Here is a 72,089-nt window from a genome sequence, read left to right on the forward strand (position 1 = left end):
TTAATTTCTCATATTGACAAATATACTCCTTTTATGGGATTATTTTCTCATATTATAAAATTAACATTTAAGGAGTTGTTTTCTCAAACTCACAAATATACCATAATTACGGGGTTATTTTCTCAGATTCATAAATATTCCCGTATTATGGGGTTGTTATCTTATATTAAAAGATTTACCACTTCTACAAGGCTATTTTCTTAGACTGGCAATTACACTACTTTTACGGAGTTATTTTCTCAGATTCATAAAAACACACGTTTTACAGGGTTATTTTCTTATATTGATAAGCATACCACTTTTACAGGGTCGTTTTCTCATATTAAATTATTAGCACTACTACAGGATTGTTTTCTCAGTTTCATAAATATACATGTTTTACGGGCTTATTTTCACAAATTCATAAATATACACATTTTACGGAGTTATTTTCTCATATGGACCAATATACCCCTTTTTAGGATTGTTTTCTCATATTATAAAATTAACCCATTTAAGGGGTTGTTTTCTCATACTCATAAATATACCAAAATTACGGGATTATTTTTCTGAGATTCATAAATATCACCGTATTACAGGGTATTTCTCTAATATTTATAAATATACCCCTCTTACGGGGTTGTTTTCTCATATTAAAAAATTTACCCCTTCTACGAGATTTTTTTCTTACACATGCAATTATACTGCTTTTACGGGGCTGTTTTCTCATATTCATAAATATACACCTTTTACGGAGTTATTTTCTTAATATTGATAAATATACCACTTTCATGGTGTCGTTTACTCATATTAAATTATTAGCACTATTATGGGGTTGCTTTCTCAAATAGATAAATATACACGTTTTATGGAGTTTTTTTCTTATATTGACAACTATACCCCTTTTACGGGGTTGTTTTCTCATATTATAAAATTAGACCATTTCAGGGATTGTTTTCTCATACTCTCAAATATACCAAAATTACAGGATTATTTTCCCCGATTGATAAATATCCCCATATTACAGGATTGTTTTCTAATATTCATAAATATACCCTTCTTACGGGGTTGTTTTCTCATATTAAAAAATTTACCCCTTCTACGGGATTGTTTCTTTAGACTAGCAATTATAGTACTTTTACGGGGTTGTTTTCTCAGTTTTTGTAAATACACACGCTTTACAGGGTTATTTTCTTATATTGATAAATCAACTACTTTTACGGAGTCGTTCTCTCAAATTAAATTATTAGCACTACTATGGCGTTGTTTTCTCAGATTCATAAATATACATGTTTTACCAGGTTATTTTCTCAAATTCATAAATATACATGTTTTACGGGGTTATTCTCTTATACTGACAAATATACCCCTTTTACGGGATTATTTTCTCATATTATAAAATTAACCCACTTAAGGGGTTGTTTTCTCATACTCACAAATATACTAAAATTGAAGGGTTATTTTCTACGATTGATAAATATAACCGTATTACTATGTTGTTTTCTAATATTTATAAATATACCTCTCTTACAGGGTCGTTTTCTCATATTAGAATATTTACCCCTTCTACAGGGTTGTTTTCTTAGACTGGCAATTACACTACTTTTACGGGGTTGTTTTCTCAAATTCATAAATACATATGTTTTACGAAGTTAATTTCTTATATTGAAAAATCCACCACTTTTACGGGGTCCTTTTCTCATGTTAAATTATTAGCACTACTACGGGATTGTTTTCTCAGATTTATAAATATATGTGTTTTATGGGGTTATTTTCTCCAATTCATAAATATACATGATTTACGGGGTTATTTTCTTATATTGACAAATCTATCACTTTTACGGGGCTCTTTTCTCAGATTCATAAATATACATGTTTTTACGGGGTTATTTTCTCCAATTCATAAATATACATGTTTTACAGAAGTTATTTTCTTATACGAACAAATATACCCCTTTTACGGGGTTGATATCTCATATTGTAAAATTAACACATTTAAGGGGTTGTTTTCTCATACTCACAAATATACCAAAATTACGGGGTTATTTTCTCAAATTGATAAATATCACCGTATTACGGGATTGTTCTCTAATATTTATAAATATACCCCTCTTACGCGGTTGTTTTCTCATATTAAAAAAATTTACCTCTTCTACGAGGCTCTTTTTTTAGACTTGGAATTACATTGCTTTTACAGGGTTGTTTTCTCAAATTCATAAATATACACCTTCTACGGGGTTATTTTATTATATTGATAAATATACCACTTTTATGGGGTTGTTTTCTCATATTATAAAGTTAACCCATTTAAGGGGTTGTTTTCTCATACTCACAAATATACCAAAATAACGGGATTATTTTCTCAGATTCATAAATATTCTTTTATTACAGGGGTTGTTTTTTTCATATTAAATAATTTACCCCTTCTACGTGGTTGTTTTCTAATATTTATAAATATACCCCTCTTACGGGGTTGTTTTTTCATATTAAAAGACTTTCCCCTTCTACATTTAAGGGGTCATTTTCTCATACTCACAAATATACCAAAATTATGGGATTATTTTCTTAGATTCATAAATATCACCGTATTACGGGATTGTTCTCTAATATTTATAAATATGCCTCTCTTACGCGGTTCTTTTCTCATATTAAAAGATTCATCCCTTCTACGAGGCTCTTTTTTTAGACTAGCAATTACAATGCTCTTACGGGGTTGTTTTCTCAAATTCTAAAACTATACACCTTCTATGGGGTTATTTTATTATATTGATAAATATACCACTTTTACGGGGTTGTTTTCTCATATTATAAAGTTAACCCATTTAAGGGGTTGTTTTCTTATACTCACAAATATACTAAAATTACGGGATTATTATCTAAGATTCATAAATATTCTTGTATTACAGGATTGTTATCTCATATTAAAAAAATTTACCCCTTATACGAGGTTGTTTTCTAATATCTATAAATATACCCCTCTTACGGTGTGATTTTCTCATATTAAAAAATTTACCTCCTCTACGGGGCTGTTTTATTAGACTGGCAATTCCACTACTTTTACGAGGTTGTTTTCTCAGATTCATAAATATATACGTTTTACGGGGTTATTTTCTTATATTGAAAAAAAAACTCCTTTTACGAGGTTGTTTTCTTATATTGGAATATACCCCTTTTACGGGGTTGTTTTCTCATATTATAAATTTAACCTGTTTAACGAGTTATTTTCTCATACTGACAAATATACCACAATTACGTGGTTATTTTCTCATATTCATAAATATCACCGTATTACGGTGTAGTTTCTAATATTTATAAATATACCCCTCTTACGGTTTTGTTTTCTTATATTAAAAAAGTTTATCCCTTCTACGAGGCTTTTTTTTAGACTCGCAATTACACTACTTTTACGGGGTTGTTTTCTCAAATTCATTAATACACACGTTTTACGGTGTTATTTTCTTATATTGATAAATATACCACTTTCACGGAGTCGTTCTCTCATATTAAATTATTAGCACTAGTATGGGGTTGTTTTCTCAAATTGATAAATATACATGTTTTACGAAGTTGTTTTCTTATATTGACAAATAACCCCTTTTACGGGGTTATTTTCTCATATTCACAAATATACTAATATTACAGGGTTATTTTTTCGGATTCATTAATATCACCTTATTATAGGGTTGTTCTCTAATATTTATAAATATACACCTCTTATGGTATTGTTTTCTCATATTAAAAAATTTATCCCTTCTACGAGGATTTTTTTATACTCACGATTACACTATTTTTACAGAATTATTTTCTTAGATTCATAAATATACACGTTTTACGAGGTTCTTTTCTTATGTTGATAAATATACTTCTTTTACGGGGTTGTTTTCTCATATTATAAAATTAATTCATTTAAGGGGTTGTTTTCTCATATTAATAAATATTCCCGTATTACGGGGTTATTTTCTAATATTCATAAATATACCCCTCTTACGGTGTTATTTTCTAATATTCATAAATATACCCCTCTTACGGGGTTGATTTCTCATATAAAAAAATTTACCCCTTTTATGGGGCTATTTTCTTAGAATGGCATTTACACTACTTTTACAGAGTTTTTCTCTCAGATTCATAATTACACATGTTTTACGGGGTATTTTATTATATTGATAAAATATGCCACTTTTACGGGGTCATTTTCTCATATTAAATTATTAGCACCACTACGGGGATGTTTTCTCATATTCATAAATATACATATTTTACAGAGTTATTTTCTCAAATTCATAAATATACATGTTTTACGGAGTTATTTTCTTATATTGACAAATATACCCCTTTTATGAGGTTGTTATCTCATATTATAAAATTAACCCATTTAAGGGGTTGTTTTCTCATACTCACTAATATACCAAAATTATGGGGTTATTTTTCTGAGACTCATAAATATCCCCATATTACGGGGTTGTTCTCTAATATTTATAAATATACCCCTCTTACGGGGTTGTTTTCTTATATTAGAATATTTACACCTTCTACGAGGCTGTTTTCTTACACATACAATTACACTACTTTTACGGGGTTGTTTTCTCAAATTCATAAATATACACTTTTACGGGGTTATTTTCTTATATTGATAAATATACCACTTTTACGGTGTCATTTTCTCATATTAAATTATTAGCAATATTATGGGGTTGTTTTCTCAAATTCATAACTATACACGTTTTACGGGGTTATTTTCTTATATTAACAAATCTACCCTCATATTATAAAATTAACCAATTTAAGGGGTTATTTTCTCATACTCACAAATATATCACAATTACGGGGTTATTTTCTCAGATTCATAAATATTCCTATATTACGGGGTTATTCTCATACTTATAAATATACTACAATTACGGGATTATCTTCTCAAATTCATAAATATTCCCGTATTAGGGGGTTGTTATTTTATATTAGAAAATTTACCCCTTCTACGAAGCTGTTTTCTTAGAATAGCAATTACACTACTTTTACGGGGTTTTTTTCTCATATTCATAAATATACATCTTTTACGGAGTCATTTTCTTAATATTGATAAATATATTACTTTTCGAGGTCATTTTCTCTTATTATATTATTAGCACTATTATGGTGTTACTTTCTGAAATTCATTACGTTCTACGGGTTATTTTATTATATTGATAAATATACCCCTTTTATGGGGTTGTTTTCTAATATTATAAAATTAACCCATTTAAGGGGTTGTTTTCTCATACTCACAAATATACCAAAATTAAATGGTTATTTTCTTCGATTGATATATATCCCCATATTACAGGGTTATTATCTAATATTTTTAAATATACCCATCTTACGGGGTTGTTTCTCATATTAAAAAATTTACCTCTTCTACGAGGCTGTTCTTTTAGACTCACAATTGCACTATTTTTACGGGGTTGTTTTCCCATATTCATAAATATACATGTTTTATGGAGTTCTTTTCTTATATTGACAAATATACCATATTTACAGAGTCGTTTTGTCATATTAAATTATTAGCACTATTTTGGTGTTGTTTTTTCAAATTGATAAATATACACATTTTACAGAGTTATTTTCTTATATTGTCAAATAGACCCCTTTTACGGGGTTATTTTCTCATATTATAAAATTAACCCATATAAAGGATTGTTTTCCTATACTCACAAACATACCAGAATTACGGGGTTATTTACTGATATTCATAAATATCATCGTATTACGAGGTTGTTCTCTAATATTTATAAATATACCGCTCTTACGGGGCTGTTTTCTCATATTAAAAAATTTACCCTTTCTACGAGGTTATTTTCTTACAAACGCAATTACACTACTTTTACGGGGTTGTTTTCTGAGATTCATAAATATACATGTTTTACGGGGTTATTTTCTTATATTGATAAATATACCACTTTTACAGAGTCATTTTCTCATATTTAAATTATTAGCACTATTACGGGCTGTTTTCTCATATTTAAATATACCATAATTACGGGGTTATTTTCTTAGATTCACAAATATCACAGTATTACGGGATTTTTTTATGATATTTGTAAATATACCTTTCTTACGGGGTTGTTTTCTCATATTAAAACATTTACCCCTTCTACGTGGCTATTTTTTTAGACTCGCAGTTGCACTACTTTTACGGGGTTGTCATCCTATATTCATAAATATACATGTTTTACGGGGTTATTTCTTATATTGACAAATATACCACTTTTATGGAGTCGTTTTCTCATATTAAATTATTAGCACTATTATGGGGTTGTTTTCTCAAATTGATAAATATACACGTTTTACGGAGTTATTTTCTTATATTGACAAATAGACCCCTTTTACGGGGTTGTTTTCTCATACTCACAAATATACTAAAATTACAGGGTTATTTTTAGAGATTCACAAATATCATCGTATTACCGGGTTGCTCTATAATATTTATAAATATACCCCTCTTATAGGGTTGTTTTCTCATATTAAAGAATTTATCCCTTCTACGAGGTTGTTTTCTTACACACACAACTATACTACTTTTAAGGGTTGTTTTCTCAGATTCATAAATATACACTTTTTACGGGGTTATTTTCTTATATTGACAAATATACTCTTTTTACGGGGTTGTTTACCATATTATAAAATTAATCCATTTAAGGGGTTATTTTCTCATACTCATAAATATACCATAATTACGTGGTTATGTTCTCAGTTCATAAATATCACCGTATTACGGGGTTGTTCTCATACTCATCAATATACCACAATTACCTGGTTATTTTTTCAGATTCATAAATATCACCGTATTATGGGATTGTTCTCATACTCACAAATATACCACAATTACGGGATTATTTTTCTGAGATTCATAAATATCACCGTATTACGGGGTTGTTCTCTAATATTTATAAATATACCCCTCTTACGGGGTTGTTTTCTCATATTAAAAAATTTACCCCTTCTACGAGGCTGTTTTCTTACACACGCAATTACACTACTTTTACAGGGTTGTTTTCTCATATTTATAAATATACATCTTTTATAGGGTTATTTTCTTATATTATTATATTGATAAATATACCACATTTATGGTGTTGTTTTCTCATATTAAATCATTAGCAATATTATGGGGTTGTTTTCTCAAATTCATAAATATACACGTTTTACACGGTTATTTTCTTATATGCACAAATCTACCCCTTTTAGGTGGTTGTTTTCTCATATTATAAACTTAATGCATTTAAGGGGTTGTTTTCTCATACTCACAAATATACCAAAATTAAAGGGTTAATTTCTACGACTGATAAAATATCCCCGTATTATAGGGTTGTTTTCTAATATTTAGAAAACAACCCCTTAAATGGGTTAATTTTATAATTTGAGAAAACAACTCCGTAAAAATTTAGATTTGTCAATATAAGAAAATATCCCCGCAAAATATGTATATTTATGAATTTGAGAAAACAACCCCATAATATTGCTAATAATTTAATATGAGAAAACGACACCGTAAAAGTAGTATAGTTATTAATATAAGAAAATAACCCCGTAAAACGTGTACATTTATGAATCTGAGAAAACAACCCCATAAAAGTAGTGTAATTGCGAGTCTAAGAAAACAACCTCGTAGAAGGGGTAAATTTTTTAATATGAGAAAACAATCTCATAAAAGGGTTATATTTTTCAATATAAGAAAATAATCCCATAAAACGTGTATATTTATGAATTTGAGAAAACAACCCCATAATACTGCTAATAATTTAATATGAGAAAACGACCCCGTAAAATTGGTATATTTATCAATATAAGAAAATAACCCCGTAAAAAAATGTTAATATTTATGAATTTGAGAGAACAACCTCGTAAAAGTAGTGTAATTGCGAGTCTAAGAAAACAGCCGCGTAGAAGGGGTAAATTTTTTAATATGAGAAAACAACCCCATAAGAGGGATATATTTTTAAATATTAGAAAAAACCCCGTAATACGGGGATATTTATCAATCGGAGAAAATAACACCGTAATTGTGGTATATTTATGAGTATGAGAAAACAACCCCTTAAATGGGTTAATTTTATAATTTGAGAACTCAACCTTGTAAAAGGGGTATATTTGTCAATATAAGAAAATAACCTCGGAAAACGTATATATCTATGAATTTGAGAAAACAACCCCATAATAGTGCTAATAATTTAATATGAGAAAACGACCCCGTAAAAGTGGTATATTTATTAATATAAGAAAATAATCCGGTAAAATGTGTATATTTATGAATCTGAGAAAACAACTCCATAAAAGTAGTGTAATTGCCAGTCTAAGAAAACAGTCTCGTAAAAGGGGTAAATCTTTTAATATGAGAAAATAATCCCATAAGAGGGGTATATTTATAAATATTAGACAGCAACGTCGTAATATAGTGATATTTATGAGTCTAAGAAAATAACCCGTAAAAGTAGTGTAATTGCGAATCTAAAAAAAGCCTCGTACAATGGATAAACTTTTTAATATGAGAAAACAACCATGTAAGATGGGTATATTTATAAATATTAGAAAATAACCCTGTAATATGGGGATATTTATCAATCGGACAAAATAACCCTGTAATTTTAGTATTTCTATGAGTATGAGAAAACAGCCTTTTAAATGTGTTAATTTTATATTATGAGAAAACAACCCCGTAAAAGGGGTGTATTTGTCAATATAAGAAAATAATCCCGTGAAACGTGTATATTTATAAGTTTGAGAAAACAACCCCATAATAGTGCTAATAATTTAATATGAGAAAACGACCCGTAAAAGTGGTATATTTATCAATATTAAGAAAATAACTCCATAAAAGGTGTATATTTATGAATATGAAAAAACAACTCCGTAAAAGTAGTGTAATTGCAAGTGTAAGAAAACAGCATAGTAGAAGGGGTAAATTTTTTAATATGAGATAACAGCCCGTAATTATGGTATATTAGTTAGTATCAGAAAACAAGCCCTTAAATTGGTTAATTTTATAATATGAGAAAATAACCCCGTAAAAGGGATATATTTGTCAATATGAGAAAATAACCCCGTAAAACATGTATATTGAAAAGTTTGAGAATACAACCCCATAATATTGCTAATAATTTAATATGAGAAAATGATCGCGTAAAAGTAGTATATTTATCAATATTAAGAAAATAACTCTGTAATTATGGTATATTAGTTATTTTCTTATATTGACAAATAGACCCCTCTTGCAGGATTATTTTCTCATATTATAAAATTAACCCATTTAAGGGGTTGTTTTCTCATACTCACAAATATACCAAAATTACCGGATTATTTTCTCAGATTCATAAATATTACCGTATTACGGAATTGTTCTCTAATATTTATAAATATACCCCTCTTATGGGGTTGTTTTCTCATATCAAAAAATTTACCCCTTATACGAGACAGTGTTCTTACACACGCAGATACACTACTTTTACGGGATTATTTTCTCATATTCATAAATATACACGTCTTACGAGGCTATTTTCTTATGTTAATAAATATACCACTTTTACGGAGTCTTTTTCTCATATTAAATTATTAGCACTATTATGGGGTAGTTTTCTCAAATTCAAAAATATACACGTTTTACGGGGTTATTTTCTTATATTGACAAATATACTCCTTTTACGGGGGTGTTTTCTCATATTATAAAATTAATCCATTTAAGGGTTGTTTTCTCATACTAATAAATATACCACAATTACGGGGTTATTCTCTTAGATTCATAAATATCATCGTTTTATGGGGTTGTTTTCTAATATTTATACCCTCTTATGGGATTGTTTTCTCATATTAAAAAATTTACCCATTCTACGAGGCTTTTTTTTAGACTCGCAATTACACTACTTTTACGGGGTTGTCTTCCCATATTCATAAATATACACGTTTTACGGTATTTTTTTTCTTATGTTGACAAATATACCACTTTTACGGAGTCGTTTTCTTATATTAAATTATTACTATTATTATGGAGTTATTTTCTCAAATTGATAAATATACACGTTTTATGTAGTTATTTTCTTATATTGACAAATAGACTCTTTTTACTAGGTTGTTTTCTCATGTTATAAAATTAACCCATTTTAGTGGTTATTTTCTCATACTCACAAATATACCAAAATTACGGGGTTATTTTCTGAGATTCATAAATATCACCGTCTTACGGGGTTGTTTTCTAATATTTATAAATATACCCCTCTTACGGGGTTGTTTTCTCATACTCAATAATATACCAAAATATGGGATTATTTTTCTGAGATTCATAATTATCACCGTATTACGGGGTTGTTCTCTAATATTTATAAATATACCCCTCTTATGGGGTTGTTTTCTTATATTAGAAAATTTACCCCTTCTACGAGGCTGTTTTCTTGCACACGCAATTACACTACTTTTACGGAGTTGTTTTTTCAAATTCATAAATATACACGTTTTACGGGGTTTCTTTCTTATATTGATAAATATACCACTTTTACGGAGTCGTTTTCTCATATTAAATTATTAGCACTTTTATGGGGTTGTTTTCTCATATTCAAAAATATACACGTTTTACGGGGGTTTTTTTATATTGACAAATATACTCCTTTTACGTGGGTGTTTTCTCATATTATAAAATTAATCCATTTAAGGAGTTTCTTTCTCATACTCACAAATATATCATAATTACGGGGTTATTTTCTGAGATTCATAAATATCTCCATATTACGGGGTTGTTTTCTAATATTTATAAATATACCCCTCTTATGGGGTTGTTTTCTCATATTAAAAGTTTAACCCTTGTACGAGGCTGTTTTGTTAGACTCGCAATTACACTACTTTTACGGGGTTGTTTTCTCAGATTCATAATTATACATGTCACGACCCGATCTGTGGGCCCGTGACCGGCATAAGGGAATGGGTAGGCGTAAGGCCACCAAATCCCGTTGTATGCCTGACCATTCTCTAGCTCAAACAAAATGCAATCCGAACTCTATCCATTAGCACTTTTCCACAATTAAACTTTAGCGATCAGATACTATAAATTAAATTCGGTCTGCCAGCATAATTTGGTAAGACCTGAATTTACATAAAATTATAAAATTACAAATTTAAAATTTTTACTGCGGAGATTCTAGAATTTGAAAAGTCAAAATACTAATAAAATATCAGTTACATTAACCTGAAGATATAGGAATCGAGCTGCTAGATGAAAAGAACTGCATAAAAATTAACAACACCTGAAAAATAATTAAATTGAGACTGTTAGTCTCGAAAGTGAGTCAAAATCATATATCTAAAAATAAATACAAACACTTCAATAACACATTCATTTAATTTAAAATAAAATAAAATATTAAGTCATGCAAAAATACGTGTCATGCCATGCTTCTTATAAAATAAATTTTACATACTATGAACAGCTATGCCCGAGAATGAATGAATTGTGATATAGCACCGAATAAGCCACTGCTCCATTACTAATCAGTCTTAGCCTTTCGACTCTCTCGTTCTAACAAAACTGGCGCCCAGAGAGCGAAGCTCGACTAGGTCCCAACCACCGGTCACTTAAATTTCCAAATAAGCCGGCGGCTAGAGAGCAATGCTCGACTAGGGACCTTTACTCCAGCAAACTCACTCTACTCAGCTCAGAGAGTTAAACTCGACTAGGGCAAGTCCTAAATTTACCTTTTTAAATTTACTTTTTACTATCTGTCTCAGATTCATACCGGTGCGCACGCGGTCCTGATGCAACCCATCAGGTGGCATGTTCTACTGCCGTCTCATCCCGAGTCAACATGCATTCACAATAGCATTGATGCATAAAATGATACATATATGAATAGTAATTAAATAAATAATTAAAATATTAAATCATTTAATCAGAACTATTACGTAAAATCTTAGCATGACACATGTAAACAGATATATGACTTTAACTCACAGTTTTGACGATCTCCTACCTCTGCTTTGATGCCTCGGGTGGAGTGAGTCGAACTGACGGATTATCTAATCATGGAAACAATTCAATCAGAAAAGTAAAACATTTGATAAATAACTCTAGGCTTAGACTCCTAGAATTAACTGTCTAAGAATTTATTTAACGGGACCCTAGACCTCCCTAAACACGGACGTCTACCCCTCGTATAATGGGTCCAGGACCTGTCAGAAAATACTTCAAATTCCAACAATTTATTTAACGGGAGTCAGGTCACCAAGACTTCATTATTTTTCCCGACTCTGCCACATATCACAAATCACGATTATTGGCAGACAGTCTGATAATTTATTATTTTAACTAACAATCTTCACAATATTTTTCTAATGCTCAACACAATAATGAATCACATAATTTTCTCAACAAACTCTAAAATCTATGGGCTAGAGAATTACTGAGACGCTTGATCACTCGGTCGACTCACCTCCAGCCGCCGGAGTCCAATTGACGATCTGAACGCACCTACGGACTCGAAACAATGCACTAATGACGATTCTAGCTTCCGATCTTCCGATCCGACCCCCGATCATCCGGAGAAATTTACAGACGATCTCGGCCGTCGATTTGTAAACGGAGTCCGATCGCCGCGAAATCGATGCCATAGGAAAGCTTGAGCTTAGGGGAGTCCGGATATGTCCTATGATCGGCCATCCCTCACTGAAAAATATCCAAAATCCTGGCTGCCCTTACTTTCTCTCTCCACCGCAAACTACCAACTCCGGCCACCATTTGTGTCACTACTACTGCCGAAATGAAGCTCAGGTCGAGAGGAGTCATTTGCCACCAAAAATAGTGGCTACCGATGCTGAAAATGCCACGCACGGCGGCAAGGGAAGCTACACGGCCTTTTTCGCCCACGCCCACCGCCGCCCACTGCAGCCCACCGGCCATCGAGCTTGCCGACGCATGACCCCCACCACCACAAGACCACTTAATCCAGCCTTTATCGCCGACGCCCCTTCTTCCTTCTTCTCTTCCGCGATCCCCTTCTCTTTTCTTTTCTTTCTTCTTTCTTCTTTCTTTCTTTCTTTTCCTTTCTCTTATCAACATCTGGTCCCTAAAGTTTTCTTCTTCACCATTCAGTCCCTCATCTTTTTTAATTTCTAACAATTTCACCTTGTAAAATTTTTGTTGAACCCTCCAACTTTTTTTTAGCTTTTCAATTAAGCCCCTAACTATTTAATTTGGGCCAAATTACAATTATTAAAAATATAAAATTACTTATATACCCTTGCTTTTAAAAGTAAAATTACCAAAATGCCCTTACCGACATATTTAATTACAAAGATACCAACCATACAAATTTTCGTTTAAAATCCCAAATTAAAACAATTATATTTTTAATCCTTATTCTAAAATTAATTGTCAATTTAATCCTAACACTTCATTAACTTAATTAATCAATTTACTAACTATTTTCCAATTAAAATCAACACCATTAACTAACTAAAATTTGCTATCCACCAATAAATTCTTTTATAAAAATATTATTTTCCAATTCTTTTATAACTTCCACATATAGAATTTAATTCATATATTCATATGGGAGAAAATTAAGTGATAAAAAATATAATTTATTTTCCAAGGAGTTTCCTTAATTAACTTCTTGAAATCAATATAATTTGAATAGCAAGAACCTCCCCTAAATACGGACGTCTACCCCCCGTCTTACGGGTGCAGGACCACACCACACTATATTATTTTTTTCCTGACTCCGCCACACAACACAAAACATGATTATTGGCAAACAGTCCGACAAACTATTTATTTTAACTAATAAACCTCACATAACTTTTCTAATATTCAATATAACAATTAAACACATAATTTTTATCAATGAATTCTAAAATCAACGGGCCAGAGAATTACCCAAACGCTTGATCGCTCGGTCGACTCGCCTCCCGATGATGATCCAGCTTCTGATCTTCCGATTCGACCCCCAATCATCCGAAGAAATTTACGGACGATCTCGGCCGTCAATTTTCAAACGGAGTCCGATTGCCATGAAATTGGTGCCATTGGAAAGCTTGAGCTGAGGAGAGTCCAGATATGTCCTCTGATCGGCCATCCTTTGCTGGAACTCGGCGGAAAAGCCAAAAACTCCGGCTGCCCCTCATTTTCTCTCTCCACCGCGAACTTCCAACTCCGGCCACCATTTGCGACACTACCATCGTCAAAATGAAGCTCAGGTCGAGGGGAGTCGTTTGCGACCAAGAACAGCGACTACCAATGTCGGGAACGCCACGCATGGCGGCAAGGAAAGCTACGGCTGCCTTTCTCGCCCTTGCACCTGCCGTCATCGTTCCCAGCTGCCACCAACACCCACGAGCTCCCCGACGACAATCAAGATCATAGCTGCCGCCCTCGCCGCACCCGGCCGTCACGCCACCGGCCGACGCCCTTTCTTCTTCTCTTCTTCCTTCTTTCTTTCTTTTCTTTCCTTTTCCTCTCCACATCGACTTTTGGTCCCTAAACCTTTCGTTGTTACCATTTAGCCCTTCAATTTTTTAATTACTAACAATTTCACCCTGTAAAATTTCTGATTAACCCTTATACTTTTCTTTAGTTTTTCAATTAAGCCCCTAACTATTTAATTTGGGCCAAATTAGAATTATTGAAAATAGAGAATTTCTTAATTACCCTTACTTTTAAAAGTGAAATTACCAAAATACCATCACCGACATATTTAATTACAAAAATGACAAACATATAAATTTTCATTAAAACTCCATATTAATATAATTATATTTTAAATCCTTATTCTAAAATAAATTTTTAATTTAATCCTAACACACAATTAATTTAATTAATCAATTTACTAAATATTTTTGAATTACAATTAACACTATTATCTAATTAAAATGCCATTTATCCAATAATTCTTTTATAAAATATTCTACACTAATTATTTCATAACTTTCAAATAAAGAAATTAATTTATATATTCATATTGGGGAAAATTGAATGACCGAAAATATAATCTATTTTCCAATGAATTTACTTCATTAATTTCTTAAAAATCAAACAAATTAGATATACAAAATAACTCCCTTATCTTGTCTAGCATTAAAATTCTATTTAAATCATTCCAATTAAATCAAATAAAAATAAAGTAAAATTAATTTAAATAAAAACTCATTTATTAATTATTACTAATATTATTATTATTAAAAGAAAATTTCGGGCATTACAGTTGTTTTCTCATATTATAAAATTAACCCATTTCAGGGGTTGTTTTCTCATACTCACAAATATATCATAATTACAGGGTTATTATCTCAGATTCATAAATATCCCCATATTACGGGGTTGTTTCTCATAAAACATTTATCCTTTACGAGGCTGTTTTCTTAGACTAGTAATTGCACTACTTTTACGGTTATTTTTTCAGATTCATAAATTGATGAGCATAGTTTTACACATATTTGCTTGCATATTATTGCGTATGTTCTTAGCAATTATTGTGCTTTTATTCCCAGATCACCTGTGTTTTGTTTCTTTTGCATTTCAGGAACATTTATAGGACCATCATCGGTGTTTAAGCAATTATAGATCAATACGTGCGGAAACGGACGAGAATTCATCAAGATCAGACAAGAGCCCGCAATGCATACATTGAGCATGGCCTGGACTCTGGCCGTGCTCAACCATTGGCTTTGATTCTTGAAATTTGCACTTTGGGCACGGTTTTCGTAGCCACCACGGCCTTCAAAGACGCCTGTGGCCAACACGGGAGCAACACCGTGGTGAAACCCTACTGCGAGATCCACAAAGACGGCCCGACTTCGCTGAGTTAAATATATAAGAAAATGAATTTTCTTAGAAGAAAAAAAGGGAAAAAGAAGTGACATAGAGCCCTGGCGGCCTGGTTCGGTTTCGCATTGAGTGCGAGAGAGAGTCATGGGAGTAAGAATCCCGAATCGCAAGGTTCCGAGTGCAAAACCGTAGTGGAAGTAATTCAAGAGGCAGTTTGGGAGATTAATCAAAGTGTAGATCCAGATTTGGAGCTGTTCATCCAATTTGAGAGAAAAGGGTGTACATGTTTTATTTTCATTGTAATTGATTTCCTAGATTGTTTTAAACATGAACATGTTTAGCTAGACTGATTTAATCCATTGGGATTTCTTTACTATGTTGGCTTGATATTATATTGTTGGATTGTTTGAGTTGGTTTTGCATTCTTCTTGTTTTCGGTATTAATAAGATTATGCATTATTCATGAGACGTTGTGAATTGTGTTTAGATTGCTTTATGAGATTGAGAAATCCGTTTGGCAATTGGAATTTTGAATAACAAGAACTGGTTAATAATCGCTTAGAGATAAGGATAATTAACTAGCCGGATTAAGAATTAACAAAGCTTAATAGAGGCGGATTAAAGCTTAATGCTAATTTAAAAATCAATCGTTAGGAAGAGATTCCAACTTTAGGTTATTAGGTTTAGGAATTCGGTTATCGAGAGAAAACCGAATTGATATCGAGAGAGAAACCGAATTCGGTTAAGAATTCATCCACGGGTAGCATAATTAGACTCACCGATCCTTTATCTTTTGTTCGATTGCCAACTAGTTTAGATTCCCTTTGGGTTTGTCTTCTTGTCTTGATTATTTCATTTATCAATTACTCCTGCACCTCCCTCAGAACTTAGCTTGTAGTTAATAGTTAGTTTAGGAATTATTCATTATCCATTTTAGGTTAATATAACAAAGAACAAAGGAGTAACTCTAGGCTTTCACTTTCCCGAGGAATACGACCTTGATACTCGCCATTAGTGCTAGACTGCATCGATAGGTACACTGCCTTAGATTGTAGCTAACACGATTAGCACCCATCAAGTTTTTGGCGCCGTTGCCGGGGAATGTTTGAAAACTAGAATGAAATTTGCTATTTGTTAATTTAGCCATTTTTTTTTCTTTCTTTCTTATTATTTTATTTTATTTGTACAGATTTATTTAGTTTAAGTTTATGATTCAGATAGTGAATGATAAGGAGGTTCAATGCTAAATTCAAACTCTTTGTATGACACATTGGAAAATGGGATCAGGAACCAAGAGAGTGCTAAAAATTGGGATGCCCGTGCATCTTTAGATGCTCGAGTGGAATCATTTTGCAGGGTTACCGATCAAAACTCTTCTCCTATCCTTTCATCTCAAGTCTTTTGTGAATTTTGTTGTGGTTTACATGTGTGTAATGATTGTCCATTGTATAGTGATGTTGCTCATTGTTCTTATAACTATGAACAGGTGAATTATATGGGAAGTTGGCCAAATGACTCGTATGAAAGCACCTACAATCAAGAGTGGAGCACTCATTCACCCTTTGGATGGAGCTTAGATGGCCAAGAACCACTAGGAATTCAGCAACTACATTAGCAACCTAATCTTGCACCTTCAACTCAAAATGAAGAGTTAGTGTCAGAAGAGCTGATGATGAGGTTCATGACAAGTCTTGAGGAAAGATTCCAACAAACAGAGAGCGTACTTGAAGGTCAACAAGCCTCAATTAAGAACATAGAGCATCAAGTAGGCTTAATCTTCAAGTTACTAGCTGAAGAGCAATTGGAAACTCCATCAAACGCTACTGAATCCGAGGAGCATTTGAGCGCCATCACTTTCCGTTCAGGTGAGAATTTTTCTGGTTTATCTACTATGTTTGACGATGATGCTTTTGTGCAGGATGATTTTTTGAACATGGAGATGGAACCAGAAAAGGAAGAGGCGAGCATAATTCCTCTGAAAGACTATCAATAGGAATGTACAGTTGATGATGCTGAGTTGCAGTTAGAGGAATTGTTGGTAGATTTTCCATAAGTCCCTTTGATGATGGACGATAAGCACGAGTTATCCAATGATGAAGTCTTGGAGGAGCTCGAGTTTCTTCTAGCAAGTGAACCAAGCCAGGGACTGAAGAAAACCATCGACACTCCTGAAGAGATTGCCCAACCATCGATCCTTCCAATTGTTGAAACTCCAACTTTCAAATTGGAAGAGCCCCTAGAGCATCATGACTACATCCAATTATACGAGGAGCGAGTCTTGCCCATCATATTGGCAGCTTGCTTGATAGTCGGGAAGAGGAAATTGACGATTATCCCTCTAAGCGGATACTTGAAGACATTTGCTTGGAAGAAGGATGGATGGTCATCGATCACGCCCATTTGCCTTTCACCATGAGTCCAGCTAAGAACACTCATCACATAAAAAAGAAGCGCTACCCCAAACTTTATCTTTAATCTTTAATATTTTAACCTTTTATTTTGAAACATTTTATTAGTTTTAGTTTTCATATTTTCAGTTTCGATTTTATTTCTTTATTTTATTATTTTCAGATTCTACCGAGGAGGCACTGAATTTCCACAACATCAGCCTCGATGGATGATCAGGGCAGTCCCCTAGATCTTTTTATTTTTCTGTATTTATTTACTTTATTTTTCATACATGTCATGCACTTGGATTGTATTGCCTTTGTTCTCTTAGTTGAGCATTCCATGCGGGGTATCCATAACATTTTACACTAAGGATAGTGTGCTCTTCAAGTGTGGGGTGCTTATGGGTAAACCTTAATCTCTCATATGGATTTTTAATATATCTGAAATTGCCATGGCTAGGTGTTGTGTATTTTTAGGGGATGTTAGGACACTGTGTTTTTATGCACTTGAGTATGCTATTTTTGAGCTGATTGATGACTTGATTTATAGAATTGTAGTTACTTTTCTTTGTTGTTCATTGTCCTTAGAAAATAATTTATGGTGTTTTACACATCAACCCTGCCGGGTTAAACCGGTGTTATTTAATTATTTTTTCGAATTGTCGAATTTTAACTTAGAACGTTGATAATATCATATGCATGTGTTTCTTAAATAATGATTTAATTAATGATGTTGCGAACCAACTACACCTAATACCACACCTGAAAGTGAGATTTTGAGCCAGTTGAGCATTCATTATGCTTATGCTCTTTATATTTCTTGTTTGAGTGTGCATTGTACTTAACTTTGCTTCTAGAACTTGCTTTGTAATGCGTGTTGAAGTTACATGAATATTGTGAATACCATGAGATGATTTGGGCGATTTAGGATTCACCACATTTGACCAAAAGCCTATCACCTTATGTTTCCATTAGTTAGCCAGTTTTTGAGCCTTAACCTTTTCTTCATAATCTACACCTATACACTTCAATTATACCATTCTTTACATTTATCTTTCCTTTACCCTTATGCTGGAATTTCTTTCTGTGATTTATTCAACTTTATGTGGGATTAAAATGCTAGTTGCTATGTTGGTAAATTCACTAAATCTTTTTGATATTTTAAATGCTCCCTTTGATCCAATTTGTATTTGTTATTCTTTATGCTTATTCGAGTTGTATGCAGCGGTCGCTAATAAGCTGCTAGTTCATTATTATAAAAAAAAACAAAAAAAAACAAAAAAAAAGAATATATAATAAACAAATCTCTTTAATTATTTATCTTTTTATTGGATTTAGAGCATTTGCGAGCGTTATTCTATGAAGTAGGGATTTTAGTGAATGATTCTTTTTGTGATCTTAGGCATTTAATCCTTTGAGCATATACTATTGTTTATCGCACAAATTCCAGCACTTTCACACTTCTATCCAATCTCCGTACCTTTACCTTAGCCCCATTTCAACCTTGGTAAAGACCCTTTGATTTTGGTATTTACTTATTCACAGTAGCGAAGATATGATTTATGAGCAAGCTTATGGTGAGCGGGTCTTGTGCATTTGCTTTGAGGGATTTGTTATTCACCTAATATACACTTTGAGCGACTTGAGTGATCCCTGTGAGGCATTGGTTCATGATGTTTGTGTTGAGTTGTCATTTAAGTTACTCATGCATTAATATTATTTCCATTCTTTGTTAATGATTTGTAATTTGATTTATGATTGAGTATCCTTTGAGATGTGTTGAATACTCTCTGTTGTGGACTAGGGGCATAAACTGAAAGGAATTACTAACTGTAGTTTTATGGGGTGAGTTGTTAATTGCTTGAGGACAAGCAATAGCTTAAGTGTGGGGTAATTTGATGAGCATAGTTTTACACATATTTGCTTGCATATTATTGCGTATGTTCTTAGCAATTATTGTGCTTTTATTCCCAGATCACCTGTGTTTTGTGTTCTTTTGCATTTCAAGAACATTTATAGGACCATCATTGGTGGTTAAGCAATTATAGATCAATACGTGCGGAAACGGACGAGAATTCATCAAGATCGGACAAGAGCCCGCAATGCATACATTGAGCACGGCCTCGACTCTGGCCGTGCTCAACCATTGGCTTTGATTCTTGAAATTTGCACTTTGGCGACGGTTTCAGAGCCACCACGCCTTCAAAGACGGCCGTGGTGGCCAACACGGCCGTGGTGAAACCCTACTTGGTGAGATCCACAGTTTCAGCACGGCCTAGACTTCGGCCATGCTGACCAGCACGGCCTTGAACACGGCCGTGATGAGTTAAATATATAAGAAAAATGAATTTTTCTTAGAAGAAAAAAAGGGAAAAAGAAGTGACATAGAGCCTCGCTACTGGTTCGGCTTCGCATGATTGAGTGCGAGAGAGAGTTGCGGGGAGTAAGAATCCCGAAATCACAAGGTTCCGAGTGCAAAACCGTAGTGGAAGCAATTTAAGAGGCAGTTTGGGAGATTAATCAAAGTGTAGATCCAGATTTGGAGCTGTTCATCCAATTCGAGAGAAAAGGGTGTACATGTTTTATTTTCATTATTCTTTCATTGTAATTGATTTCCTAGATTGTTTTAAACATGAACATGTTTAGCTAGACTGATTTAATCCATTGGGATTTCTTTACTATGTTGGCTTGATATTATATTGTTGGATTGTTTGAGTTGGTTTTGCATTCTTCTTGTTTTTAGTATTAATAAGATTATGCATTATTCATGAGACGTTGTGAATTGTGATGTTTAGATTGCTTTATGAGATTGAGAAATCCGTTTGGCAATTGGAATTTTGAATAATAAGAACTGGTTAATAATCGCTTAGAGATAAGGATAATTAACTAGCCGGATTAAGAATTAACAAAGCTTAATAGAGGCGGATTAAAGCTTAATGCTAATTTAAAAATCAATCGTTAGGAAGAGATTCCAACTTTAGGTTATTAGGTTTAGAAATTCGGTTATCGAGAGAGAGAAACCGAATTCGGTTAAGAATTCGTCCACGGGTAGCATAATTAGACTCACCGATCCTTTATCTTTTGTTCGGTTGCCAACTAGTTTAGATTCCCTTTGGGTTTGTCTTCTTGTCTTGATTATTTCATTTATCAATTACTCCTGCACCTCCCTTAGAACTTAGCTTGTAGTTAATAGTTAGTTTAGGAATTATTCATTATCCATTTTAGGTTAATATAACAAAGAACAAAGGAGTAACTCTGGGCTTTCACTTTCCCGAGGAATACGACCTTGATACTCGCCATTAGTGCTAGACTGCATCGATAGGTGCACTGCCTTAGATTGTAGCTAACACGATTAGCACCCATCATAAATATACACCTTTTATAGGGTTATTTTCTTAAAATTGATAAAATATACCACTTTTAAGAGGTCTTTTCTCATATTAAATTGTTAGCATTATTATGGAATTATTTTCTCAAATTTATAAATATACACGTTTTACGGAGTTACTTTCTTATATTAAAAATACACCCATTTTACGGGTTTACATTTTATAAAATAAATCCATTTAAGAGGTTGTTTTCTAATGCTCACAAATATATCAAAATTACGGGGTTATTTTCTCAGATTCATAAATATCCCCGTATTATGGGGTTATTTCTCATATTAAAACATTTACCCCTTCTACGAGGCTGTTTTCTTAGACTGGCAATTGCAGTATTTTTACGGGGTTATTTTTTCAGATTCATAAATATACAACTTTTACGGAGTTATTTTCTTAATATTGATAAATATACCACTTTTACGGTGTCGTTTTCTCATATTAAAATATTTGTACTATTATGGAGTTATTTTCTCAAATTCATAAATATACATGTTTTAGGGGGTTATTTTCTTAAATTGACAAAGATACCCCTTTTACAGGGTTGTTTTCTCATATTATAAAATTAACCCATTTTAGAGGTTGTTTTCTCATACTCACAAATATACCATAATTACGGGGTTATTTTCTCATATTCATAAATATCTCCGTATTACGGGGTTGTTTCTTGTATTAAATTTTCACCCCTTTTACGAAACTGTTTACTTAGACAGCAATTGCACTACTTTTACAGGGTTGTTTTTTCAGATTCATAAATATACACCATTTACGGGGTTATTTTCTTATATTCATAAATATACCACTTTTAAGGGGTTGTTTTCTCATATTTAATTGTTAGCAATTATGGGATTATTTTTTCAAATTCATAAATATACACATTTTATGGGGTTATTTTCTTATATTGACAAATATATCCATTTTATGGGGTTGTTTTCTCATATTATAAAATTAACCCATTTCTGATGTTGTTCTCTCATACTCACAAATATACCACAATTACGTGGTTATTTTCTCATATTCATAAATATCCCCGTATTACGGGGTTGCTATGTCATATTAAAAAATTTATCCTTTCTATGAGGCTATTTTCTTAGACTGGTAATTGCACTACTTTTACGGGGTTATTTTTTTAGATTCATAAATATACACATTTTATGGAGTTATTTTCTTAATATTGATAAATATAGCACTTTGCGGGTTTTTTTTTTCATATTACATTATTAGCACTATTATGGGGTTATTTTCTCAAATTCATAAATATACACGTTTCACGGGTTTAGTTTCTTATATTGACAAATATACCCCTTTTACGGGGTTATTTTTTCATATTATAAAATTAACCCCTCATACTCATAAATATACCATAATTACGAGATTATTTTCTCAGATTCATAAATATCCCCATATTACGGGGTTGCTATATCATATTAAAAAATTTACCCTTTCTGCGAGGCTGTTTTCTTAGACTGGCAATTGCACTACTTTTACGGGGTTGTTTTTTCATATTCATAAATATATATATTTTACGGGGTTATTTTCTTAATATTGATAAATATATCAGTTCTACGGGGTCGTTTTCTCATATTCAATTTTTAGCACTATTATGGGATTATTTTCTCCAATTCATAAATATATACATTTTACAAGGTTATTTTCTTACATTGACAAATATACCTAGTTTACGGGGTTGTTTTATCATTATATAAAATTAATCCATTTAAGAGGTTGTTTTCTCATACTTACAAATATACCACAATTACGGGGTTATTTTCTCAGATTCACAAATATCCCCGTATGGGTTGTTTCTCATATTATAATATTTACCCCTTCTACAAGGCTGTTTTCTTAGACTGGCAATTGCACTATTTTTACGGAGTTATTTTTTCAGATTCATAAATATACACCTTTTACGGAGTTATTTTGTTAATATTGGTAAATATACCACTTTTACAGGGTTATTTTCTCATATTAAATTATTTACACTATTATGGAGTTATTTTCTCAAATTCATAAATATACACGTTTTAGGCGGTTATTTTCTTAAATTGACAACTATACCCCTTTACGGGGTTGTTTTCTCATATTATAAAATTAACCAATTTCACGGGTTGTTTCCCCATACTCACAAATATACTACAATTACAGGGTTATTTTCTCATATTGATAAATATCACCGTATTACGGGGTGGTTTCTAATATTAAATTTTTACCCCTTCTACGAGACTATTTTCTTAGACTTGCAGTTCCACTAGTTTTACAGGGTTATTTTTTCAGATTCATAAATATACATGTTTTACGGGGTTATTTTCTTATATTGATAAATATACCACTTATAAGGGGTCGTTTTCTCATATTAAATTGTTAGCACTAGTATGGGATTACTTTTTCAAATTCATAAATATACACGTTTTATGGGGTTATTTTCTTATATTGAAAAATACACCCATTTTACGGGGTTATTTTCTTATATTATAAAATTAGCCCATTTCAGGGGTCGTTCTTTCATACTCACAACTATACCACAATTACGGGGTTATTTTCTCAGATTCATAAATATCCCCGTATTACGGGGTTGCTATCTCATATTAAAAAATTTAACCTTTCTACGAGGCTGTTTTCTTAGACTGGCAATTGCACCATTTTTACGGGGTTGTTTTTTTAGATTCATAAATATACACCTTTCACGGAGTTATTTTCTTAATATTTATAAATATACCACTTTACGTGGTTGTTTTTTTCATATTACATTATTAGCACTATTATAGGGTTATTTTCTCAAATTCATAAATATACACGTTTTACGGGCTTAGTTTCTTATATTGACAAATATACCCCTTTTACGGGGTTGTTTTCTCATATTATAAAAATTAACCCCTTTCAGGGGTTGTTTCTCATATTAAAATATTTACCCCTTCTACGAGGTTCTTTTCTAAGACTGGCAATTGCACTACTTTTACTGGGTTGTTTTTTCAGATTTATAAATATATAACTTTTACGGAGTTATTTTCTTAATATTGATAAATATACCACTTTTACGGGGTCGTTTTCTCATATTAAATTATTTGCACTGTTATGGAGTTATTTTCTCAAATTCATAAATATACACGTTTTAGTGGGTTATTTTTTAAAATTGACAAATATACCCCTTTTACGGGGTTGTTTTCTCATATTATAAAATTAACCCATTTCAAGGGTTGTTTTCTCATACTTACAAATATACCACAATTACGAGGTTATTTTCTCATATTAATAAATATCCCCGTATTTCGAAGTTGTTTCTCATATTAAAATCTTTACCCCTTCTACGAGGCTATTTTCTTATACTGACAATTGCAGTACTTTTATAGGATTATTTTTTCAGATTCATAAATACACACGTTTTACGGGGTTATTTTCTTATATTGATAAATATACCACTTTTACGAGGTCGTTTTCACATATTAAATTATTTGCACTATTATGGAGTTATTTTCTCAAATTTATAAATATACATGTTTTAGGTCGTTATTTTCTTAAATTGACAAAAATACGCCTTTTACGGGGTTGTTTTCTCATATTGTAAAATTAACCCATTTTAAGGGTTGTTTTTTCATACTCACGAATATGCCACAGTTACGGGATTATTTTCTTATTTTCATAAATATCCCCGTATTATGGGTTTGTTTCTCATATTAAAATTTTTATCCTTCTACGAGGCTGTTCTCTTAAACTCGCAATTGCACTACTTTTACAGGGTTGTTTCAAATTCATAAATATACACTTTCTATGGAGTTATTTTCTTAATATTTGTAGATATACCAGTTTTACGGGGTTGTTTTCTCATATTAAATTGTTAGCACTATTATGGGATTATTTTTTCAAATTCATAAATATACACGTTTTACGGGGTTATTTTCTTATATTGACAAATATACCCCTTTTACGATGTTGTTTTCTTATATTATAAAATTAACCCATTTTAGGGGTTGTTTTCTCATACTCACAAATATACCATAATTATGGGGTTATTTTCTGAGATTCATAAATATCTCCACATTATGGGGTTGTTTCTCATACTAAAATACTTACCCCTTCTACGAGGCTGTTTTCTTAGACTGGCAATTGCACTACTTTTACGGGGTTGTTGTTTCAGATTCATAAATATACACCTTTTACGGAGTTATTTTCTTAATACTGATAAATATATAATTTTTACGGGGTCGTTTTCTCATATTAAATTATTTGCACTATTATGGTGTTACTTTCTCAAATTCATAAACATACACGTTTTAGGTGGTTATTTTCTTAAATTGACAAATATACCCCTTTTACCGGATTGTTTTCTCATATTATAAAATTAACCCATTTCCTGGGTTGTTTTCTCATATTCACAAATATACCACAATTACAGGGTTATTTTCTCATATTCATAAATATCCCCGTATTACGGGGTTGTTTCTCATATTAAAATTCTTACCTCTTCTATGAGGCTATTTTCTTAGACTGCAATTGCATTACTTTTACAGGGTTATTTTTTCTGATTTATAAATATACACGATTTACGGGGTTATTTTCTTATTTTGATAAATATACCATTTTTATGGGGTCATTTTCTCATATTAAATTATTTACACTATTATGGAGTTATTTTCTCAAATTTATAAATATAGACGTTTTAGGGGGTTATTTTCTTAAATTGACAAATATACCCCTTTTACGGGGTTGTTTTCTCATATTATAAAATTAACCCATTTCCTTGGTTATTTTCTCATACTCACAAATATACCACAATTACGGGGTTATTTTCTCATATTCATAAATATCTACGTATTACGGGGTTGTTTCTCATATTAAAATTTGTACCCCTTCTATGAGGCTGTTTTCTTAGATTAGCAATTGCACTACTTTTACAGTATTGTTTCTCAGATTCATAAATATACATGTTTTACGGCGTTATTTTCTCAAATATACTACTTTTACGCGGTCATTTTCGCATATTAAATTATTATCACTATTACGGGATTCTTTTTTCAAATTCATAAATAGACACATTTTACGGGGCTATTTTCTTATATTGACAAATATACCCTTTTTGCGGGGTTGTTTTCTCATATTATAAAATTAACCCATTTAAGAGGTTGTTTTCTCATACTCACAAATATACCACAATTAGAAAGTTATTTTCTAAGATTCATAAATATTAATTTATTACGGTGATGTTTTCTAATATTTATAAATATACCCCTCTTATGGGGTTGTTTTCTCATATTAAAAAAATTACCCCTTCTACCAGACTGTTTTCTTAGACTCTCAATTTCACTACCTTTACGGGATTGTTTTCTCAGATTTATAAATAAACACGTTCTACAAGGTTATTTTCTTATATTGGTAAATATACCACTTTTACGGGGTCGTTTTCTCATATTAAATTATTAGCACTATTATTGGGTTATTTTCTCAAATTCATAAATATACACGTTTTACAGGATTATTTCCTTATATTGATAAATATACCACTTTTACAGGGTCGTTTTCTCATATTTAATTGTTAGTACTACTTTGGGATTATTTTCTCAAATTCATAAATATACACAAATATACCCCCTTTTTTTACATGGGTTGTTTTCTCATATTATAAAATTAACCCATTTCAGGGGTTGTTTTCCCATATTCATAAATATACCATAATTACGGGATAATTTCTCAGATTCATAAATATCCCCGTAATACGGGGTTGTTTATCATATTGAAACATTTACCTCTTCTACGAGGCTGTTTTCTTATACTGGCAATTGCACTACTTTTACAAGGTTGTTTTCTCATAATCATAAATATACACGTTTTACGGAATTATTTTCTTATATTGATAAATATACCACTTTTACGAGGTCATTTTCTCATATTAAATTGTTAGCAATATTATGGGATTATTTTCTAAAATTCACAAATATACATATTTTACACGGTTATTTTCTTATATTGACAAATATACCCATTTTATGAGGTTGTTTTCTCATTTTTATAAAATTAACCCATTTTACGGGTTGTTTTCTCATATTATAAAAATAACCCATTTCACAGGTTGTTTTCTCATACTCACAAATATACCACAATTACAAAGTTATTATCTAAGATTCATAAATGTCCCGTATTATGGGGTTGTTACTCATATTAAAACATTTACCCCTTCTACGAGGCTGTTTTCTTAGATTGGCAATTGCACTTCTTTTACAGGGTTATTTTCTCAGATTCATAAATATACACGTTTTACAGGGATATTTTCTTATGTTGATAAATATACCACTTTTAAGGGGCATTTTCTCATATTAAATTGTTAGCACTATTATGGGATTATTTTCTCAAATTCATAAATATACACGTTTTATGGGGTTATTTTCTTATATCGACATATACTTATTTTACGGGGTTGTTTTATCATTTTATAAAATTAACCCATTTAAAGGGTTGTTTTCTCATACTCACATATATACCACAATTACGGGGTTATTTTCTCAGATTCATAAATATCCCCATATTATGGGATTGTTTCTCATATTAAATCATTTATCCCTTCTACGAGGCTGTTTTCTTAGACTGGCAATTGCACTATTTTTACGGGGTTATTTTTTTAGATTCATAAATATACACCTTTTATGGAGTTAATATACACCTTTTACAAAATTATTTTCTTAATATTGATAAATATATCACTTTTATGAGGTCGTTTTCTCATATTAAATCATTTGCACTATTATGGAGTTATTTTCTCAAATTCATAAATATACACGTTTTAGGCGGTTATTTTCTCAGCTTATAAAATTAACCCCTTAAATTGATTAATTTTATAATATGAGAAAACCCCGTAAAAGTAGTGTAATTGCAAATCTGAGAAAACAACCTCATATAAGGGATAAAATTTGTAATATGTGAAAACAACCACGTAAGAGGGGTATATTTATAAATATTAGAAAATAACCCCGTAATATGTAGATATTTCTCAATCGGACAAAACAACCCCGTAATTTTGGTGTATTTGTGAGTATGAGAAAACAACACCTTAAATGGGTTAATTTTATAATATGAGAAAACAACCCCGTAAAAGGGGTATATTTGTCAACATAAAAAAATAATTTTGTAAAATTTGTATATTTATGAATTTGAGAAAATAACCCCATAATAGTGGTAATAATTTAATATGAAAAACCGACCTTGTAAAAGTGGTACATTTATCAGTATTAAGAAAATAACTCCGTAAAAAGTGTATATTTATGAATATGAGAAAACAACCCCGTAAAAGTAGTATAATTACTAGTCTAAGAAAATTGCCCCGTAGAAGGGATAAATTTTTTAATATATGAAACAACCCTGTAAGAGGGGTATATTTATAAATATTAGAAAACAACATCATAATACAGGGATATTTATCAATCGGAGAAAATAACCCCGTAATTTTGGTATATTTGTGAGTATGAGAAAACAACCCCTTATATGGATTACGTTTATAATATGAGAAAACAATCCCATAAAAGTTGTATATTTTTCAATATAAGAAAATAACTCTGTAAAACGTGTATATTTATGAGTTTGAGAAAATAACCCAGAATAGTGCTAATAAATTAATATGAGAAAATGACCCGTAAAAAAGGTATATTTATGAACCTAGAAAACAACCTCGTAAAAGTAGTGTAATTACCAGTCTAAGAAAATAGCCTCGTAAAAGAGGTGAATTTTTTAATATAAGAAAACAAACCCCGTAATATGAGAATATTTATAAATATGGTAAAATAATCTCATAATAGTGGTATATTTGTGAGTATGAGAAAACAACCCCTTAAATGGGTTAATTTTATAATATGAGAAAACAACAACGTAAAAGGAGTATATTTGTCAATATAAGAAAATAACACCATAAAACGTGTATATTTATGAATTTGAGAAAACAACCCCATAATATTGCTAATAATTTAATATGAGAAAACGATACCGTAAAAGTGGTATATTTATCAATATTAGAAAATAACCTCATAAAACGTGTATATTAATGAATTTGAGAAAATAACCCCATAAAAGTAGTGTAATTGCCAGTATAATAAAACAGATTCGTAGAAGGGGTATATTTTATAATATGAAAAATTAACCTAGTAAGAGCGTTATATTTATAAATATTAGAGAACAACTGATGTGCGTAAAATACACACATCTAAATGGGATTTTTAAGATCGATTTTATGGATATTTGGATGTGAGTTGGTACCAACACTCACCCTATGTGTATGTTTGTGTGCATTAGGTCCAAAAGAAGTCAAAGAATGAAAAAGGAAAGAATTGGAGCATAATTGGACGTCAAAGCTGCCGAAACGAGCTAAGTACGAGCATGAGGAAGCTGAACATGGCCGTGTTGGTCTCAACACTGGCCGTATTCTCAACACGGTCACAAACACAGGCCGTGTTACCAACACGGGAACCAACACGGCCGTGTTGGACATCAAAGAAGAAGTAGATCTTATGGAGCACGGCCACAGAGAGTAACACGGCCAGGAACACCAGCCCGTGTCCTTAACACGGCCAGGGACATGGCCGTGTTGGAGGTGACAGGGGGTATTAATTAAAAGAACAAAGAGAGGAAAAAAGGAGAGGAGGCTAGGGTTAGAACATCCCAAACCCTAATTTTTCTTTTCCTAAGGGTTTTCTGAGTTGAAACTAAGAGAAAAGGAGACTTGGATCAAGGTTTCAATCAGATTCCCTTCAAAGATCGAAGATTGGGCGAGGTTCGTCGATTGATTTTCAAATCGAGCAAGAGGAACAAGAATCAATTCAATTGGAGCAAAAGGATTTGGGGCTGTTTACTCTCATCTAAGGGTGTAATCGGGTTTTCTCTACCTTTGCTTATTGTTGTAATTGAATTCTTGTGTATTTTGAGAATGAACATGATTAGCTAGATTGATTAAATCCATTGGGATTTCTTTACTATGTTGGCTTGATATTATATTGTTGGATTGTTTGAGTTGGTTTTGTATTCTTCTTGTTTTCAGTATTAATAAGATAATGCATTATTCATGAGACGTTGCGAATTGTGATGTTTAGATTGCTTTATGAGATTGAGAAATCCGTTTGGCAATTGGAATTTTGAATAGCAAGAACTGGTTAATAATCGCTTAGAGATAAGGATAATTAACTAGCCGGATTAAGAATTAACAAAGCTTAATAGAGGCGGATTAAAGCTTAATGCTAATTTAAGAATCAATCGTTAGGAAGAGATTCCAACTTTAGGTTATTAGGTTTAGGAATTCGGTTATCTCGAGAGAGAAACCAAACTCGGTTAAGAATTCATCCACGGGTAGCATAATTAGACTCACCGATCCTTTATCTTTTGTTTGATTGCCAACTAGTTTAGATTCCCTTTGGGTTTGTCTTCTTGCCTTAGTTATTTCGTTTAACAATCACTCTTGCATCTCCCTTAGGACTTAGCTTGTAGCTATTAGTTAGTTTAGAAATTATTTATCGCTAATTTTAGGTTAATATAACAAAGAACAAAGGAGTAACTTTGGGCTTTCACTTTTCCGAGGAATACGACCTTGATACTCGCCATTAGTGCTAGACTGCATCGATAGGTACACTGCCTTAGATTGTAGCTAACACGAGTAGCACACATTAACAACCTCGTGATACAGGGATATTTATCAATCGGAGAAAATAACCCGGTAATTTTGGCATATTTGTGAGTGTGAGAAACAATCCCATAAATGGGTTAACTTTGTAATATGAGAAAACAACCCCATGAAAGGGGTATATTTGTCAATATAAGAAAGTAACTCTGCAAATCTTGTATATTTATGAATTTGAGAAAATAATCCCATAATATTGTTAATAATTTAATATGAGAAAACGATCTCGTAAAAGTGGTATATTTATCAATATAAGAAAATAACACCGTAAAGCGTGTATATTTATGAATCTGAGAAATCATCCCTGTAAAACTAGTGTAATTGCGAGTCTAACAAAATAGCCTTGTAAAAGGGATAAATTTTTTAATATGAGAGAACAACCACGTAAAAGGGGTATATTTATAAATATTAGAGAACAACCCCGAAATACGGTGATATTTATGAATTTGAGAAAATAACCCTATAATTTTGGTATACTTGTGAGTATGAGAAAATAACCCCTTAAATGGGTTAATTTTATAATATGAGAAAACAACAATGTAAAAGGAGTATATTTGTCAATATAAGAAAATAAATCCGTAAAACGTGTATATTTATGAATTTGAAAAAACAACCCCATAATATTGCTAATAATTTAATATGAGAAAATGATAACGTAAAAGTGATATGTTTATCAATATAAGAAAATAACCTCGTAAAATGTGTATATTTATGAATTTGAGAAAATGACCCCATAAAAGTAGTGTAATTGCCAGTCTAATAAAACAGCCTCGTAGAAGGGGTACATTTTATAATATGAAAAAATAACCCAGTAAGACCGCTATATTTATAAATATTAGAAAACAACCTCGTGATACAGGGATATTTATCAATCGGAGAAAATAATCCGGTAATTTTGGCATATTTGTGAGTATGAGAAACAACCCCATAAATGGGTTAATTTTGTAATATGAGAAAACAACCCCGTGAAAAAGGTATATTTGTCGATATAAGAAAGTAACTCTGTATATCTTGTATATTTATAAATTTGAGAAAATAATCCCATAATATTGCTAATAATTTAATATGAGAAAACAATCCCGTAAAAGTGGTATATTTATGAATATAAGAAAATAACATTGTAAAACGTGTATATTTATGAATCTGAGAAATCATCCCCGTAAAACTAGTGTAATTGCGAGTCTAACAAAATAGCCTCGTAAAAGAGGTAAATTTTTTAATATGAGAAAACAACCACGTAAAAGGGGTATATTTATAAATATTGGAGAATAACCCCGAAATACGGTGATATTTATGAATTTGAGAAAATAACCCCATAATTTTGGTATACTTGTGAATATGAGAAAACAACCCCTTAAATGGGTTAATTTTATAATATGAGAAAACAACAATGTAAAAGGAGTATATTAGTCAATATAAGAAAATAACTCCGTAAAACGTGTATATTTATGAATTCGGGAAAACAACCCCATAATATTACTAATAATTTAATATGAGAAAACGATACCGTAAAAGTGGTATATTTATCAATATAAGAAAATAACCTTTGTAAAACGTGTATATTTATGAATTTGAGAAAATAACCCCATAAAAGTAGCGTAATTGCTAGTCTAATAAAATAGCCTCGTAGAAGGGGTACATTTTATAATATGAAAAAACAACCTAGTTAGAGCGCTATATTTATAAATAGTAGAAAACAACCTCGTGATATAGGGATATTTATCAATTGGAGAAAATAACCCGGTAATTTTGGCATATTTGTGAGTATGAGAAACAACCCCATAAATGGGTTAATTTTGTAATATGAGAAAATAACCCCGTGAAAGGGGTATATTTGTCAATATAAGAACATAACTCTGTAAATCTTATATATTTATGAATTTGAGAAAATAATCCCATAATATTGCTAATAATTTAATATGAGAAAAAGATCCCGTAAAAATGGTATATTTATCAATATAAGAAAATAACATCGTAAAACATGTATATTTATGAATTTGAGAAATCATCCCGTAAAACTAGTGTAATTGCGAGTCTAACAAAATAGCCTCTTAAAAGGGGTAAATTTTTTAATATGAGAAAACAACCACATAAAAGGGGTATATTTATAAATATTAGAGAACAACCCCGTAATACGGTGATATTTATGAATTTGAGAAAATAACCCCATAATTTTGGTATACTTGTGAGTATGAGAAAACAACCCCTTAAATGGGTTAATTTTATAATATGAGAAAACAATCCCGAAATACAGTGATATTTATGAATTTGAGAAGATAACCCCGTAATTGTGGTATATTTGTGAGTATGAGAAAACAACCCCTTGAATAGGTTAATTTTATAATATGAAGAAACAACCCCGTAAAAAGGAGTATATTTGTCAGTATAAGAAAATAACCCCGTAAAAGTGGTATATTTATCATTATAAGAAAATAACCCCATAAAATGTGCATATTCATGAATATGAGAAAACAACCCCATAATAGTGCTAATAATTTAATATGAGAAAATGACAACGTAAAAGTGGTATATTTATAAATATAAGAAAATAACCCCGTAAAACATGTATATTTATGAATATGAGAAGACAATCCCGTAAAAGTAGTCTAATTGCGAAACAACCTCGTAATACGGGGATATTTATCAATCGAAAAAAATAACCACGTAATTTTGAGAGAACAACCCCTTAAATTGGTTAATTTTATAATATGAGAAAATAACCCCGTAAAAGGGGTTTATTTGTCAATATAAGAAAATAACCCTGTAAAAAATATTTATCAATATAAAAAAATAGCCCCGTAAAACGTGTATATTAATGAATATGAGAAAACAACCCTGTAAATGTAATTGCAAGTCTGAGAAAACAGCCTCGTAGAAGGGATAAAATTTTTAATATGAGAAAACAACTTGTAAGAGGGGTATATTTATAAATATTAGAAAACAACCCCGTAATACGGGGATATTTATCAATCTGAGAAAATAACTCCGAAATTTTAGTATATTTGTGAGTACGAGAAAACAACCCTTTAAATGGGTTAATTTTATCATATAAGAAAACAACCCCGCAAAAGGGGTATATTTGTCAGTATAAAAAAATAACCCCGTAAAAATAGTATATTTATCAATACAAGTAAATAACCCCGTAAAATATATTTATTTATGAATATGAGAAAATAACCCCATAATAGTGCTAATAATTTAATATGAGAAAATGACCCTGTAAAAGTGGTATATTTATAAATATAAGAAAATAATCCCGTAAAATGTGTATATTTATGAATCTAAGAAGACAACCTCGTAAAAGTAGTGTAATTGCGAGTCTGAGAAAATAGCCTCGCAGAAGGGGTAAATCTTTTAATATGACAAAATAGCCTCGTAAAAGGGGTAAATCTTTTAATATGAGAAAACAACCCCGTAATACGGGGATATCTATCAATCGGAGAAAACAACCCCGTAATTTTGGTATATTTGTGAGTATGAGAAAACAACCCCTTATATGGGTTAATTTTATAATATGAGAAAACAACCCCGTAACACGGTGATATTTATGAATTTGAGAAAATAACCCTGTAATTATGGTATATTTGTGAGTATGAGAAAACAACCCTTTAAATTGGTTAATTTTATAATATGAGAAAATAACCCCGTAAAAGGGGTAGATTTGTCAATATAAGAAAATATTCCCATAAGACATGTATATTTATCAATTTGAGAACACAATCCCATAATATTGCTAATAATTTAATACGAGAAAACGACACTCTAAAAGTGGTATATTGATCAATATAAGAAAATAACCACGTAAAACGTGTATATTTATGAATCTGTGAAAACAACTCCGTAAAAGTAGTGTAATTGCGAGTCTAAGAAAACAACCTCGTAGAAGAGGTTAATTTGAAAATATAAGAAAACAACCTCGTAAAAAAGGTATATTTGTCAATATAAGAAAATAACTCTGTAAAACGTGTATATTTATCAATTTGAGAAAACAACCCCATAATAGTGCTAATAATTTAATATGAGAAAACGACTCCGTAACGGTGGTATATTTATCAATATAAAAAAATAATCCCGTAAAATATGTATATTTATGAATATGAGAAAACAACCCCGTAAAACTAGTGTAATTGCGAGTCTAAGAAAACAGTCCCGAAGAAGGGGTAAATTTTTTAATATGAGGAAATAACCTCATAAGAGGAGTATATTTATAAATATTAGAAAACAACCCTGTAGTGCGTGGATATTTATCAATCGGAGAAAATAACCCCGTAATTTTGATATACTTGTGAGTATGAAAAATAACCCTTTAAATAGGTTAATTTACTAATATGAGAAAACAACTTCGTAATCGGAATATATTTGTCAATATAAGAAAATAGCCCCGTAAAACGTGTATATTTATGAATTTTAGAAAATAACCCCATAATAGTGCTAATTATTTAATATGAGAAAACGATTCCGTAAAATTGGTATATTTATCAATATTAAGAAAATAACTCTGTAAAAGATGTATATTTATGAGTATGAAAAAACAACCATGTAAAAGTAGTGTATTTGCCAGTCTAAGAGAACAGCCTCGTAGAAGGGATAAATTTTTTAATATGAGATAACAACCCCATAATACGAGAATATTTATGAATCTGAGAAAATAACCCTGTAATTGTGGTATATTTGTGTGTATAAAAGAATGACCCTTAAATTGGTTAATTTTATAATATGAGAAAATAACCCCGTAAAAGAAATATGTTTATAAAAATAAATCCTTAAATTGGTTAATTTTATAATATGAAAAAATAAATCCTTAAATTGGTTAATTTTATAATATGAGAAAACAAACCCGTAAAAGGGGTATATTTGTCAATATAAGAAAATAACTCCATAAAACGTGTATATTTATCAATTTGAGAAAACAATCCCATAAGAGTGCTAATAATTTAATATGTGAAAATGACCCCGTAAAATGTGTATATTTATGAATTTGAGAAAACAACCCCGTAAAAGTAGTGTAATTGCGAGTCTAAAAAAATAGCCTCGTAGAAGGGGTAACTTTTTTAATATGAGATGATATCTTGGTTTATAGCAAAAATCTAGATGAGCATGTACAACATTTGACTTGTGTTTTTGATGTGCTCAAAGAAGAGAAGTTGTATGCTAATCTAAAGAAATGTTATTTTTGCACTAATGAAATTACTTTTCTTGGATATATTGTCAATGACAAGGGTATTCATGTTGATCAAGAAAAGGTAAAAGTAATTAGAGAATGGCCAACACCCACAAGTGTAAGTGATGTAAGAAGCTTTCATGGTTTAGCTAGCTTTTATAGAAGGTTCATTAAGAATTTTTCTACCATAGCTGCACCTTTAACTGAATGCATAAAAAAGAATGTTGGTTTTAAGTGGGGAATTGAACAAGATGAGGCTTTTAACTTGCTAAAAGACAAATTAAGTTCTGCACCCTTGTTATCTTTGCCAAATTTTACTAAACCTTTTGAGATTGAGTGTGATGCAAGTGGTATAGGTATTGGAGGAGTTTTGATGCAAGAAGGCAAGTCCATAGCATTCTTTAGCGAAAAGCTAAGTGGAGCAAGTCTAAACTACCCTACATATGACAAGGAGTTCTATGCATTAGTGAGGGTTCTAAAGACATGGCAGCATTACCTTGGCTACAAAGAATTCATAATTCACACTGACCATGAGTCCTTGAAGTATCTCAAAGGACAAGGAAAGCTCAACAAGAGACATGCAAAATGGGTGGAATTCATTGAATCCTTTCCATACATCATTAAGTACAAGCAAGGGAAAGAAAATGTGGTGGCCGATGCATTGTCAAGAAGGTATGCCTTGATCTCTAAACTTGATGCAAAATTATTAGGATTTGAATACATAAAAGATCTGTATTCTAATGATCCTGATTTTGCTAATGTTTATGGGGTATGTGAGAAAGGGGGTTTTGATATGTTTTATAAGTTTGATGGTTTTCTTTTTCGGGAAAACAAATTGTGTGTGCCACAAAGTTCTTTGAGAGAGTTAATTGTGAGAGAGGCACATAGTGGAGGTTTAATGGGACATTTTGGGATTAAGAAAACTTTGGATATGTTGGGTGACCATTTCTTTTGGCCACACATGAAAAGGGATGTTGAGAGAATTTGTGAGAAATGCATTACTTGCAAACAAGCCAAATCCAAAGCAATGCCTCATGGTTTGTATACACCTCTTCCCATACCAAATGAACCTTGGGTAGACATTTCTATGGACTTTGTTTTAGGATTACCTAGGTCCAAGGGAGGGAGAGATTCTATTTTTGTTGTTGTGGACAGGTTTAGCAAAATGGCACATTTCATTCCATGTCACAAGACAGGATGATGCAACCCATATTGCGAATCTATTCTTCAAGGAGATTGTAAGGCTGCATGGAGTGCCAAGGACCATTGTGAGTGATAGGGATGTCAAATTTCTAAGTCACTTTTGGAAGACTCTTTGGGGAAAGATGGGGACAAAGCTTTTGTATTCTACAACTTGTCATCCGCAAACGGATGGACAAACAGAGGTGGTCAATAGGACACTTGCAACACTTTTGAGGGCTCTCATCCAAAGAAATCTGAAGAATTGGGAAGAATGTTTGCCACATGTGGAATTTGCTTACAATAGGAGTGTGCATGGTTCAACAAATTGCTCACCCTTTGAAGTTGTGTATGGATTCAATCCATTGACTCCATTAGATTTGCTACCATTGCCATTGGACAAAGCTAATTTAGAGGGGAAACAAAAAGCTGAATTCATCAAGACTTTGCATTAGAAGGTGCATGCAAACATTGAGAAGAAAACACTCCAATATGAAAAGCAACACAAAAAAGGGAGGAAGCAAGTCATTTTTGAGCCTGGAGATTGGGTGTGGGTGCACTTGAGGAAGGAAAGATTTCCTAACCAAAGGAAATCAAAGCTTATGCCAAGAGGAGATGGTCCTTTTAGAGTGCTTCAACGCATCAACAACAATGCCTACAAGCTAGAACTTCCAAGTGAGTATGGCAATGTTAGTGCTACTTTCAATGTTAGTGACTTGTCTTTGTTTGATGTAGGTGATGAAGATGATGGAGCTGATTTGTGGACAAATCCTTTTGAAGAAAGGGGGAATGATGTGAATCCAAGTTCAAAGCTTAAAGAGATCCAAGATCCATTAATAGTACAAGAAGGCCCAATCACAAGGTCTAAATCCAAGAAGCTTCAACAAGCCATATTGGGTTTAATTAGGGACATTTGGAAAGCCCAAGAACTTCAACCCAATAAGGCATCCATGGAGGCCCAAGGAATAATATTTAACTTATTTTTATGTTAATAAAAATTAGGGTTACATGTAGCCACCATACAAGTTAATGTGGTAATTAATGCCAAGTAATGGCTATCAATATGGGTAATGGTTATTAAGAGCCACCATATACAAGTTAATGGGGTAATTAATACCAAGTAATGGCTATTAGTGTGGATAGTGGTTACTAAGGCCATTTAAGAGTAAAAGTAATCCTATAAGTGTGAGTCTATTTTAGTAGTGTGTGCATGGACTTATACTCTATATAAACAAGCCCTTTTCTCTTTCTTTTAGAGCATGATTGAAGTTGATATCTGAAATTTTGTTTGAGTTTTATTGTGAGGAATTTTGTCCTTAATTTCTTGCTTGAACTTTGTGACTTATCAAGCTTTATTCTAGCTTGTGGTGTCAAAATCTAAATCTTTGTTTTCTTGTTATTTATCAAACTTTCTTGTTTATGGCATAAGAGGAAATTCAAAGTCTATCTTAGTATCTTTATCGTTGTCGGTAAAAGGGTTAAGTAGCATCCATCTTCTTACTTCAATCTTTGAACGATCCGAATTTGTGGATTAAATTGGTAATTTCTAGTTTTCTTCTAATTCAACTTATCATAGTATTTTTGCTATTGGGGAGTTAATTGATGAAACCTACAATTCCCATCAGAAAATAACCAAGTAAAAGGGGTATATTTATAAATATTAGAAAATAAATCCGCAATACGGGGATATTAATCAATCGGAGAAAATAACCCCGAAATTTTGGTATATTTGTAAGTATGAGAAACAACCCCTTCAAGTGTTAATTTTAAAATAAGAGAAAACAACCCCGTAAAAATGGTATATTTTTTAATATTAGATAATAACTCCGTAAAACGTGTATATTTATCAATTTATGAAAATAACCCTATAAGAGTGCTAATAATTTAATATGAGAAAACGACCCCGTAAAATGTGTATATTTATGAATCTGAGAAAACAAATCCATAAAAGTAGTGTAATTGTCAGTCTAAGAAAATAGCCCCGTAGAAGGAGTAAATTTTTTAATATGAGAAAACAACCCAGTAGTACGGGGATATTTATCAATCGGAGAAAATAACCCCGTAATTTTGGTATAGTTGTGAGTATGAAAAAACAACCCTTTAAATAGGTTAATTAAATAATATGAGAAAACAACTCCGTAAAAGGGGTATATTTGTCAATATAAGAAAATAGCTCCGGAAAACGTGTATATTTATGAATATGAGAAAATAATTCCATAATAGTGCTAATAACTTAATATGAGAAAACGACCCCGTAAAAGTGTTATATTTATCAATATTAATAAAATAACTCCGTAAAAGGTATATATTTATGAATATTTAAAAACAACCCTATAAAAAGAGTGTAATTGCCAGTCTAAGAGAACAGCCTCGTAGAAGGAGTAAATTTTTTAATATGAGATAACAACCCCGTAATATCGGAATATTTATGAATTTGAGAAAATAACCCCGTAATTGTGGTATATTTATACGTATGAGAAAACAACCCCTTAAATTGGTTAATTTTATAATATGAAAAAATAACCCCGTAAAAGGGGTATATTTATAAATATTAGAAAACAACCCCGTAATACGAGAATATCTATCAATCGGAGAAAATTACCCCGCATTTGGTATATTTGAGAGTATGAAAAAATAAATCCTTAAATGGGTTAATTTTATAATATGAGAAAAAAAAACCCGTGAAAAGGGTACATTTCTCAATATAAGAAAATAGCTCAGTAAAAAACGTGTATATTTATCAATTTATGAAAACAACCCTATAATAGTGGTAATAATTTAATATGAGAAAACGACCCTATAAAATTGGTGTATTTATCAATGGAAGAAAATAACCCCGTAAAACGAGTATATTTATGAATTTGAGAAAACAACCCCAATAGTGCTAATAATTTAATATGAGAAAATGACCCCATAAAAGTGGTATATTTATCAATATAAGAAAATAACCCCGTAAAAGGTGTATATTTATGAATATGAGAAAACAACCCCGTAAAAATAGTGTAATCACTAGTCTAAGAAAACAACCTCGTAGAAGGGTAAACTTTGTAATATGAGATAACAAACCCATAATACGAGTATATTTATGAATATGAGAAAATAACCCCGTAATTTTGGTATATTTGTGATTTTGAGAAAACAAGCCCTTAAATTGGTTAATTTTATAATATGAGAAAACAACCAAGTAAAATGGTTATATTTGTCAATATAAGAAAATAACCCGTAAAATGTATATATTTATAAATTTGAGAAAACAACCCAATAATATTGCTAATTATTTAATATGAGAAAACGACTCTATAAAAGTGGTATATTTATCAATATTATAACTTCGTAAAATGTGTATATTTATGAACTACACAACCCTATAAAAGTAGTGTAATTGCCAGTCTAAGAAAATGGGGTATATTTATAAATATTAGAAAAAAATGCGTAATACGTTGATATTTATGAATCTGAGAAAATAACACCGTATTTGTGGTATATTTGTGAGTATGAGAAAACAACCCCTTAAATGGTTAATTTTATAATATGAGAAAACATCCCCGTAAAAGGAGTATATTTGTCAATATAACAAAATAACCCCGTAAAACACGTATATTTATGAATTTGAGAAAATAACCCCATAATAGTACTAATAATTTAATATGAGAAAATGACCCCATAAAAGTGGTATATTTATCAACATAAGAAAATAACCCCATAAAACGTGTATATTTATGAATCTAAGAAACAACTCCGCAAAAATAGTGTAATCACGAGTCTAAGAAAATAGCCTCGGAGAAGGGGTAAATATTTTAATATGAGAAAACAACCACGTAAGAGGGCTATATTTATAAATATTAGAGAACAACCCCGTAGTATGGTGATATCTATAAATATGAGAAAATAACCTCGTAATTTTGGTATCTTTGTGAGTATGAGAAAACAACCCCATAATAGTGCTAATAACTTAATATGAGAAAACGACCTCATAGAAGTGGTATATTTATAAATTAAAAAAATAACCCCGCAAAATGTGTATATTTATGAATCTGAGAAAACAACCCCGTAAAAGTTGTGTAATTGCGAGTCCAAGAAAACAGCCTCGTAAAAGGGATAAATTTTTTAATATAAGAAAAAAAACTCTGTACAAGGGGTATATTTATAAATATTAGAGAACAACCCCGTAATACAGTGATATTTATGAATCTGAGAAAATAACCCCATAATTTTGGTATATTTGTGGGTATGAGAAAACAACCCCTTAAAGGGTTAATTTTAAAATATGAGAAAACAACCCCGTAAAAAGGGTATATTTGTCAATATAAGAAAATAACTCCATAAAACGTGTATATTTATCAATTTGAAAGAACAACCCCATAATAGTGCTAATAATTTAATATGGAAAAATGACCCTGTAAAAGTGGTATATTTATCAATATAAGAAAATAACTCCGTAAAACGTGTATATTTTTATGAATATGAGAAAACAACCCCGTAAAAGTAGTGTAATTGCGAGTCTAAGAAAACAGCCTCGTAGAAGCGGTAAATTCTTTAATATGAGAAAACAACCACGTAAGAGGGCTATATTTATAAATATTAGAGAACAACCCGTTAATACGGTGATATTTATGAATCTGAGAAAATAATCCCATAATTTTCGTACATTTGTGAGTATATGAGAACAAGCCCTTAAATGGGTTAATTTTATAATATGAGAAAACAACCCCATAAAAGGGGTATATTTGTCAACATAAGAAAATAACTCTATAAAACGTGTATATTTATCAATTTGAGAGAACAACCCCATAATAGTGCAAATAATTTAAGAAAATAACCTCATAAAACGTATATATTTATGAATCAGAGTAAACAATCCTGTAAAAGTAGTCTAATTGCGAGTCTAAGAAAACAACCTCGTAGAAGAGGTAAATTTTTTAATTGAGAAAACCACCACGTAAGAGGGCTATATTTATAAATATTAGAGAACAACACCGTACTACGGTGATTCTTATGAATCTCAGAAAATAACCCCATAATTTTAGTATATTTGTTAGTATAAGAAAACAACCCCTTAAATGGGTTAATTTTATAATATGAGAAAATAACTCCGTAAAAGGGTATATTTGTCAACATAAGAAAATAACTCCGTAAAACTTGCATATTTATCAATTTGAGAAAACAATCCCATAATAGTGCTAATAATTTAATATGTGAAAACAACCCCATAAAAGTGGTATATTTATCAATATAAGAAAATAATCCCGTAAAACGTGTATATTTATAAATATGAGAAAACAACGCTGTAAAAGTAGTGTAATTGCGAGTCTAAGGAAACAACCTCGTAGAAGGGGTAAATTTTTTAATATGAGAAAACAACCCCGTAAGAGGGGTATATTTATAAATTTTAGAAAACAACCCTGTAATGCATGGATATTTATCGATAGGAGAAATTAACCCTGTAATTTTGGTATATTTGTGAGTATGAGAAAACAACCCCTCAAATGGGTTATTTTATAATACGAGAAAACAACCCCATAAAATGGGTATATTTGTCAATATAAGAAAATAACTTCGTAAAACGTGTATATTTATCAATTTGAGAAAACAACCCCATAATAGTGTTAATAATTTAATATGAGAAAACGACCCCGTAAAAGTGGTATATTTATCAATATAAGAAAACAACCGCGTAAAATGTGTATATTTATGAATCTGAGAAAAATACCCCCTAAAATTAGTGTAATTGTGGCTCTAAGAAAACAGCCTCGTAAAAGGGGTAAATTTTTTAATATGAGAAAGCAACCCCATAAGAGCTATATTTATAAATATTAGAAAACAACCTCGTAATAAGAGGATACTTATCAATCGGAGAAAATAACTCCATAATTTTGGTATATTTGTGAGTATGAGAAAATAACCCCTTAAATGGGTTAATTTTATAATATGAGAAAACAACCCCGTAAAGGGAGTATATTTGTCAATATAAGAAAATAATCCCATAAAACATGTATATTTATGAATTTTAAAAAATAACCCCATAATAGTGCTAATAATTTAATATGAGAAAACGACCCAGTAAAACCGGTATACTTATCAATATTAATAAAATAACTCCATAGAAGGTGTATATTAATGAATATGAGAAAATAACCCATAAAAGTAGTGTAATTGCCAGTCTAAGAAAATAGCCTCGTAGAAGGGATAAATTTTTAATATGAGAAAACAACCACGTAAGAGGGCTAAATTTATAAATATTAGAGAACAACCCCGTATTATAGTGATTTTTATGAATCTCAGAAAATAACCCCATAATTTTGGTATATTTGTGAGTATAGGAAAACAACCCCTTATATGGGTTAATTTTATAATATGAGAAAACAACCCCGTAAAAGGGTATATTTGTCAACATAAGAAAATAACTCTGTAAAACATGCATATTTATCAATTTGAGAAAACAACCCAATAATAGTGCTAATAATTTAATATGAAAAAATCGATCCCATAAAAGTAGTATATTTATCAATATAAGAAAATAATATCGTAAAACGTGTATGTTTATAAATCTAAGAAAACAACGTTGTAAAGGTAGTGTAATTGCGAGTCTAAGAAAACAACCTCGTAAAAGTGGTAAATTTTTTAATTTGTGAAAACAACCCCGTAAGAGGGCTATATTTATAAATATTAGAAAACAACATTGTAATAAGAGGATATTTATCAATTGGAGAAAATAACTCCATAATTTTGGTATATTTGTGAGTATGAGAAAATAACTCCTTAAATGGGTTAATTCTATAAGAAAACAACCTCGTAAATAACTCACGTAATTTTGGTATATTTGTGAGTTTGAGAAAACAGCCTCTTAAATAGGTTAATCTCATAATACGAGAAATCAACCCCGTAAAAGGAGTATATTTATCAATATAAGAAAATAACCCCGTAAAATATATATATTTATAAATTTGAAAAATTAATAACGTAAAACATGTATATTTATGAATCTAAGAAAACAACCGCATAGTAGTGCTAATAATTTAATATGAGAAAACTACCCTGTAAAACTGGTACATTTATCAATATAAGAAAATAACCTCATAAAACGTGTGTATTTATGAATCTAAGAAAATAACCCCGTAGTAGTGCTAATAATTTAATATGAGAAAACGACCCCATAAAAATGATATTTTTATCAATATAAGAAAATAATCCCGTAAAATGTGTGTATTTATAAATCTGAGAAAACAATCGTATAAAAGTAGTGTAATTGCCAATCTAAGAAAACAGCCCCGTAAGAGGGGTATATTTATAAATATTAGAAAATAACCCTGTAATTTTGGTTTATTTGTCAGTATGAGATAACAATCCTTTAAACGGGTTTATTTTATATAAGAAAACAACCCCGTAAAAGGGGTATATTTGTCAATATAAGTAAATAACCTCGTAAAACTTGTATATTTATGAATTTGAGAAAATAACCCCATTATACTGCTAATAATTTAATATGAGAAAACGACACCGTAAAAGTAGTATATTTATCAATATAAGAAAATAACCACGTAAAACATGTATATTTATGAATCTGAGAAAATAACCACGTAAAAGTAGTGTAATTGCAAGTCTAAAAAAACACTCTTATAGAAGGGGTATATCTATAAATATTAGAAAATAACCCCGTAATACAGGGATATTTATCAACCGGAGAAAATAAGCCCGTAATTTTGATATATTTGTGAGTATGAGAAAACAATATCTTAAATGGATTAATTTTATAATATGAAAACACAACCCTGTAAAAGGGGTATATTTATCATATAAGAAAATAACCCAGTAAAACGTGTATATTTATCGATTTAAGAAAACAGCCACATAACATTGGTCATAATTTAATATAAGAAAACAACCCCGTAAAAGTGGTATATTTATTAATATAAGAAAATAACCCCGTAAAATGTATATATTTATGAATCTAGTAAAACAACCGCGTAAAAATAATGTAATTACAAGTTTAAGAAAACAGCCTCATAGAATGGGTAAAATTTTTAATATGAGAAGATAACCTCGTAAGTAGGGTATATTTATAAATATTAGAGAAAAATCTCGTAATACGATGATATTTATGAATATGAGAATGTAACCCCGTAATTTTGGTATATTTGTGAGTATGAGAAAATAACCCCTTAAATGGATTAATTTTATAATATGTTGGTATATTTGTGAGTATGAGAAAATAACCCTTTAAATGGATTAATTTTATAATATGAGAAAACAACCCCGTAAAAGGGGTATATTTGTAAATATAAGAAAATAACTCCGTAAAACGTGTATATTTATCATTTTGAGAAAACAACCTCGTAATAGTCTAATAATTTAATATGAGAAAACAACTCCGTAAAAGTGGTATATTTATCAATATAAGAAAATAACCCCGTAAAACATGTATATTTATGAATCTGAGAAGACAACCCCGTAAAACAAATATAATTTTGAGTTTGAAAAAACAACCTCGTAGAAGGAGTAAATTTTTTAATATGAGAAAACAACCCCGTAAGAAGGGTATATTTATAAATATTAGAAAACAACCTCGTAATACGGTGATATTTATGAATATGAGAAAATAACTCCATAATTGTGGTATATTTGTGAGTATGGGAAAACAACCCCTTAGATGCATTAATTTTATAATATGAGAAAATAATCTCGTAAAAGGAGTATATTTATCAATATAAGAAAATAACTCCGTAAAACGTGTATATTTATCAATTTCAGGAAACAACCCCATAATAATGCTAATAATTTAATATGAGAAAACGACTCCGTAAAAGTGGTATATTTATCAATATAAGAAAATAACTCCATAAAATGTGTATATTTATGAATATGGAAAGACAATCCTGTAAAAGTAGTGCAATTGCGAGTCTAAAAAAACAGCCTTGTAGAAGGAGTAAATTTTTTAATTTGAGAAAACAATCTCGTAAGAGGGGTATATTTATAAATATCATAGAACAACCCCGTAATACGGTGATATTTATGAATATGAGAAAATAACCTGTAATTTTAGTATATTTGTGAGTATGATAAAACAACCCCTTAAATGAATTAATTTTGTAATATGAGAAATCAACCCCGTAAAAGGGGTATATTTGTCAATATAAGAAAATAACTCTGTAAAATATATATATTTATAAATTTGAGAAAATAACCCCGTAAAACATGTATATTTATGAATATGAGAAAACAACCCCGTAGTAGTGCTAATAATTTAATACGAGAAAAGGACCCCGTAAAAGTGCTATATTTATCAATATAAAAAAATAACCCCATAAAACGTGTGTATTTATGAATCTGAGAAAACAACCCCATAAAAGTTGTGCAATTGCCAGTCTAAGAAAATAACCCCGTAGAATTGGTAAATTTTTTAATATGAGAAAGCAACCCCATAAGCAGGGTACATTTATAAATATTAGGAAACAACCCCGTAGAAGGGGTAAATTTTTTAATTTGAGAGATCAACCCCGTAAGAGGGGAATATTTATAAATATTAGAAAACAACCCCGTAACATGATGATATTTATGGATCTCAGAAAATAACCCTGTAATTTTAGTATATTTGTGTAATACCTAGAATTTTCTCTTAATAATAATAATAATAATATTAATAATAATAAATGACGCTTTCTATTTAATATTATTTTATTTTAATTAATTTAATTGGGATAATTTAAACTAGAATTTCAATGCTAGATAAAAATAAGAGAGTATTTTTCTATATCTAATTAGTTTGATTTTCAAGAAATCAATTAAGTAAATTCCTTGGAAAATAAATTATATTTTTTCTGACTTAATTTTCTCTCTATATGAGTATATGAATTAAATTCTATATTTGAAAGTTATGAAAAAATTAGTAAATAATATTTTTATAGAAAGAATTTCTTTGGGAATAATAAAATTTTAATTAGCAAATGGTGTTGATTTTAATTGGAAAATAGTTAGCAAATTGATTAATTAAGTTAAGTAAGTGTTAGGATTAAATTGACAATTAATTTTAGAATAAGGATTAAAAATATAATTTTATTAATATGGGGTCTTAATGAAAATTTATATTATTGGTATTTTTATAATTAAATGTGTCGGTAAGGGTATTTTAGTAATTTCAAATTTAAAAGCAAGGGTAAATAAGTAAATCTCTATTTTTAATAATTTTAATTTGGCCCAAATTAAGTTGTTAGGGGCTTAATTGAAAAGCTAAATAAAAGTTGGGGGATTAAACAAAAATTATATACGCCGAAATTGTTAGTAATTAAAAAAGATGATGGACTAAATGGTGAAGAAGAAAAAGTTGAAGGACTAAATGTCAATAAGGAAAGAAAGAAAAGAAAAGAAGAAAAGAAGGAAGAAGAAGAAGAAGATGGAAGAGGGGGAGCTCGGGTAGGCTTTCATGGCAGACGGGGGTTGCGTCCGTCTGGGACACGGCGAAGCCGAGCGGAGGCATAGCGGAGGCCGACGAGCTCGATGGAAGAGACGGCAGCAACTCCGGCAGCGTCAGGTGGCAATAAATAGGCGAAAAAGGCCAGCAGTTTCTCGCTGTCGTTTAGGTCGACTCCGGCAGCCATTTTTGGTGGTTCCGGTCTCAAAATGACCAGAAACCAGTGAGCTTTCATCCTTGCCCATAATCTCCCCATGTGATTGCCGGAAAAGCGTGATCCGGCAAAGAAAATTTAGTAGGGGCAGCCGGGATTTTGGGCATTTTCCATCAGTTTTAGCGAGGGATGGCCAATCAGAGGACATATCCAGACTCCCCTCTGCCCAAGCTTTCCAATGACACTAGTTTCGCGGCAATCGGACTCCGTTTGAGAATCGATGGCCAAGATTGTCCGTAAATTTCTCTAGATGATCGGGGGTCGGATCAGAGGATCGGAAGCTGGAATCATCATCAGCCATTATCTCGAGTTCGTAGGTGCGCTCGGATCGTCGATCGGACCGGCCAAAAGTAGTCAACCGTGTGATCAAGCTGCCCTAACTCTCTAGCCAAGAGTTCATTGATAAAAATTATGTGATTAAATTATTGTGTTGAGCATTAGAAAAATTATATGAGGTTTATTTTTCGAAATAATAAATTGTCGGACCATCTGCCAATAATCGTGATTTATGATGTGTGGCGGAGTAGGAAAAAATAATAAAATCTTGGTGACCCGACTCCCATTAAATAAATTGTTGAAATATTTAAAGTATTTTCTGGCAAGTCCTGGACCCATTATACGGGGGTTAGATGTCCGTATTTAGGGGAGGTTCTGCCAAATTTTCGGTAGAATTTTTGAGTCGAAATTCTTAGATTGTCAATTCTAGGAGTCTAAGCCTAGGATTATTTATTAAATTTTTTATTTTTATTGATCAAATTATTTTCGTGAATAGATAATCCATGGTTTCAGTCCCCTTCACCCGAAGCTTAAGAGCAGAGCAAGGAGATCGTCAGAACTATGAGTTAAAGTCATATATCTACTACATGTGTGTCATGCTAAAGTTTTACATAAGCAATTTTGATTAAATGATTTAAGATGTTAATTATTTACTTTAATTACTATTCATATATGTATCATTTTCTACATCATTGCTTGTTAACTCGGGATGAGACGACATGTATATTTTTTGAATTTGAGAAAACAACCCCATAATAGTTTAAATAATTTAATATGAGAAAACGACCCCGTAAAAGTGGATATTTATCAATATAAGAAAATAACTGACTAAAACATGTATATTTTTGAATTTGAGAACACAGCCCTATAATAGTGCAAATAATTTAATATGAGAAAATGATCCCGTAAAAGTGGTATATTTATCAATATAAGAAAATAACCCTATAAAATGTGTAAATTTATGAATATGAGAAAATAACCCCATAAAATATGTATATTTATGAATATAAGAAAACAACTCCGTAAAAGTAGTGTAATTGCGAGGATAAGGAAACAGCCTCGTAGAAGGGGTAAATTTTTTAATATGAGAAAATAATCACGTAAGAGGGGTATATTTATAAATATTAAAAGACAACCCCGTAATATGGTGATATATATGAATTTGAGAAAATAACCACATAATTATGGTATATTTGTGAGTTTGAGAAAACAACCCTTTAAATGGATTAATTTTATAATATGAGAAAACAATCCCGTAAAAGGGGTAGATTTGTCAATATAAGAAAATAACTCCGTAAAATGTGTATATTTATGAATTTGAGAAACCAACACCATAATATTGCTAATAATTTAATATGAGAAAATGACACTTTAAAGGTGGTATATTTATCAATATAAAAAGTTAACCATGTAAAACGTGTATATTTATGAATCTAAGAAAACAACCCCGTAAAAGTAGTGTAATTGCGAGTCCAAGAAAACAGCCTCGAAGGAGGGGTACATTTTTTAATATGAGAAAACAACCCCGTATGAGGGGTATATTTATAAATATTAGAGAAAAACCCCGTAATATAGTGATATTTATGAATCTGAGTAAATAACCACATAATTTTGGTATATTTGTGAGTATGAGAAAACAATTCCTTAAATGTATTAATTTTATAATAATGATAAGACAACCCCATAAAAAGGAGTATATTTGTCAATATAAGAAAATAACCCTCTAAAACGTATATATTTTTGAATTTGAGAAAATAACCCCATAATGGTGCTAATTATTTAATATGAGAAAACGACCCCGTAAAAGTGGTATAATTATCAATATAAGAAAATAACTCCGTAAAACGTGTAAATTTATGAATTTGAGAAAATAACCCTGTAAAACATGTAGATTTATGAATATGAGAAAACAACTATGTAAAAGTAATGTAATTGCGAGTGTAAGAAAACAGCCTCGTAGAAGGGGTAAATTTTTAATATGAAAAAACAACCCCGTAAGAGGGGTATATTTATAAATATTAGAGAACAACCCCGTAATACGGTGATATTTATGAATCTGAGTAAATAACCTCATAACCTCATAATTTTGGTATATTTGTGAGTATGAGAAAACAACCCCTTAAATGAATTAATTTTATACTATGAGAAAACAACCCCGTAAAAGGAGTATATTTGTTAATATAAGAAAATAACTCCGTAAAACTTGTATACTTATCAATTTGAGAATACAATCCCATAATAGTGCTAAGAATTTAATATGAGAAAATAACCCCGTAAAAATGGTATATTTATCAATAAAAGAAAAGAACCTGCAAAACGTGTATATTTAAGAATATGAGAAATAACCCCGTAAAAGTAGTGTAATTGCGAGTGTAAAAAAACAGCCTCGTAGAAGGGGTAAATTTTAATATGAGATAACAACCCCGTAATTTAGAAATCTTTATGAATCTGAGAAAATAACCCCGTAATTGTGGTATATTTGTCAATATAAGAAAATGTGAGAAAACAACCCTATAAAAGGGGTAGATTTATCAATATAAGAAAGTAACCTTGTAAAACGTCTATTTTAATGAATTTAAAAAAATACCCATAATAATGCTAATAATTTAATATAAGAAAATGACAACATAAAAGTGGTATATTTATCAATACAAGAAAATAACCCCGTAAAAAATGTATATTTATGAATCTGAGAAACCAACCCCATAATATTGCTAATAATTTAATATTAGAAAATGACACTTTAAAAATGGTATATTTATCAATATAAGAAAATAACAATGTAAAACGCGTATATTTATGAATATGAGAAAACAACCCTGTAAAAGTAGTGTAATTACGAGTCTAATATTTCTAAAAATTTAATATGAGAAAACAACACTTTAAAAGTGGTATATTTATCAATATAAGAAAATAACCATGTAAAACGTGTATATTTATGAATATGAGAAAACAACCCTGTAAAAGTAGTGTAATTGCGAGACTAAGAAAACAACCTCGAAAAAGGGATAAATACTATTTGTCCCTATATAGGCTTTGTGTATTATACATAAGTCGGTTTTGCAATTAATTTTATTGAATTTTAATAAAATTAATTATTATTATTCTATTTTAGATGAAAAATTAAATTAATAGTTTAATATTATAATTTAATTACTAAATTTATTATCAAATATTAGAATTATTTAAAATTAATTTTATTTCTAAATTAGAATAAAATATTATTTTTAATAAAAATTAATTTTATTGTTTAATTAAAATAATAAACTTGTTTAATATAATATGATTTCAAAAAATTTAGATATTGAAATATTTGTTTATTGTTTAATGTTATTAATATGTTGGATTATTATGTAATTTAATTTTAAATTTCAAATAAAATAAATAATTCAGATTTTTATATTTTTATTAGATATTAATATTAATTATATTAAAAATAAAAAGATTTCTTATTAATTTCATTTGTATCAAAAAATTTGTTTTAACATAGAAAATTATTATATTTTTATGTACATTAATAATTAAAATTAAATTATATAGCAATCTAATAATTACAATTTTAAGAGGTTTAAACTTTTAAATTAAACTGTATTAGAAATTAAAAGAAAAAATTTAATTAATTATCTTAATTAGATGTTAAAATTAATTTGCTTTAAAAATAAAATTTTATTTTAATTAATTTGTGATTTTAAATTATCAGTTTAATTTTTCAATCAATATGTAAAAAAATAATAATTAGGTTATAAAATTTAAAGAAATTTTGATGTATTAAAAAATATGCAAGGACTGACTATATATTAGGTCCAATCTCAAAATCATTTTATGTATGAGAAGGTTTATATATTTCTCTAAAATAATAATAGATTCATACGACATGTTTTGCTTTAGCATATGAAAGGTTTAAAGAAAAATAAAATATTCATATAATGTAATTTGTATCAATGATTTAATCTTTGGAGTTAGTATATCTTTAAATTTATCCGTGTATAATAATTCTCATGAACAACTTTTTCTTCTTTTAAGTTGAAATGTTTTCAAAATTATCCATCTCTTTTATAAATGTAATTTTTAAATTATATTATTTCTTTATGTATATATTCGGTTTTCACATATTGGACTAACTAGTGATTAAAACAGCGCATGCTTTGTTTTTATGCTACTTGTAATTGAAATAAATAAGTTAAATCAAATTTTTATGACTGTACAAATATAAAATTATAACTCTCTTATAACAATAAAATTAATTTAGTCTGAAAAATATAAATGTAGAAAATATTTATTATATATCTTTATATTTATTAGAAAAAAATTTAAATTTAAAATTTTATTTAAATTAAAATATATACATAATGCCGTAAATCAAACCTATAAATACTATTATAAAAACAAAAATAAAAATGATAAGAGGTAAATAGAGAATCTCAACTAACTCTTTTCAAAAAGAAAAGTAGTTTGACTTAGTTACGTTTAATGATTTGGATTTCTGTTCACAGCTGATATCCTTATCAACTTTGTCGTAAACATTTAATGATTTGGATCTTACATACCATCTTTAGCATCCATTTCATTTAATTCATGGGATTTTCCTTTGAGCCTTTTAGCCACTGGTTTTATCATGTTGTGTGCTATCCTTGTCATGACTGGCTGTTACAAAATATGAATATTTTATTTTAATATGAAAAAACAACCACGTAAGAGGGGTATATTTATAAATATTAGAAAATAACCCCGTAATACGGTAATATTTATTAATCCAAAAAAATGACTATGTAATTATAGTATATTTGTGAGTATGAGAAAATAACCCCTTAAATGGGTTAATTTTATAATGTGAGAAATCAACCGCGTAAAATGGGTATATTTAAGAAAATAAACCCGTAAAATGTATAAATTTATGAATTTGAGAAAATAACTCTGTAAAATATGTATATTTATGAATCTGAGAAAACAACTCCGTAAAAGTAGTGTAATTGCGAGTCTAAGAAAATAGCCTTCCAGAAGGGGGAAATTTTTTAATTTGAGAAAGCAACCACGTAAGAGGGGTATATTTATAAATATTAGAAAATAACCCCATAATACGGGGATATTTATCAATACGAGAAAATAACCACGTAATTTTGGTATATTTGTGAGTATGAGAAAACAACCCCTTAAATGGGTTAATTTTATAATATGAGAAAACAACCCCGTAAAATGGGTATATCTGTTAATATAAGAAAATAACCCCGTAAAACGTGTATATTTATCAATTTGAGAAAAAAATCCCATAATAGTGCTAATAATTTAATATGAGAAAACGACCCCGTAAAAGTGATATATTTATCAATTTAAGAAATTAACTCCGTAAAATGTGCATATTTATGAATCTAAGAAAACAACCCCATAAATGTAGTGTAATTGTCAGTCTAAGAAAACAGCCTCTTAGAAGGGGCAAATTTTTTAATATGAGATAACAACCCCGTAATACGGGAATATTTATGAATACGAGAAAATAACCCCGTAATTGTAGTATATTTGTAAGTATGAGAAAACAACCGCTTATTTGGGTTAATTTTATAATATGAGAAAATAACCCCGTAAAAGGGGTAGATTTGTCAATATAAGAAAATAACCTTGTAAAACGTGTATATTTATAAATTTGAGAAAACAACCCATAATATTGCTAATAATTTAATATGAGAAAACGACACTGTAAAAGTAGTATATTTATCAATATAATAAAATAACCGTGTAAAACGTGTATATTTATGAATTTGAGAAAACAACTCCGTAAAGGTAGTGTAATTGCAAGTCTAAGAAAACAGCCTCAAAGAAGGGGTAAATTTTTTAATATGAGAAAAAAACCACATAAGAGGGGCATATTTATAAATATTAGAAAATAATCTCGTAATACAAGAATATTTATCAATTCAAAAAATAACCCCGTAATTTTAGTATATTTGTGAGTATGAGAAAACAACCCCTTAAATTGGTTAATTTTATAATATGAGAAATCAACCCCGTAAAAGGGGCATATTTGTCAATATAAGAAAATCACCTCGTAAAACGTGTAAATTTATAAATTGAGAAAATAACCCCATAAAACATGTATATTTATGAATTTGAGAAAACAACTCCGTAAAAGTAGTGTAATTGCGAGTCTAAGAAAACAGTCTTGTAAAAGGGGTAAATTCTTTAATATGAGAAAGCAACCACGTAAGAGGGGTATATTTATAAATATTAGAGAACAACCCCATAATACGGGGATAATTATTAATCCGAGAAAATAACCACGTAATTTTGGTATATTTGTAAGTATGAGAAAACAACCCTTTAAATGGGTTAATTTTATAATATGAGAAAACAACCCCGTAAAAGGGGTATATTTGTTAATATAAAAAAATAACTCCGTAAAACGTGTATATTTATCAATTTGAGAAAATAATCCCATAATAGTGCTAATAATTTAATATGAGAAAACGACCCTGTGAAAGTGGTATATTTATCAATATAAGAAAATAACTTCGTAAAACGTGCATATTTATGAATCTAAGAAAACAACCCCGTAAAAGTAGTGTAATTGGCAGTCTAAGAAAATAGTCTCGTAGAAGGGGCAAATTTTTTAATATGAGATAACAACCCCGTAATACGGGAATATTTATGAATGTGAGAAAATAACCCCGTAATTGTAGTATATTTGTGAGTATGAGAAAATAACTGTTTAACTAGGTTAATTTTATGATATGAGTAAACAACCCCGTAAAAGGGGTAGATGTGTCAATATAAGAAAACAACCCCATAAAACGTGTATATTTATGAATTTGAGAAAACAACCCATAATATTACTAATAATTTAATATGAGAAAACGACACTGTAAAAGTGGTATATTTATCAATATAAAAAAATAACCCTGTAAAAGTGGTATAAACACTCATTTTTCTTTCATTTGAACCTTCCTTGTTTTCTCTCACCATGTGTTTCCCATTTTGGTCAAGAGAATTGGAATTTTTAGGTTCACTCATCTCACCTTTTTCTTTACTCTCAAAGATTTCCCTTCCTAAAGAATTTCCCAATGAAGAACTCATTTCTTCATATTGTTGCTTGATGCGCATTTAGTCTTCAAAAATCTGTTTTGGGGTTTTTGGTCCAAAGTTAAACCTTGTTCCATCCATAGTCAAAGTATACATATTTTTGAATCCATCATGACTAGCCCTTCTATCATATTGCCAAGGTCTCCCCAACAATATATGTCCGGCCAACATTGGTAACACATCACACAACACCTCATCCTTATATCTACCAATTTGAAAAGAAACTAAAACTTGCTTATTTACCTTTATAACTCCACTTTCATTAAGCCATTGCAACTTGTATGGTCTTGGGTGCTTGGTAGTAGGCAACTTCAATTTCTCCACTAGCAAAGTGCTTGCTACATTGGTACAACTTCCACTATCCACAATCATGTTGCACAACTTGTTAGAAATCAAACAATGAGTATGAAACAAATTTTCCCTTTGCTCCCTATGGACATCATGTTTATTTTGCAAACTCAATGTTCTTTGAACAATAAGATTATCTCCCTTAGCACATTCAACATCACTACAATCTTCAAAAAAAGGCATATCATCATCACTATCCCCCTCACTCTCCGACTCAATATCACCATCCCTTAGAATCATAGCTTTCTTATTTGGACATTCCCTAGCAATGTGCCTATGACCCAAACACTTAAAACATTTGATTCCCCTAGTTTGGGTTGGTTAATTCTCACCCTTTCCTTTATTACCCAAGTCAATTTTAGGTTTAGTTTCTTCCACTTTTGACTTAGTAAAAGGTTTATCATCCTTTTTTTCCCCAAGAATTTTTCCAAGAAGAAGAAGAACCCATATTTGGTTTAGAATCATACCTCTTTCTTTTCAATTGTCTTTCCACTTTCATGGCCAAATTCACCATATCTTCAATCTCCACATAATGTTGCAAATCAACAACATCAGCAATGTTTTTGTTTAGCCCTCTCAAGAACCTTGCCATGGTAGCTTCACAATCTTCTACCATATTTGCTCTAATCATAGCCTTCTCCATTTCTTTGTGATACTCCTCCACACTCATGGATCCTTGATTTAGAGTTTGTAACCTTTGCTGAAGCTCTCTATAGGAGTGGCTTGGAACAAACCTCTTTCTCATGATTTGCTTCATTTCCCTCAAAGACTCCACGGGTCTTTCTCCATTTCTACGTCTTTCCTTGCAAAATTGATCCCACCAAATAATTGCATAATCATTAAACTCAACAGCAACAAGTTTTACCTTTTTCTCCTCCGAATAATTATGACATTCGAAGATGAGTTCCACTTTCCGCTCCCATTCAAGGTACACATCTGGATCATTTCTTCCTTGGAATGAAGGAATCTTCATTTTGATGTTTCCAAGGTTGCGATCAACATCATCATTTGGATGTCCTCTCCTAGCTTGTCTCCTAGGATTGATTTGTTGTCCCACCAAGGTGACTTGATCATCATCCAAAACATCCTCTCCTTCATATTCTTCTTGGTCAATTGGTGGACGTCTCCTTCGTCTAGGCTCTCCTTGTAATTGGTTAAGGATGCCATCATGCCTCTCCAATTTTTCATTGACTCCTGCCATCATATTAAACATTCTTTCGAATTGTTGTTGCATAGCTTGAATCATATGATCATTTGTAGAAGAAGAACTTGTGTCTTTTGACATGATTGTAAAACCTAAAATTTTAACAAAAGAAAATAGAAAGAAACAATCTCACAACACTCCCTCACATGTTTCACTCAAAATTGATGTATACCACTCGTGTTTACACTCAATTTTGGCTTTTTTTAATGATCTCACACTCTTACCTTTTACCTCTCAAATTTGCCTTTTGATTTCTTAGATGAACTAAGTTTCTCAATCAAACAAAATTTCAAGAATGTAGTAATCAATGATAAAAAAAAAATAAGGTAGGCTAACAAGAAAATAATAAGGTAGGCTTAAAGAAATGAACAATTTGTAGCAAATAGGCTAATAGAAATGAAAAACAAAGATAGATCATCAAAGAACACAAAGAGACAGAATTATAAAGATAGATCTCAATGGAATATGAAGAGTCAATTTCTTTTTTTCTTTTTTTATGTAATATGAAATCTAACACAAGAATATCAAAGATTTTTTTTTAGGACGAATTTTTTTTTTGATATATGCAAATAAAATCTTGAGATAAGAAGAATAAAGATAAAAAGAAAAATAATAATAACAAGAACAATAGATGGCAAAAGGTGCAAAATATAAGATGAACACAAGATATTGAGAATTAAAAGATAGTATTGAGATAAGAAGAATAAAGATAAAAAGAAAAATAATAATAACAAGAACAATAGATGGCAAAAGGTGCAAAATATAAGATGAACACAAGATATTGAGAATTAAAAGATAGTATTGGATACGCAAACCTCAATCTTGAGCCAATGCTCTGATACCACTTATGATGGGAATTGTAGGTTTCATCAATTAACTCTCCAATAGCAAAAATACTATGATAAGTTGAATTTAGAAGAAAATTAGAAATTACCAATTTAATCTATAAATTCGGATCGTTCAAAGATTGAAGTAAGAAGATGGATGCTACTTAACCCCTTTACCAACAAGGATAAAGATACTAAGATAGACTTTGAATTTCCTCTTATGCCATAAACAAGAAAGTTTGATAAATAACAAGAAAACAAAGATTTAGATTTTGACACCACAAGCTAGAATAAAGCTTGATAAGTCACAAAGTTCAAGCAAGAAATTAAAGACAATTCCTCACAATAAAACTCAAACAAAGTTATAATTCATATATCAAATTCAATCATGCTCCAAAAGAAAGAAAAGGACTTGTTTATATAGAGTACAAGTCCATGCACACACTACTAAAATAGACTCACACACATAGGATTACTTTTACTCTTAAATGGCCTTAGTAACCACTACCCACACTAATAGCCATTACTTGGTATTAATTACCCCATTAACTTGTATATGGTGGCTCGTAATAACCACTACCCACATTGATAGCCATTACTTGGTATTAATTACCCATTATCTTGTATATGGTGACTACATGTAACCCTAATTATTATTAAAACAAAAATAAGTTAAATATTATTCCTTGGGCCTCCATGGATGCCTTATTGGGTTAAAATTCTTGGCTTTCCAAATGTCCCTAATTAAACCCAATATGGCTTGTTGAAGCTTCTTGGATTTGGACCTTGTCATTGGGCTTTCTTGTACTATTAATGGATCTTGGATCTCTTTAAGCTTTCAACTTGGATTCACATCAGTATATTTATTAATATAAGAAAATAACCCCGTAAAACGTGTGTATTTATGAATCTGAGAAAACAACCCCGTAAAAGTAGTGTAATTGCCCGTCTAAGAAAACAGCCCCATAGAAGGGGTAAATTTATTAATATGAGAAAACAAATCTATAAGAGGGGTATATTTATAAATATTAAAAAACAACCCCGTAATACTGTGATATTTATGAATCTGAGCAAATAACCACGTAATCGTGTTATATTTGTGAGTATGAGAAAACAACCCCTTAAATGGATTAATTTTATAATATGAGAAAACAACCCTGTAAAAAGAGTATATTTGTCAATATAAGAAAATAACCCCGTAAAACGTATATATTTATGAATCTGAGAAAACAACCCCGTAAAAATAGTGCAATTACGAGTCTAAAAAAAGAGCCTCGTAAAAGGGGTAAATTTTTTAACATGAGAAAACAACCCTGTAAGAGGGGTATATTTATGAATATTAGAGAATAACCCTGTAATACGGTGATATTTATGAATCTAAAAAAATAACCCCATAATTTTAGCATATTTGTGAGTATGAGAAAACAACCCCTTAAATGGGTTATTTTTATAATAAAATATGAGAAAACAACCCCATAAAAGGGGTATATTTATCAATATAAGAAAATAACCCCGTAAAACGTGATATTTATGAATTTTGAGAAAATATCCCTGTTTTACATGTATAATTATGAATCAGAGAAAACAACCCCGTAGTAGTGCTAATAATTTAATATGAGAAAATGACCCTGTAAAAATGGTATATTTATCAATATAAGAAAATAATCCCGTAAAATGTGTGTATTTATAAATATGAGAAAATAACCCATTAAAAGTAGTGTAATTGCCAGTATAGGGAAACAGCTCCGTAGAAGGGATAAATTTTTTTATATGAGAAATCAATCCTGTACGAGGGGTATATTTATGAATATCATAAAACAACCCCGTAATACAGGGATATTAATCAATTGGAGAAAATAACCCTGTAATTTTGTTATATTTGTGAATATGAGAAAACAACCCCTTAAATGGGTTAATTTTATAATATGAGAAAACAACCCCGTAAAAGGGGTATATTTGTCGATATAAGAAAATTACTCCGTATAACGTGTATATTTATGAATTTGAGAAAACAACCCCGTAATTGTGCTAATAATTTAATATGAGAAAACGACCCTGTAAAAGTACTATATTTATTAATATTAAGAAAATAACTTCGTAAAAGGTGTATATTTATGAATATGAGAAAACAATCCCGTAAAAGTAGTGTAATTGCCAGTCTAAGGAAACAGCCTCGTAGAAGGGGTAAATTTTTTAATACAAGATAACAACCCTGTAATATGGGAATATTTATGAATATGAGAAAATAATCCCGTAATTATGGCATATTTGTGAGTATGAGAAAACAACCCCTTAAATAGGTTAATTTTATAATATGAGAAAACAACCTCTTAAAGGGGTAGATTTGTGAATATAAGAAAATAACCCCGTAAAACGTGTATAGTTTTTAATTTGAGAAAACAACCCCATAATATTGCTAATAATTTAATATAAGAAAATGACACTGAATATAAGAAAATAACCCCGTAAAAAGTGTATATTTATGAATCTGAGAAAAAAACCTCGTAAAAGTAGTGTAATTGCGTGTGTAAGAACACAGCCTCATAGAATGAATAAATTTTTTAATATGAGAAAACAACTCCATAAGAGGGGTATATTTATAAATATTAGAGAACATCCCCGTAATACGGTGATATTTATGAATCTGAGAAAATAACCCCGTAATTTTACTATATTTGTGAGTATGAGAAAACAACCCCTTAAATGGGTTAATTTTATAATATGAGAAAACAACCTCATAAAAAAGACCGGGGGGGGGGGGGGTATATTATTCAATATAAGAAAATAACTCCACAAAATGTGTATATTTATGAATCTCAAAAAAATAATCCTGTAATTTTGGTATATTTGTGAGTATGAGAAAACAACCTCTTAAATGTATTAATTTTATAATATGAGAAAACAACCCCATAAAAGGTGTATATTTATCAATATAAGAAAATAACTCCGTAAAACGTGTATATTTATGAATTTAAGAAAATAACCCCATAAAACATGTATATTTATCAATTTGAGAAAACAACCTGGTAGTAGTGCTAATAATTTAATATGAGAAAATGACCCCGTAAAAGTAATATATTTATCAATATAAGAAAATAGCCCCATAAAATGTGTATTTATGAACTAATTTAATTTCCTAGCATTTGTCCAAGGAATGGATATGTGCCTTTGCTTGCTGCTTACACGCGCTTTCACTCGGCACTCGTGCTTATGCTCCCCAAATGGAACCAAACAATCATACTAAACAAAGATTAGAAAGAGAGGCACAAAAGAAACGAACAGAATCAGAACATAGGTACGGTATCGAGTCCGATAAGGAAAGAAATCTCAAGTTCTTTGTTCTTCTCCATACAACTGGGCTTAAGGTAATGCGAATAATGCAAATCGATAGTCAAAGCCAAGTCATTATCCAACTTCAAGTCAAGGGTCGAATTCTACTCCAAGTCCAATTGCAAGTTCAAAGGATCCATTATTCATCAAAGAAGGTCCAATTATAAGAGCTACGGATAAGAGAAAGAAGGAGGCCTTAAATGGGCTTATTCAATAATCTAATTCAACATGTTGGACCTTGAGAAAAACTAGTTTTGGCCAAAATATTCACAAGAAAAAAGGGGGAACGAATTTCCTTCAAGAGGAAACAAGGAAAAGAAGCTTAAAGAGGAAACCAAGCTAGGCGCCTTTTATGCGTGTGCTAAATCTAATAGGTGCCAAGTTCTTTATTCTTGTCTGTACAGCTGGGCGTAAGGATCAAATCGAATCAATTTAGACACTAGGGTAGACAAAGAACACAAAAGAAAGGAAGGACACGAGCGATAAGTATGTTAGCAAGGGCGACTAGTGATTAGCTCGCAAAGTTCTTGAAAGAACCCATAACTTGATTTCCTAGAAGGTAGAAAACTGAAATAGTATGCTCATTAGCTTCAAGTATTCGGTTGCATGCGGTTTTTATGGTGCGAAATCCCTCATTCCATAAGAAAAAGAACCTAGAAGCTAAATACAAATTAATAATAAAGAAAGATGAATAATTAAAGTCAAATCAAGAACTATAGAGGAGTTGACTGGTCAACCATAGTCCTAGATTCTATGAGACAGCTTAACGAAAACAAGGAAAAATTCGTGTGGGACTACCTAATAACACTTCGACCTAAATTACTTTATTGTATGCATCACAGACATCAAAACGATCGCATTCCTGCTTGTATTATGCTTGGATTAACTGAAAATAGCATGATTTCTCCCTTTTGCGCATGGATTTACGTCTCGTCCTGCTTGATGATCAAGCAAAGCATCAACGCCACCGGCCAAGCTTGTCAACTGCCTTCTCATGCTTATTAGCCTCAAGTATTTGGTTGCACGCGATTTTTATGGTGCGAAATCCCTCATTCCATAAGAAAAAAAAACTAAAAGCTAAGTACGAATTAATAAATAAAGAGAGATGAATAAACTAAAGTCAAATCAAGAACTAGAGAGGAGTTGACTAGTCAACCGTAGTCTTATTATTCTACGAGTGAGCTTAACGAAAATAAGGAAAAATTCGTGTGGGCCTACCTAATAACACTTTGACCTAAATTACTTCATTGTATGCATCCCAGACATCAAAATAGTCGCGTTCCTGCTTGTATTACGCTTGGATTAATCAAAAACAACATGATTTCTCCCTTTCACGCGTGGATTTACGTCTCGTCCCGCTTGATGATCAAGCAAAGCATCAACGCCACAAGCTAACCTTATCAACTTCCTTCTCATAATTCTTTACGCTAATCCTTGTGCCATCAAGAGTCCTTATGCAGAGAGGAACAAGGAATGATGGAGATCCCAATGGTCCAAATCCCAATTGGGCATGCCTAGATTCTCATCCTTCCCTCCTTCCTCCAAAAGATTCGACCGAGATCATTCGAGAATGATATCAATGCTTGATAAACTGATCTCATTTCATTCGAGAATGATATCAATACTCGATCGACTAATTTAATTTCCTTGCATTTGTCCAAGCAATGGATTTGTGCCTATGCTTGCCGCTTACATGCGCTTTCACTTGACACTCGTGCTTATGCTCCCTAAATAGAACCAAACCATCATACTAAACAAAGATTAGAAAGAGAGGCACAAAAGGAAAGAAAGAAATCACAAGTTCTTTGTTCTTCTCCATACGACTGAGCGTAAGGATCAAATCGAGTCAATTTAGACACTAGGGTAGACAAAGAACACAAATGAAAGGAAGGACTCGAGCGATAAGTCTATATTAGCGAGGGCGACTCGTGATTAGCTCACAGAGTTCTTGAAAGAACCCATAACTTGATTTTTCGAAAGGTATATAACTGAAATAGTATGCTCATTAGCCTCAAGTATTGGGTTGTATGTGGTTTTTATGGTGCGAAACCCCTCATTCCATAAGGAAAAGAAACTAGAACCTAAATATGAATTAATAAATTAACAAAAATGAATAAACAAAAGTCAAATCAAGAACTATAGAGGAGTTGACCGGTCAACCATAGTCTTAGATTCTATGAGCTAGCTTAACGAAAATAAGGAGAAATTCGTCTGGGCCTACCTAATAACACTCCGACCCAAATTACTTCATTGTATGCGCCCCAGACATCAAAACTGTCGTGTTCCTGCATGTATTACGCTTGAATTAATCGAAAACAACATGATTTCTCCCTTTCGGGCGTGGATTACGTCTCATCCCGCTTGATGATCAAACAAAGCATCAACGACACCAGCCAAGCTTATCAACTGCCTTCTCATGATTCTTTACGCTAATTTTTGTGCCATCAGAAGTCCTCGTGCCGAGAGGAAGAAGAAATGATGGAGATCCCAATGGTCCAATTCCTGAATTTGGGCCTGCCTTGATTCTCGTCGTTCCCTCCTTCCTCCAAAAGATTCGACCGAGATTACTCGAGAATGATATCACTGCTCGATCAACTGATCTCATTTCATTCGAGAATGATATCAATACTTTATCAACTAATTTAATTTCCTTGCATTTGTCCAAGCAATCTATCTGTGCCTATGCTTGCCGCTTATGCGCGCTTTCAATCGACACTCATGCTTATGCTCCCTAAATAGAACTAAACCATTATACTAAACACAGATTAGAAAGAGAGGCATAAAAGAAAGGAAAGAGATCGCAAGTTCTTTGTTCTTCTCCGTACAGTTGGGTGTAAGGATCAAATCGAATCGATTTAGACACTAGGGTAGAGAAAGAAAGAACACAAAAGAAAGGAAGGATGCGAGCGATAAGTCTATGTTAGCGAGGGTGACTCGTGATTAGCTCGCATAGTTCTTGAAAGAACCCATAACTTGATTTCCCACAAGGTAGAAAACTGAAATAGTATGCTCACTAGCCTCAAGTATTCGGTTGCATGCAGTTTTTATGGTATGAAATCCCTCATTCCATAAGAAAAAGAAACTAGAAGCTAAGTACGAATTAATAAATAAAGAAAGATGAATAAACTAAAGTCAAATCAAGAACCAGAGAGGAGTTGACCAGTCAACCATAGTCCTAGATTCTATGAGCCAGCTTAACAAAAACAAGGAGAAATTTGTATAGGCCTACGTAATAACACTCCGACCTAAATTACTTAATTGTATGCGTCCCAGACATCAAGACCGTCACATTCCTGCTTGTATTATGCTTGGATTAATAGAAAACAACATGATTTCTCCCTCTCGGGTGTGGATTTACATATCGTCCCTCTTGATGATCAAGCAAAGCATCAACGCCATCGGCCAAGCTTGTCAGCTGCTTTCTCATGATTCTTTACGCTAATTCTTGTGCCATCAGGAGTCCTCGTGCCGAGAGGAACAAGGAATGATGGAGATCCCAATGGTCCAAGTCCTCGATTCTCGTCGTTCCTTCCTTCCTCCAAAAGATTTGACCGAGATCATTTGAGAATGATACCAATGCTCGATCAACTGGTTTCATTTCATTTGAGAATGATATCAATACTCGATCCACTAATTTAATTTCCTTGCATTTGTCCAAGAAATGGATCTGTGCCTATGCTTGCCGCTTACACGTGCTTTCATTCGACACTCGTGCTTATACTCCCCAAATAGAACCAGACCATCATACTAAAAAAAGATTAGAAAGAGAGGCACTAAAGAAAGGAAAGAAATCATAAACTCTTTGTTCTTCTTTGTACTGTTGGGCGTAAGGATCAAATCGAATCGATTTAGACACTAGGGTAGATAAAGAATATAAAAGAAGGGAAGGACGCGAGCGATAAGTCTATGTTAGCGAGGGCGACTCGTGATTATCTCACAAAGTTCTTGAAAGAACCCATAACTTGATTTCCCTCAAGGTAGAAAACTGAAATAGTATGGTCATTAGCATTAAGTATTTGGTTGCATGCGATTTTTATGGTGCGAAATCCCTCATTCCATAAGAAAAAGAAACTAGGAGTTAAATACGAATTAATAAATAAAGAAAGATGAATAACTAAAGTCAAATCAAGAACCAGAGAGGAGTTGACTGGCCAATCGTAGTCCTAGATTCTATTAGCTAGCTTATAGAAAAAAGGAGAAATTCATGTGGGCCTACCTAATAACATTCCGACCTAACTTACTTCATTGTATGAGTCGCAGACATCAAAACAGTCGCATTCCTGCTTGTATTATGCTTGGATTAATTGGAAACAACATGATTTCTACCTCTGGTGCGTGGATTTACATCTCGTCCCGCTTGATGATCAAGCAAAGCAACAACGCCACCGGCCAAGCTTGTCAACTGCCTTTTCATGCTCATTAGCCTCAAGTATTCGGTTGCATGTGGTTTTTATGGTGCGAAATCCCACATTCCATAAGAAAAAGAAACTAGAAGCTAAGTACGAATTAATAAATAAAGAAAGATGAATAAACTAAAGTCAAATCAAGAACAAGAGAGGAGTTGACTGGTCAACCGTAGTCCTAAATTCTATGAGCCAGCTTAACGGAAAAAAGGAGAAATTTGTATGGGCCTACTTACTAACACTCCTACCTAAATTACTTCATTGTATGCGTCCTAAACATCAAGACGTTCGCGTTCCCGCACTATTACGCTTGGATTAATCGAAAACAATATGATTTCTCACTTTCGCGCGTGGATTTACGTCTCGTCCCGCTTGATGATCAAGCAAAGCATCAACGCAACCTGCCAAGCTTGTCAACTGCCTTCTCATGATTCTTTACACTAGTCCTTGTGTCATCAGGAGTCCTCGTGCCGAGAGGGACAAGGATTGATGAAGATCCCAATGGTCCAAGTCCTGAATTTGGGCGTGCCTCGATTCTCGTCGTTCCCTCCTTCCTCCAAAAGGTTCGACCGAGATCATTCGAGAATGATATCAATGCTAGATCAACTGATCTCATTTCATTCGAGAATGATATCAATACTCAATCAACTAATTTAATTTCCTTGCATTTTTCCAAGCAATGGATCTGTTCCGATGCTTGCAACTTACACGCGCTTTCACTCGACACTCGAGCTTATGCTCCCCAAATAGAACCAAACCATCATACTAAACAAGGATTAGAAAGAGAGGCACAAAAGAAAGGAAAGAAATCGCAAGTCTTTGTTCTTCTCCGTATGGCTGGGTGTAAGGATCAAATCGAATTGATTTAGACAGTAGGGTAGACAAAGAACATAAAAGAAAGGAAGAACGCGAGCGATAAGTCTATGTAGCAAAGCTGATAGGTTCTATACCTTTTTACCCCGATTTTTAGCTTTTTACGAGTTTTTTAATGTATTTTCATCGATTTTTTGTATCGTATTAGATTTTAGAACATTTTTTGGAATTTCAGTTATAGGATGGATTGTAATACTTAAGTTTATATTTTTGCTCTTCATTTTTTTTTATGATTTAATGCATAATAAATAATTGTAACATGACTGCCTAATTAAAAAATAGACATATAGACTCTAGGTTAAATTTGGACCCGACAATGAAAATTGTAGTCCATTAGGGTAATCAATATTAATTGGGCTTAAACTCTAAAATTAAAGTAGACTTAATGGGCCTTGCCATGTTTTAGTTAGAATTAGGCTATATTAGAATTAGGTTAACACAAAACTAGCCTTGTCACAATAAGTAGTCCATTAGGTTTAAAGGTGAAAATCAAAGCATAACTTGTAATTAGGCTAGGACTAAGTGGGCTATATACATAATTAATTAGTAAGTTAGTTTAACAATTATGATATGGGATGGGCTTGAATAAAATGGGCCAAACCTAGGTAAATTATGTGTGTTATTTGGTATGCCTATGTATGAACTGCTTTGTTTATAGGGAATGATTTGTTAAATAGTAAAATCAAAGACTAATATACCCAAATAAGGAAGTTGGCTTTCAGATCCATCTCTAGATTTATGGCATAAGCTTCCTTATGGAATCTGAGAAACGCCACTCATTAGTAAAAGTGTCCCGGTGATTACCCGGATGGCGACTCCTATCTCTGCGCTAGTCTTAGTGACTAGTTAGCGTGTTCCCAATTAGGTTAAAAAGCTTTATAGTGTTGTAGTCGCTAAAGAAACTTGGGTGCCGCCCAAAACTGCCGTCTACAATAGCGACTCCATTGGGGATAAGAGAAGCTGATTCCAATATATGTTTGCCTTTAATTTTATTATTTAATATATTATTCTTGCATCACTGCACCATTTTTCACATATTGTGCACTTTGGTCCCTATAGCCTCGATAACGTCAATTAGTAGTTTTTTGGTTCCACTTGAATCCTCTTATTATGACACCTACAAATAATGAGTGAATATCCTTCATCGCATGGGCTCTTTAGTGAGAAGACGAGCCAAGGAAGAACACCTTTTTACTTGTGGGAGCCTTTTATCCTTACCCAATCCTCGGCTCATGGTAATGATCGTAGTAATCTCCCTTAGGTACCTTTTTGCTTGCTATATGAAATGTTTTTCATTAGAAGTGTCTAAAGCACAAATGTTAAAGGCCTTGGCCCAAAAATGTAGAATTAGGCCCTAGGCCCAAAATATGCACACTTTTATACTTATACTGAGAAACTTTGTCTTATCTGCTTTACATCTGCTTTGAGAGTTTATGGCATGCGTATTGGGCCTACTACCCCTTGTTAATAGGAAGCCCATACCTCAAATCCTAGGGAGTAAAGACCTACTATGAACCGTGTGTGGGAGTAATAAGGTTGGAAGGATGAAATGTATATTATTGTGTGCGAACCCTTTCCTTTTCTTTTTGTCTTTATGCATTCCACGTGCATCATGCACCTCACGCATCGCATTCATTATACTAACCTTTTTATTTAGCCATATAGATTCTTTTATGGGTTGAAAGAGGTAAAATAGTAGAAGATTGAAAAGAGTGCTTATTTTTCTGAAATCTGAGCTGTGTTAGAGCACCTTGAAAGACCAAGATGGCCAACGAGAGAGCTAATGAGCAAGATGTTGAGATCCTCAAGAAGGTCGTCATCGACGATTTGAATGGTATGGTTTAGGAAGTGCTCTCGCAACTCTTGGCTGGGACGATTGCAAACCAAGCCCTACTTGCTACTCCTATTGTGTCGGCTAATCCCCTTATAGTTGTTGACCCGACTATAGTTACCATTGAGACTATTGTTGCCGTGACCAATGCTTATGCTGAAGACTCAATTAGAAGGGGATTATTGCCCCAGAATTTTTAGGACTTTGATGAGTTTATGCTAGACCAGACTGAGAGGGAGACTGCCATTGGCACTAATGAAGTTGTGAGTGGCCTGAGCACCAGGCTTGACACCAATGTTAGAAATCAAATATTTGGACCCTACCTCTGAAAAGGACCAAGTTTGTATAGTGGTCTGAAATGTTCTTCCAGTATGGGTTGAAAGGTTGCAAATGCTGAACCCAAAAACCTTATGGACTTATATGATGATGGACTACAAGTTGAGAAAATAGAGAATGATAAAAGAAAGATGGTGAGAGCCGGTGGAAGGGTGAATTACCAAGCTGGAGGAGCAAGACCCTAGATATGAATCTTGTGCAAAAACCGAGAAAGTTCTCCAACTTCAAGCAACCTCTCTCTAAAATCTTCGAGAGATTGGTAAAGAACGACATGCTCCAACCTACCACTTTTAAGAACCTGAGGTTAGGCTGAGGTTAATCCAACCAAAATCACCTTTTTGAAATCAATTTGGAGTTAATTATCAAGAAGAATAAAATATGAGGGTCAAAATGATGGATTTCATAAGATCAGGGACCTAATTGTAAATGTTTTTAAACTTCCCTTGAGTAGAGCCAATCGAAATCAGCTTCTCTTATCCCCAAAATGATGGACTTTACAAGTGTCTTTAGCGATAACAACACTGTAAGGATTTTCAACCTAGTCACAAATATGCTAACTAGTCATTAAGACTAGCGTGAAGATGGGAATAGTCATCCGGGTAATCATTGGGAAACTTTTACTAATGAGTGGCGTTTCTCATATTCCATAAGGAAGCTTTTGCTATAGAGTCCGAATATAGATCTAGAACCAACTTCCTTATTTATGTATATTAGTCTTTAATCTTATTTTTCAACAAATTATTCCTTATAAATGCAAGCAATTTATACACAGGTATACCAAACAACACATTTAAATCTAGCCCATTTTATTTGAGTTAAGCTCATATTAGAATTATTGGCCCAATCTACTAGCCAATTATGCATGTAGCCCACCTAGTCTAACCCAATTAAATGTTATGCTTTTGATTTCCAGTAGTTAGACCTAGTGGACTACATATTATGATAAGGCCCTATTCAGTGTAATCCTAATTCTAATTATGTCCAAAGCCTAACTAAGTATGCCAAAGCCCGTTAAGTCTACTTAGATTTTAGGGTTTTAGGCTTAGTTGAAGTTGATTAGGCTATTGGACTACCAAGTTCATGTTGGATCAATTTTTAACCTTAAGTCTATGTGCTCATTTTTAATTAATCAATCATGTGATCACATATTTAATTAACATACAATAAATAAAATAAATAAAATAAAGCATAAAGTAAAACCTAATTATTGCAACCCACCTACACCTAAAATTGCAAAAAGGCAATGACCTAAAAATTATACAAAAGCCAAAATACATCAGAAAAATGTCCAAAAATTGAAAGAATGCTAGCTAGGCACAAACAACCATCAGCTCTCTATGTAGAGCCGATCGACTTAACACAGAGCCAATTGGCTTTGCACTGAGTCAGTCGGCTCTAAGGTTTCCAAGCTGATTTTTATCATTCCTTAATACAATTTTGCATCCCTAGAGCCGAATTTTACATACATAGACATTAAAATCGATTAGAATAAAAGAAAAATAAGATAAAAATATTAAAAATAAAAGTGATAGAAGTTAATTGAATAATTAAAACCCTAAATTGACAGAAACCTTAAGTTTAGTAAACTAGCAGATGGCAGAATCAATCAAGAAAATCATGTTTAACAGGTTTAATTACCTAGTCATAATGGAAAAATAAATCTAAATATTAATCCTATAACATATTTCTAATTAGATCTAAAATCGTAATTGGCAAGATATCATATTTCAAAATCCTAAGTTCTTATTATCATAATCAAATCCAATAATCATGCATATTCATCAAAATCTCTAACTTAATCATACTTATCATATATCAAAATCCTAATTATGTTTCTAAACACAGATAATTAAAAAGAAAGCAAAATAGGAATGAAAGAACCGATTTTATGAAGATGGTGCATCTATGATTGAAGGAACCCTCAGGTTGTCATCATGAATGTTAGATCTGCAGTCTTAAGCAATAAGCATGCAGTCGAATCAAAAACCGGGTAGAAACACAGTGCTGGATCTGGCTTAGAAAAATCTTATGTAGATTTAGAAATAGTTTCTAAAAATGGTCTTTCTTTAGTGGCTTGTTTGGTAAAACTGTTCTTTCTTTAGTGGCTTGGATCCTCTAATGATAACTAAGAACGACAGTGTTTTTCTTTCTTTTCTCTTTAGATTTTCGCTCTGTTTTTTCTTTCTTAGTGTTTTCAAATGTCGATCTCACTTACTGCCAATTTCCAATTCTTGATTTCCCCTCAAAATCTTAAACACCTCTTTCTATTTTTAGAGGTACGGTCTCAAGGGAAACTCTAAACAAAGCGATAGATTTTAGGAATATATTGATAAATATTAGATTTTAATTTTAAAATTCAAATGATTATTGATAAAAATAATGATTATCGTTAAGGAAACCTTCTAGAATCTGTATATGGACGTGAAATTATCATAAAAAACAATGTTGGATTGTAAAAACCCAATCGCACTATGTAGAGCTGATGGGCTCTATGTACAGCTGATCGGCTCTACATATAGCGATCGGCTCTACACAGGAAAAGTTTATGAATAACTTGCAATTAGGTCCTTGAATTTGTAAAAACTACTGTTTTGACCCTTAAACTTAATTTTTCTAACATTTAGGTATAAATTGATTTCAAAAAGGTAATTCTAGTAAGATTAACCTCGACCCTAGCCTCAGATTTGCTTTTCCTTCACCTCCCAAGACCCAAGAAGGGAGTAACTTTCTTCATAGAGTTCTCCATTCTTTCCTCGATATCTAGATTCGGAAAAAGGGTGCTGATAGCCGCCCCCAATTTGTTGAGATTTACGAGCATGCAAATGCATTAAATAAATAGAGATAAATAATAAATATTAAGGATACGGTAAAAGGATATATGTGAGCTGTGGAAGCCATGCCTTGTAAGCTCAAACTTGGATTATTGATTCAATGTGGGGCCACGCCCGCTTGAGTTGAGGACTTCGCCTACTTAGGATGAGGATTTTGCTCCATTAGGGATTTGAAGATTTTGCTCCACTAGGGATCTGAGGACTTCACCTACTTGTGTGTTTGAGGACTTCGCCCGCTTTAATTGGGGACTTCGCCCATTTTGATTAAAGGAATACGCATGTTCAATTTGGGAACCACGCTCATTGATTTTGGGAACCACGCCCGATGATTTAGTAACCACGCCTGTTGATTTAAGGACCATGCTCGCTGATTTGAGAACCACACCCATCTAATTTGGGAGCCACATCCGATGACTTAAGGACAACACCTATTGATGAAATCAAGGCTAATCCTTTACCACCAAGCAAGCCACGAATGGATCCATTGAAGTATGAGGGTCCAATCACACGAGCTAGAAGCAAGAGATTCAAGGCTGCTTATGGGCTCTTTATACAACCTACACCTAAGGCAGTGAACCTACCGATGCGACCTAGCACTAGTGAGTATCAAGGTCGTATCCCTGGAGATCGGGT

Source organism: Ricinus communis, chromosome 4 (genome assembly GCF_019578655.1).
Source record: "Ricinus communis isolate WT05 ecotype wild-type chromosome 4, ASM1957865v1, whole genome shotgun sequence".
Lineage (NCBI taxonomy): Eukaryota > Viridiplantae > Streptophyta > Magnoliopsida > Malpighiales > Euphorbiaceae > Ricinus > Ricinus communis.